Source organism: Urocampus carinirostris, chromosome 5 (assembly GCF_059441175.1).
Source record: "Urocampus carinirostris isolate Australia breed hairy pipefish chromosome 5, RoL_Ucar_1.0, whole genome shotgun sequence".
NCBI classification, from domain to species: domain Eukaryota; kingdom Metazoa; phylum Chordata; class Actinopteri; order Syngnathiformes; family Syngnathidae; genus Urocampus; species Urocampus carinirostris.
In genome coordinates, this window is record NC_142353.1 from 21,290,358 (window position 1) to 21,362,446 (window position 72,089).

The window sequence follows — 72,089 nt, forward strand, 5'->3', positions numbered from 1 at the left end:
TCATCTTCATTCATGCAATGTTTGCGTTGCGTCGTCTTCTACAAGCCACGTGAACTCCTCTTTCCACGATGCTTTTAATGTACATTGACCTTTTTTAGCGTCATCAATTTTGTTTGCTTCTTTTGAATATTTCTTCTGGGCTGAGGTTTTGGCTTGATTCCTAACCACTTATCCATTTTCTTTGTTTTCTCTGTGTGTCTACTTTGGAAAATGATATTCCCGGGCAGAGACGTTGTGTAAGTTGTACGCCCGACGTAAAAGATGCACGCCCCGGGCGTCCGGGCAGACGTTATTTCAGACACCGATATAAATTATTATCTTCTAAAATACAACTATACACAACCGGGGTTATTGCTTGTAAAACTGTGTTCCACGTGTTCTACGTGTGCTTGTGGTTTATTGTGCTGATAGCTCTGGGGAAGAAGCTATCTCTCAGTCTGTTCATTCGCGCCTTGTGGCATCGGAACCGTCAGTGCGACAAGAGTTAAGGAGTCTTTCAGGATGTGTTTAGCTCTGCTGAAGTAGCGGGAGCTTGTATTATCCCCGAGGCTGGGCAGGGGGCCGCCAGTGATCGTTTGGTAGGGCTTTCCTGTCTGCTGCTGAACATCCTGTGTACCACGCCTTGATGCAGTACATTAGGATGCTCTCTATGGTGGCTCTGTAGAATTTCACCAGCAGCTTCTCCTTCAGGTTGGTTCTCCTGAGCAATCTCAAGAAGTGGAGTCACTTTGCAGCCTTGTTTATCACTGACGTGGTGTTGGCTAACCAGGAGAGGTTCTCGGAGATCTGCAATTCCAGGAATCGGATGGAGTGGACCCAATTCACGTTGTCCTTGTTCATGTGAAGCAAAGCTGGGTCTGCTCTGCCGTTTCTCAAGTCCAGGATTATCTCCTTTATTTTTGTAGTGTTGAGTGGGAGGTTGTTCACTAAACACCTCGCCGTTAGTCCTTTGACCGAATCCTTGTAGTCTGACTCTTCTTCTCCTGAGATAAGTCCGAGCACAGTAAACCTGGTGATGCTTTTTGAGGGATGGGTCAGTCAGATGTATAGAGAATGAAGAGAGGGGGCTCCATACACACGCTTGTGGAGAACCAGTGCTGAGTGTGATTGTGGAGAAACAATTATTTCCAAGCTTAACGGATTCTGGGTGATCTGTTAGGAAGTCCCTTATCCACTCACAGATGGAATTGGAAAGACCTACTGTAGATGCAAGAGTTTTAGCAGCAGGATCTCCGGGATGATATTGTTAAATGCTGAGCTGAAGTCCAAGAAGAGCAGCTGCATGTAGCTTCCGAGTGGCTCAGCACGAACTGGAGTGCTATGGTGATGGCGTCCTCCGTTGATCTTGATGGCAAACTGGTGGCGGTCCAAAGAGGGGGGCAGACAGATCCTGATGTGTTGTGAAACCTGTCATTTGAAGCACTTCATAATTAAAGGCGTGCATGCCACAGGCCTGTAATCCACTATCTTTTTGGGAATGGGGATAATGGTGGAAGTTTTAAGATATGTAGGAATGGTGCCTTCGCCAGGGACTGGTTAAAGATTTTTTTGGTGTATACTACAGGCAGTTGGTCAGCGCACATTCTGAGTACTTTCCTGGGCACTCCATCGGGTCCTGCAGCCTTCTTGGGGTTCACTGTCTTCAGCACCTGTCTCACCTCATGCTCCTGAAGTATAAAAAAGTAAACGAGAAGACATTTTGCTCCTTAATGGTTCCAGAGTTCAAATCTGGCTTCCAGCCTTCCTATGCAGAGTTTGCATGTTCTCCGCTTGCTTGCATGGGTTTCCTCCGATTTCCTCCTACTTTACAAAAACATGCATGTCAGGTTAATTGGCCTGAAAAAAATCTCTAGGTGTGAATGAGCGAGTGAGTTGTCTATCTGCGACTGGCTGGCAAACAGTTCAGGGTGTCCACTGCCAACTGCCAACTGCCAGAAGATGCCTGGGATGGGCTCCCGCACCCCCACGAGCCTACTGAGGATAAGAGACGCAGATAATGGATGGATGGATGGATGGATGGATGAATGAATGTTTTTAACTGCATGTTTCTACCTTATCTTTTAAAAGTCAATCACAAATACCGGGATACTTGCAACCAGGCTTTATGCACAGTGCTGTTTCATTACTGTTGTACGGACCTGTACACAACCTCCCTCCAGAGGGCTCCAACCAGGTGTGGATCAAGAAAGACCTAAACCTGTCCCCTAATTCTCCGAAGACATTTTATTGACTGCTGAAACAACACACTGTGTTGGGTCATTCCATCTTTATTTCTGGTTTGAATATTCTCATCTCATCTCATCTCATTAGCTGTACCGCTTATCCTCATTGGGGTCGCGGGAGGGCTGGAGCCCATCCCAGCCATCTCCGGGCAGTAGGCAGGGGACACCCTGAACTGGTTGCCAGCCAATCACAGGGCACACGGGGACAGATAACTCACTCGCTCATTCACACCTAGCGACAATTTGGACCGGCCAATTCACCTGAAATGCATGTTTTTGGAAAGTGGGAGGAAACCGGAGTGCCCGGAGGAAACCCACGCAAGCACGGGGAGAACATACATACTCTGCACAGGAAGTCTGGAGCTGGATTTGAACCCACGCAGGAGGTTCCCATGACATGAACTGTGCCGCACAAGCGCTAACCACTGCGCCGCCGTGCTGCCTGGTTTGAATATTATAATGTTTAATTTTGGTTGGACATGTTATTTGTTTCGTGACCTTTTGTCTGTTTGTAACTTTGTTCCTTGCATGTCCATTTTCTGGTTGGTCTTTGATTCTTGGTGACAATATTTTAAGGTTTGATTTTGTTTGGACATGTAGCTTGTTTCGTGACCCCTTGTTTGTTAGTTTGTTTCTGAACTTTTTATTCAAACCCATTCTTATTTTGAGAACCCATACCTTAGTTCCCGCTTCCCTTCCCTTGGATCCACCCCAAAATCTCTGAAGAAGTTTTTTATATAAAGTACCAAAAAATAATAACTGAATACATTTATGGAGGCGTCTCATATTTAGTGATATGAACTCATGGACAGTTTTAAGTTAAGATGCTTTGTCCGTTTCTGCACTGTTTCAGTACTGTGAATTTTCGTGCACACTTGGGGTGTAGACTTTTATCTGATTGTTTTATCTTTAAGCTAGGTGACTAATGAAGTTGATTGTATCAGAAAGTCCTGCTTTGGCTAAATAGTTAATTTGCGCCACTGTGAGCTCAACGCTATGATCAAAATGGGGCGGAAACAATACGTCCTTTATAGTGAGCCTGCAGACAAATAACGTTTTGGTACCAGATGTCGTCATGGAGGGCCGAAAAAAGTACTTACATTCTGTACTTACCAAGACGTTGAAATATATATTTTTGTCTATTATACACGGCAGGTCAGGATGAGGCACACTACTTTCCCTCTAGAGGGAAAGCAGACCAGGAAGAAAACCCACCTGCATCTGATCTTTTTCCACACCCGCACCTCATTAACTACCGGGCCTAACTTGTTAAGGCCTGTGAGAGGAGAATGTCTTTCTGGGAAAGCTGCTGAGTCAGCCATCTTAGCATTTTTCACATATAGGGTAACCAACCTGACTGCCTGTAAAAGATGGTGTTGATATTCAATGTGTTTTTGGCCTGCGGGAGTGGAATGTCCTTCTGGGGAAAATGGTAAGTCAAAAAAAAGAAGTGTTGAGCCAGTTTTTTGGCATTTTTCACATTTAGGGTAGCTTACCTAGGTGCATGTGAAAGATGGTGGTCATATCTAAACTCCTTCCCTCTTTTCTCAGTTGGACGGACACACAAACAGTAAAACAGTTATATTTATATGTACTTAGATCCATGACGATTTTTTACCATAAAGTCATAAATTATTAATAAATACATTGTAGGGAAATTGTGTATTATTAAATGTAAATAAAAGTAAATGGTCTGCATTTATATAGTGCTTTTTAAGTCAATGAAGACCTCCCAAAGCGCTTTACTTTTCCCTTTTACACATTAACTAACCGATAGCAGCATCAGCCATGCAACTACCTGCTATCGGGGGCATTAGGGATTTGTCTTGCCCAAGGACACTTCAACATATAACACTGAGAAGCCGGGAAGCGAACCTGTGACTCCTCGATTCCAAGATGAGCGCTCTACCTCCTAAGCCAATGCCAACCCAGATTAAGAACATTTGTCTCAAACATGCAGCCCGGGGGCCGTTAAAGCCCTCAGGATAATAGTTTGAGGCCCCCACCTTAACATGGAAGTTAAAGGACAGTGTGTATAATTTGATCACTTGATGTCGCCATATTCTGTTGTGCAACTAAAATCGAGTGCTAAACATCACAGGGAAGAAGACAAACTTGTACTTGGCTCACATGTTGCCCACAAACTCTGAATGGGCAGGTTTTGGATAACTGACTTGAATGAAGTTGTCATTGTAAAGTCCCACTTTTGCTCACTGTGATTGGCTGCATTGTGATATTGAGATTTTGCATGAAAAGGAAACATTTGAATTCTGTGCGTGTGTGTGCATTTGTGTTGTGGAGCTAATGTATTGCAAAGATCGCGTTTCTGGAACGCAATTACATATCTCTGTAACTAGTGGATTACTGTAACGTGTTATTGAATTCGTTCTCATGGTGATATTCTCCCCACCATATATAATCACATTTAAGCTGAAATTACAAATATAAGATACAATATTGAAATTGGCGGTCATCTTAATTATGGATATTTGTCGCCAGTTGCGAATTGTAGGCAGTGCGTGGGAAGGGGGCATACTGTGTAGGTACACTGCTTCCATAAGTTTGTGTACATGTTCTCTTCTACTTAATTTATCATGTGTCTTATTTTATTTGGGGGCGTCGGCTTCTATGCTATTATATACGATAATGTTTAACTACATAGTTACTATCACAATAACGCGCAACTTGTTGGTTAAAGTAATCTGCGGATAACTGAATGACTTTTCAAATGAAGTAACTAATGGTTCCCTTAACCCCTAGGATCGTAGAGGCACCATTTCCTGTGGTGTGTCTTTGGCAGGTACAACCTGGTGCCGTGCATCTTTCCAACACATGTTTTCACGTAGTTTCGGACCAGGGACATTTGGCCTGTTAGGCGAATGTGCTAACCACTGTACTACAGAAACAATTACTGTTTTTCAGTAACGCGCCCTATACTGGCCAAATGATTGCTCTTGTATTCCAAATATAAGAACAGTTTTGCCTCCTTTCTTCCACACTGCAGGCAAATAATCCCCCACTTCATTGTGCAGACCTTGCTCCACGCGGCCGGACAGGGAAGGGCATGCTCATATGGAAGTCTGTGAGACCACACACAGAACAGTGTGAAGATCTCTCACTACATTTACCCTCCTTGTCCGTGCTCTCTCTCGCCACATTTGCCCTCTCTCACCCTTCTGTCCATCAGTTCTCTGCTGCCTGCTTTTATTTGCACTCAGCCTTGTGTTTGTTTGTGTCTGTTGATGTGAACTAGAAAGAGAGAATGGTTGTTCGCAATATGTGTGCCTAGGAGACCACCCAAGTCAGGCATCAGGATTTCTGCAAGGTTTTTTTCAAGATCTTGATCTTTCCCATGGTCTGATTTTGATTCATCGCAAGCATTCGCTGCGTGTGTAAATTGTTGGGTTGATCAGGTAGGACAAAACAAATTGTTAAACTAATTTTGACATACCAAAAGATATCCTCACATGTCACAAGTTTGCATACAGTACAAGAAAAATGAAAACAAAGAGGTAGACTGCAGTCTGCAGTAAGGCAACATCCTAGCGTTGATACGATTATCAAGTAAATACCCGATACTATTAAGGCCCAATCCCATTTCTCTCACTCGGCCCTGAGGACCCTCCAGTGAGGTCCCTCGAAGAGGAGTGCCCTCCGCGAGTGAAGTGCAAAGCGGAAAAGGTTTGGACAAGACTTGCAAGGTTCCACCCCTGTCCAGGAGATGGCGGTAATATTAATTGGCTGTAGACCTCAGTGACGTATTGGTCTACGTCACATGTAAACAACTCGAGTCTCAACTTGTAGTGTGTCAGTTGGAGAGTTCGTGCAATGTTAAAAATGCCCGCTACTGCTGTGTTATTACCGATTGCCTGAAAGCTCATCATCTTTTCCGTGTCTCCAATAAACGGAGGAGAAATGTGCTATACTGAAGACAGCTTCGGCGCTATGTAGTGCTGATTCATCTTTACAAGGTACGTACACTCATTAAAAAAATGACCCGTTCGGTCAAATACAGTAAAAGTTAACATACAATGCACGTTCACATAATACCTTATGTTTGTGTAGACATAAATGGCAATCTACTTATTAGTATCTTAATGCCATTTTATGACATATTGTAGGGGTCTTGAATCTGTGACATGACGAAACGTAAACAAACACAAGAACAGTCCACCTGACCCTTAAGCTGACATAATATCGTCACCAAACTTCCCTGTACGACCCAAAAACCTTGGTTCATAAGGAATTTAATTCAAAAGAGTTGTCATTGGATATAAAAAAGCTCATTTCAACATGTTTTCATGATGCTTACATCATCTATGCCCACATTTATGTCTAAATTGTCTGTTATCTATTGTGTTCCAGAGTGGCTGTCCCATAAGCGTGGACAGGTTGGACAGGAATGTTCCCATCCTGTGCTTATGGTTCGATGTGAAGTCAAAACTCATTCAGGACTTAAGGTTGAGCAAGAAGGTCATGTGGGCCCTGCAGGAGCTGCTAAAGAGGGAACAGGGCCATGGCTGGAGGGCCTATACTGGCTGGCCCACGGTCTGTCCTACCGTGTGGTGTCACGGGTCTTCAGGGTTTCCAGGTCCACGATACACAGAATTGTCCACAGTTAATATGGAATAAATTGCCCAAAAGCCATGTTTTAGGCTTTGGAAGTCAGACCCACATTTGCATTCCGTGCTTTTCTGCATTACTATTCAATAAACATCTTTATTTTGAGTAACACCTTGGTGGTTTATTTCATAATGATGTGAGATACTGTGTGTGAACTATGTGACTGTTGGACAGAAAACAACTACAAATCACTCCAGTTTAAATAATAGTTTACTTTCAGAAAAACAAAATCACATTGGGCCGAAATACATAATAGTAAATAAATAATATGTCACAAATTGTAACAAAAATATACCAATACTTCCATAAAGCTGGAAAACACAAACTGGAACTTCATTGAGTTCTTAATAAAATAAAATATTTTCCTTTTATAAAACAAAGGGAAACATTGCAGGGATGTCACTGTTCTGGAAATTTGTCCACGAGCTTCCCAAAAAGGACGGGAACCGCTCAGTTTTGGCCACAGTTTCCTCGAGCCTTTTCCTCACTCCGGCAGACTCCGCTTTCAAAAAGTCAAGGAGTGTATCGTGCTTCCTTTTTTTTCTGGGTGATTTGGGGTTTGGCGCCGGATTAGAAGATGCCAACGACGTGCCCGTCGGTGTGGATGGCGTGGTAGCTGTGATGGTGGCCAGCTCTTCCACGGGACGTTCTACATTGGCCTTTAGGTTGGGTGGAAAAAACAAGAATTACTTAATGCTTGTGTATTGCACAAAAACAACTGTGTATAGGATGCTCAACAAGTTGATGTGAGAAATTATAGGATGTGTTCTGGATAATTATTTGATAGTGAATAGATACACAAAATTGACATGTTATTCTTATGGCTGTAAGAGCCTTCTATTGGCCAGCATCACATATGCTTTAGAATTGTCTCCACATTTGGACAACATTTTGAAAAGGTAATTAGTTTACTTAATATGTGTTTACAGAGAAGGCAGTGGACTGTGTGATAGTAATTCGTTTCAACTGTATTTCCACGTGAAATTCGGAGACATTACTCATAATGCATGATGAAAACTAATGCATTCTGATCTCACATGAAATAATCATATTGTAAATAAAACACGACACCCGAAATTGTGTGCAGTAAACAAGCGCGTATGTCCAGAACGTTATTCTGACTATGCTCCTTTAGCGACTGGCCATGTACATGTAAAAGCACGACTCGTTTAAGATACAAACAGGGATGGGCTGAACCGTGATTTTCTGCAGTTATCCTACTTTAGAGTTTGTAGCGTGAAGATTATTTTTTGGCAGCTCCCTTGGTAGATTTGTGCACTTCGTAAAGTAGCGATTTTGCAATGTTCATGTTTTAACGCGAAAATACGATTTTCTATTGCATTTACGTCCAACTAAGATATCTCAATACATTTTGTTGCAAATACATGCGTGGTTGTGGAAAACTACTTACATTTGTGCGGTTCCTTTCCGGGCATGTTTGTTGATATTGAGAATTCGCAAAGCCTTCTGGGTAGTCACTTCGCTGCCAAGGGAGGTCGAGAGCCCCCTCGGTCTTGAAGTGGCTACGACATGGTTTGAGGGCACTTCTGCCTCGGTCTTGAGAGTATCGGGACACACCCCATTTTCACGTGAACGCGTGTTGTGGTAAATACGCTTGCATATATAGAAATAGATTTGCATACATGTCTACATTAACTTACAATACATTACTTGCTTGTGGGAAAAGGTCGGGGTGACCTCGGTTGAAGATACCGTTACCAGACGATTAGAGTTTACCTTGAAGATACCGTTGCCAGACGGCGTGCAAGGAACGGTCACGTACTCATACGGCGTACACGGGACTGGTCACGTACTCATACGTGATACAGGACCGCCTTTTGGGGTGTATCCAATCGAAGTCGCTGCTACTAGCTTTAAATACATTGTCATGTTCCTAGCTCTGTGAGATCTTTATTGACGCATCAATAAAGTGACAATCTCCCTCCGTAACGAGACTGGCTCCTGTCTATTTCTTTTATCCACTTATGAGAAGACTTTCTCTCGATTATCGGACCTCCAATTTCTACAACATTTGGCGCCGCAACGTGGATTGGCACTAATTAAATAAACAGAAAAGGGAAAAGACTTCTCAGTGGAACGGTCTCGAATGAGCGGTTGAGGTAAGGAAGATTTTTTTTATTCTCTCCTTGTTTCAATTTGCTTGTCGAGATTCGTGGGTGGACAGGAGCCTGTGACGTCGGAGCTAAATTATGAAAATTCGTGCACGTGGGATTTTCCGTCTGTAGTCAGGCCCGAGTTCGGACGGATGAGATATATAGACTGAGTTGAGATTTTTATGTCCGACGGGAGTTCTGAGCTCAAAGAATCCTGTCTGTTTTGGGACATGGGCTGCTTGAAAACCTGGATAAAATGGTGCAGCGGCGTCGGTTGTTTTTTATATTTATTATTGTCTTGAGTTCTGTGTAGAAGCGAAGACGAGACGTCGTCATTTGCTAATGACAGTTCAACAATAGACTATCTATATATGGTTGATACGGGAAATATTTATTTGTTTCCCTAGTGGATTTATGATTTGGGAGTCGGACATGTAACCTTGACTTAATAAAAAGTGTGGTGCGTGGGAGATCGCCATTTTCTAAAATCTGATTTTATTAGACCGACGTTAAAAAATGAGCAGTAATCGATGTTTTATTATTAAAATACTTTCGCATAGAACAGGCGATACAAAGAATGTGTGGGAATTGATGACATGTTTTAAGTGTGGGAGATGTCTCATTCGGGAATGTTGGTGTGTGCCAGCTAGCGGGAATTGTGCGTGTGTCTTTCTGTCTGTGGATGTGTTTTTTTTTCTCCCCCGCTCGGCTGGGAAAAAAATACGTGGTGATTAGTACGACGCTGTGCGGAGGAAAACCGTTGTGTCTTTTTGTCTTTTTTGGTTTTTTTTTTGTGTTTTGTTTGGTGTTAGGAGAGGAGTTGAGGGACGCATAGTGACTGCTTTTTGCTGCCCGGCTGGTTGTGCTTAATCTCGCCCCCACCGCTAACCCGCTAATCCCACCCCCCCACCCATCCTGACCCCCACAACTCTTTTGCTGTGTGAGTTGAGCTCGACCGTGTGGCCCTGTGTATTTACGTATTTGGGAAAATATAACGATTCAACATAGTACTTTATAAGAATGTTAATTAAACGATTTAGGTTCACTGACAGGACATTTTTAATAAAATCCGTCAGGAAAGAACCTTAACAGAGAACGGACGTTTTATCAAGAGGCTGTAGCAAAGGAATTCAAACGCGTTGATTGGGTGAGTGTAGGAAATGTAAACAAAAAATGCGCATTTTGCTACATTGCCCAGCGCCTGTGCTAAATGTAAATACGCGAGTATCTTCAATTGTAGGGATTTTTAACATTTTCATTTTGAGGCGAAAGGGTAGATTCAAAAGAAAGAAGAAGACAGAGAGGGAAGGAGAGAGATAAGTTACAAAGAGAGGGAGAGAAAGAGAAAAATAGTGAGAAATAACAGAGCAAAATAAGTTAAAAAGAGAGAGAGAGAAGGAGAAAGATAAGTTGAAAAGAGAGAGACACAGAGAAGTGAATGAGACAAAGACAGAATGAGAGAGAGAGAGAGGGGAGTGCGGAGCGGTGTCCTTGTTCATGGGTTTCATGTTTCGGCTTGCGGCCCCCTTTGACACCTGTGCACTAGGGATATACTAAACATATTCACAAAATAAAGTTAAATATATTGTTTTGCTTTAATTCTGAAAGAAAAGATAATTAATACAATATTTGCACAAAGATGTGTATGTAAAATGTTACATACAGTTGAGGTTTGTGTAAATATGCATTTGGTGAAAAATAGTCATCGTAGTGAAAAAGAAAAAGTTGTCAGCATTGTGCAAAACATACAACAGTATTTTTAAACATATGGTAACTGACAATTACATTTGGCATGACACTCCATCTTCAAAATTGGGTAAAGGACAAACATACAACAATAGTTATTTAAATAAGGATAATTTGCAGAAAATTGGGTATGATATATATTTATAGACATAGTTACAAATGAGAAGATACGTACCACACAGTACATAAAATTTTATTATAGAAAAAGATCAGGCCCGCTAAGGGATTAAATCCGGCCCGTGACAACACTTAGTGAAACGCAAGGGAAAAACGGGCTGCGAGTTGAAGTGAGTCAGCTTGGTGTTGGCAGACGCTGTGCTTGTGCGGGAAAAAGAAAAGAAAGAAAAACTCATACAGCAAAACCAAGTAACGCTAAGGTATGCAATGCGTTGAATCTTTGTTAACGAGGAATTAAATGATAAAGACAATTGAAAGGAAAAGATTGAGCCATACCATTCCACCCTCACCCCCACCCCCCGTCCTTCCCCTGCCTTCCTCTCCTTTATTGTATGTGACTTTATGTTATGTTGTTAACGTTACGGAGGGGATATTGGAAAATAAAGGAAAAATGGAGTGAGTATTTTGCACTCGCCCGCGGGGGCGTAGTAGTGATAAAGGAACTTAAAAGCACAAAATGGGCTTATTAGTAATGTGCGAGTGGTGAATGAGATAGTTATGAGAAAACGTACAATACTTGGAAATTAATTAGGGTGAACGTTTCAAAAAGAGCTTCGTCTGCATGTGGCCTGTGAAGTGGAGAGCTGTTTCCGTGAAAATATTGCGGCGCTATGAGGAAGAAAATGCGTGTGCGTCGAGGGCCATTCAAATGGGAGGAGCTGGGTCTGCCGGAAGATGAATATTCATGAAAGAGGATGAGCCAGAATGAACTGTTTTTGTTTAAGCAGGAGCAGACGTGCGAGGAGGAGAGAGAACCCCCACCTTTCTGAGGTTACTCAGCCCACCCCGTTTGGGAAAAATCAGCAACATTCAACAGAATCAGCTTGTGTTACGAAAGAAAGGTCAGTAACATTAATTGATTAACCATGAATATTCTGGCGCCTATGAAGCTCCTGGGATTGCGTCATCCGGACAAGGCCGAGCAGATCGAAAAAGTGTCACAAAAATGGCATAAGAGGACGAAGGATCTTCAACCTGCGTGGCCGAAAGAGGGAACGTTCGATACATGCTCTTGTGAAGTCATGGAAGTCAGGATTATGGACTACAAATCTGGAAAAAATAACAAAAAACGACAAGAGAAGAGGAACACAGAAAAGGAGATTTTGCAGCTGTTTAAGACTGAAGGTGTGCAGTACAGAGAAAAAATTAGGGAAGGACTGATTCGACTAAAAGATAAATCATTGAATGCTGAAAAGACAACTGAATCAGCTGGGTTATATCCAACTTTGGTCGGAACAATGAAAATAAATGGGGATTTCAAGTATGGTGAAGAAGAAGGAGACAAGATGGGATTGCCAACAAGAAACCTGGACAACGCACCAACAAGTCCTCAACATCCTCCTATCCCAAAGCATTGTAGCACCGAGAGAAAGCTCAACACAGTGGAATGTCGGGAACCGCTTGACTGCTATGCAGAAAGAAATGAGACGGTTAAGGGAAAGTCTGGTGAATCGTTTTGGATCGACATGGGGACCGGAGGTGTCCGTCAAACAAGCCCGAACATGGGACAAGAACAACGGCGTGCGCTCCGAGCGACCATCAGAAATTTGGAAGAAGAACTAGACAATCTTGAAGCAAGAGCTGAGGCAGGAGGGGACGGTGAAAGACCTGGACCGTCAACGAGTGCGACTGGAAATTACGACCTAAGGCATAGGCCTAATATCCGGCCACCAGAGAGGTACACAGACCCTGGTCAGTTTCCAATTCTGATCAAGGGAAACAAAGGTCAGTACATCCCTTGGCAGACGCTCGACCTTACGGGTCTTGTTTCCCGATTGCCGGACATACATGAAGGTGCAGGAAAGTGGATTCGACGATTTGAGGAAGAGACTATTGGCAAGCTGTTAGCCATCGGCGATATCAAGTCAGTATTGGCACAATGTGTAGGTGCTTCAACGATGCAGAATATTTTGCGTCAAAGCAATAATGGATGGATGATCGATGTGATGGCGGATGGAACGGAATTTAACACCTACCGTGCAGTGGTGTGGAGAGCATTACGGGATGAGTACCCTGCCAAAATTGATCCAAAGGCATTAAAAGGTGAAACTCTCGGCGAAACTGAGAATCCAGCTTCATACATCGGGAGACAGCTCAAGCGATGGAAACAGGAGACAGAAGAAGAAGTGGAGAACAGCCCTATACTCTCGACTCTGTTTCGCAATGCAGTCATTGGAGCCCTGCCGATACAAGTTCAGAGTAAGCTGGAAGATGCTGTAGGGTTAACCTCAATGCCATACAGGGAGTTCCGTGACCATGTTGTCCACGCCATTGAGAAATTCAGAAAGGATCAACAGAGACAGCAGGACTTAGAAAAAGCTCAACAACGGAAACTCACTCAGATGCAGCTCTCTGACCTGCAGGAAAAAATTAAATTGAAGACTCAAGCACCTCTACTGGACCAAACCATACAGGCAGGCGGGACGGCGCCGCCCATCGCTCCATCAACCCAGCATCCACTCCCGGTGGTTAATGTTTATCAGCAACAGCCATTTGGCCGGCAACCCTATGGAGCAGTACAGGGCCAGACGCCTGCCTGGGTTCCAGGGGCCCCAAGGCGGAACAGGAACGCGCCCACAGGCCAAGTGCTCGTGTGCTGGAAATGTCACGGTCCTGGCCACTTTGCACGAAACTGTTCAGCAACCGGTCCAGGGGGATGGAGAGGACCGAAGGGGGGTCCGTCAAGACAAAGAGGAGGATCTCCGGGTCCAGGTCCAGGGTATTGGCAATAGGGGGGCCCAGAGAATCCTGAGGGGGAGGCCCAATTCATAATTCATGCAGGGGAAACTGGCAGTGAACCAATAATTCAAGTCAGAATCGAAGGCAACAAAATTCCAATGCTAGTTGACACCGGAGCTACATATACCTGCATAAGTTCAAAGTATGCCTCGAACCTCCCCATGTCCGGCAAATTCATAAGAACAATAGGATTCTCGGGATCAAAACAAACCATTCCAATGACAGACCCAGTGAAGATCTCTACTGAAGAGGGGGAAATTATGATACCCATTCTTGTGTCAGATGAGACACCAATAAATTTGCTGGGAAGAGACGCTTTGTGTACCCTTGGAGTCAAATTGTGGTGCACTCCGGACGGGGTGTATCTGGACAGGATTGGACTCAAGAATCAAATGTTACAACAGAGCAAATGCGCAAAGATCTATTGGTTGGGAAATCTACAAGAGCCTGTGAATAAAATTATGAAATTATGGGAACCTGTCATCAAAATGCAGCTACCAGAGGCATTCAAGCCAACGACAGATTATCATTGCACTATGTATTATGACTCGTCCTGCAGTATGATCTACGAGGAAATCTGGGACAAACAGACAAAGAACAACACAGTAGAAGTTTTGGTCGACTGCCTCCTGATTGGCCATCAGGGTGCAGCTCTGAACATCAAACCAAATGACTTCACGTCGCAGTGGTTCGGAGTACCGGAATCAGAACCACACATTGCGTTACTGGTCAACAAAGGATTCAAATCTAAAGACCTGGGTCCCATGGTGAAAGCAGCAAAGAGCGTGAAATGGATTGAAACTAAAGATTCGGAAATGACGATCTCAGACGAAGATGGTATGGTGAGAATACCGTGTGAAATGAAAATGGATGCGAAACCTTGGGTGATTACCATACCAGAAGCGACACAGGCTGTTCAAGATGAAGAACAACAGGAGGACGTATGGAGACAAGAAATGCTGAACCATGTTCCGAAGGAGGTGTGGTCAAATCATGACACCGATGTTGGATTGGTAAAATCAGCAAATCCAGCTGAAATAAAACTGAAACGGGGAACGAAATTGCCGTTTCGACCACAATATCCATTGAAGCCGGAAGCGGAAGCAGGGATACAGAAGACGATCGACGGACTGCTTAAGGCTGGAGTACTAATTGAGATGCAAAGTCCATGCAACACTCCGATTTTTCCAGTACTGAAATCCGACAAGTCTAGATACAGATTGGTACATGATTTGAGAGCGGTGAATGAGGTTGTCCAAGATTGGCCAGCTGAAGTTCCAAATCCAAATACTATCCTCACAAATGTGCCTTCAAACGCAAAGTACTTCACAGTAATTGATCTTTGTTCAGCATTCTTCAGCATTCCGTTGTCTGAAGACTCATGGTATCTCTTTGCATTCACATACCGAAGGAAACAATACAGTTACACGCGGTTGCCACAGGGCTTCAAGCATAGTCCTCATATGTTCAACCAAGTACTGCGTAATGACCTGGAAGGCCAAGACATCGACAGCACACTGATACAATACGTCGACGACCTGCTGATCTGCTCATCAACGCTCGAAGAATGTCACAGGGACTCAATTAGAGTCCTACAAAGACTGGCTGAAACAGGACACAAGGCTTCAAAAGCCAAATTGCAATACTGTCAGCCGCAAGTGGAATATCTGGGAAGACTCATTTCACAGGGAAGCATTGCAATAACACCAGAGCAGCTCGAGGGAGTCAGCAAAGCTCCGAAACCTCGAACAGTTGGACAAATGATGACCTTCCTTGGAATGACGGGATTCAGTTCCGAGTGGATTGAGGACTACGCATGGAAGACTAGCTCAATGAGGAACTTGATGAAAGAAGCGGGAACGACGATGCTACAAGCAAAATTGCAATGGACAGACACTGCGATGGATGCTTTCGAAAATATCAAACAAGAAATGCAAAGAGCGCCTTCTCTGGCAACGCCAGACTACACAAAACCATTTCTGCTGTACGTAGCGAATCGACACAATATGTATGCTTCAGCTGTGTTAATGCAAGAGACGTGCAGTGGTAGACAAAAACAGCCAATTGCCTACTACAGCACCAAGCTTGACAATGTGGAGCAAGGATGGCCGCCATGTTACCAAGGCTTGGCTGCGGTTCAGTATGCGTATGAGAAGGCCACAACCGTAACTATGGGCTATCCAGTGATAATTTACACCCATCACAAGATTTCAGAACTAATAAATCAAGGCAAGTTTGTTGTCACTCAGGCCAGATGTCTACAGTTCATGCCACTGTTGACGTACCCGGACATTACGTTGAAAAGATGTAATACTGCAAATCCAGCCAACACCATACCGTTTGATTTTGAAGGTGAAGCCCACGAATGTGTTGCGGACGCAATAAAGTACACCAGGTTACGACCGGATTTGGAGTCCATTCCGCTACTGGCTGCAGACCTGACGTATTTCGTTGATGGATCATGCTTCCGAGATTACAGGGGAAATCATGCTGGGTACGCAGTTGTCAGGCAAGAAGCGGAGCAGTATGTGACGCAGAAAGCAGAGAAATGTGAACAGCCATGTTCGGCTCAGTGTGCAGAACTAAAAGCCTTGACAGAAGCATGTAAGCTAGCAAGAGGAAAGACTGCAAACATATACACCGACTCGGCATATGCGCATGGAGTTTGCCATCATTTTGGAACAGTTTGGAAGCAAAGAGGATTTAAAAAATCAGATGGGAGCCCAATTCATCATAGTCCACAAATCATGGAACTAATGTCTGCAATGATGTTACCATCAAAATTAGCCATCATCAAATGCCAGGCACACAGAAGAGGAAATGATGCTGTGATACGTGGGAACAATGCAGCGGATGAGGCGGCCAAAGAGGTGTCAAAAAGCAAGGTTGCTGTCTTCGCTCCTATGGTTTCACTAGAACCAATGGCAACGCCAGACGACATAATCCTGATTCAAGGCGAAGCGAGCCTGAGCGAAAAGACACTGTGGAGAGAGAGAGGGGCTACCTGTGATAATAAAGGACTTTGGAGATCGCATGAAGGACTGATTATTGCCCCAGTGTCACTGCTGACGATGTTGATATCAGACGTGCACACGATCGACCATTGTGCAAGGGGAGAAGTTGTGAGGAAGCTGAAAAAACAAGGTTACTGGTCTCCATATTTGCAGGCCACAGTAGACCAAGTGCTCAACCAGTGTGAAATCTGTGCAGAAAGAAACATCAGAAAGTGTGTACGGGCACCGATTGGCTTTGTGCCGGTCCCACAGGGGCCATTTAAGCATTTAGTAATTGATTATGTGGACATGATAAAAACGGTCCAAGGAAAACGATATATGCTCGTCGTGATCGACCGATTTAGTCGTTGGGTTGAAGCAGTGCCGTCAAAAGATCTAGGTGCGGAAACGGTAATTAAGTTTTTGATTAGGGAAGTTATTCCGCGATTTGGCATACCGTCAGAAATAAGCTCTGATAACGGCGCGGCATTTATTCAAAAGGTCGTGAAGGGCATCTTACAAAAACTACACATTAAACAACGGTTGGGTGCGGTGTATCACCCCCAGAGTCAAGGAATGGTGGAAAGAGTAAATGGAACAATAAAATCAAAGATAGACAAAATCTGTGCAAGTACTAAGCTAAATTGGGTAGATGCGCTACCATTAGCGTTGATGAGTTATCGTATGCAAACTCATCGGATGACACATTTAACACCACATGAAATGCTAACAGGCAGACCTATGCCAGCACCGCATTTGAGAGGTCCCTATAAAGGACCGCCGCTGGAGCAACTACAGAATGAACTGAGAGACTATATGAGACAATTGACGGCCATCCAGAAGGCCATCTATCTGCAGGTGAAGAGGCGGGAGTCCGAGGTCGAACAACCATTCGAGAGGACGGTGGTGCCAGGGGATCTCGTGTACATCAAGGTGTTTCGACGAAAGTGGAACCAACCGAGGCGTGAGGGACCCTTCACCGTCGTAAGAGCAACGCCGACCGCAGTCCAGGTCGAGGGCAGCCCAACCTGGTACCATCTAAACCACTGTACCAAGGCTCGCGCTGCCGCCGTCAACAAGACCAAGCAAGAACAACAGGACAGTAACGTTCAATTAGAAAAACAAAATGTGGATGACAAAGCTGTGTGTGATAATAAATTGTCTGATATGGTTGTCACTAGGAGCAGAGCTCGAGAACTCGCGGCGGCGAATGGAAATTGCGGGTCCAGAAGTGCAGCCGGAGATCCCGACAGCGACGCTGCAGTTGCAGTCCATGACACATCTGAGAGACAGCAGCCCGGTTAAGTGTGACACTACTTTACAACATGCTGTGACAATTGAAAATTGGGAAAGTACAAAAAGCAAAAATAAACGAATTGGAGGCGTTAAATTCCCAAGTACGATGGGATTAATCCGACAAAAGGGAGATGTGGAACCAATCGAAGTGCAGACTGCATACCGAAAACCAAATATGTTAACGACAGTACAGACTAAAGTAACGGATAACAAGCCAAGCTTTAACAGCTGGTGGTCCAGGTTGTGGGTCACTCCAGCACCAAAGGTGATGATACAGACGGTAACAACACTCCTAGAATCAGAGAAATCTACACCCAAAGCAACAACAACAACAACAAAGGGTGATTTTATAACACGCCAACGGCCGAAAATGAATACACTAATAGTTCGTAGTATAAAGGAAAATGTAACAAAGGTTAAACAAGCAAAGCAGTCACATCTAGATGAGAATGTAACCGTGACTCCTGCAATGAAACGGCAAATTGTAGTAGGAACCAAAATAGATACAGTGGGTAAGCCAATTGAAGGTAATCCTCAAAAAAGTATGGCATACGAAGATTATTTTGCGGATGGTGAAATTGGCAGTCAGGACAGTGGCCTAGTCAGGAGTGACTATAGGCCAAAAAGTTTTAAACCTACGGACGAACTTGGATGGGAGAACGCGAAGTACAACACATGGTATAGATGGTTATGGTATACTGCGAAAGTCATGACAGATGAAGAATGTATAGCATGCTCGACGGCGCCACCAGGCGTTTTAATTGTAATTCCAGAAAAGCACAATATGAAGACGTGTGCAGAGGAGCAGCGACGGATTTGCAAAGACCCAAGGTTTGCTTCACAAATAGTTGTAGTTAAGCCAGTTCCGCTGCCAATATGTACGATAGAATGTAGATTTATTTCTGGTGCAAGAGGTGGACATTACTATCCAAGGCTATCGGGGACACAGAGGAAAATTAGCTATAGGATGTTTAGGGAATTTCAACGATCAACGGACCACAAAGACCCTCCAAAAAGATATCGAGTAGATAGAACCGCTGGGTATGAATGTTATGCAAGTGGGGGATATAGCCACACGGGCATAGGGGGACATGAGGTAGGAAACACGACAGTGAAGTGTGAGACAACTTGGGTTATATCCTGGTTTCCACACGCAAATATGTATCCGATATTTCCAGATAAACCAGTATGGTTTGAAAATCCAGGAGAGCAAGATCAGACATGCGAAAACGTAAAAATGACAATTCCAGACATACGTTATTTGAGAGATCAATCAGTCGCAATAGCAGACAGTTAAACCGAGTGACTAGGGCACATAGCGAGTGAAAGTGCGAAGAATGGGACTCAGCCTAAAGTTGATAAAGTTGCATATTTCAGGTGCGACACTGCAAGGAAGAAAAAAAATGTACTCTGTCCTGTGGAAGCAGTGAAGCCTTCACAGTTCTTGGCTTGTGCAATCTCGATAGCTTGCAAAAAAACACCAAGTTGAGACTCTCTAAATCCATTTTCTCTTTGGGCTTCAACCCGCTTAAAGCTCTCCATTTTTAGGTTTGGTCCAAGATGGTTTCTTTTTTTTTCTCCAGGCATGGTGCATTGCAAATTCAATTTTACTGTAAATTCTGTGTTTACGTTTGCCCCATTGATTTCCTGTTGCGTTGTTGTTCCTGTGCAAGGCATGCCCCGCTTCCCAAAGCGTTGCCTTACCATTCACTTCTGATGATATAAAACCAAATATGCGCATATAAGCTGACCCTTGTGTTCAGTACTTTATTCTATCGTTGTCAATTTGACTTGGATGTGAATATATACAGTAGGGTGAATGTCTCTGTGAGGTAAAATTCAGCACAAATTTATTCAGTTGTATAATTTTTGTAAATATAATCATGCCTACTCTTCTATCAATGTTGATCGTGGATCGAGGTTTTATATTACAAGGTAAGTGATACAGTAGTATTCAATAATCAGCGTAAAATGTAATTCATTATCTGCTGTTGATAAATAGAATAACGCAGTCATGCACAATGTAGGAATAATGAGCGTAGAGTTACAGTACTCATGACTGACAAAAGTAATTGTATTCCAGGAAAACATTCCTTTTTATGAGTTGGTCCCGACACTAAAATCAACTTAGTCACTGTCAATCACAGCTTTATATTTCATAAGTTGTACTGGCCAGCCAAAGAGTTAACATCATGTGTACATTTACAACAGTGAAAATTAGATGATGTTGACAGTTCCTCTCAATTCCATTTGGTTGGGGCATTTAGCATTTTTTAGGATTGGAAATTAAAACTCTACAAACACTCATAGATTGAACTTCATTCCAACCTATCCTTTGCTTTGTAACGCGAGGTCTGGTTCAACACAATCCACGTAGGAACTAATAAGCTTCATTGTGGGCCTCTCTGGTGGCGTCCACTTTTTACTGTGCACTGTAAAGTTTTCCCACTCGGATTACTGTGTAAATGTGCAGTACAATGCAGTGAAGGGGAGAGTAATATGTGCTAAACGGTCCATAAGCGTGCCTTGGCCTGGTTCTGCAAGCAACCCCTTGTTTTCTCCCCTCCATATGGGGAATGTGTGTAGCTACACGCATGGACGCATGACCTAGTCCTCTGCAGGACACCTCCCCGCTGGATACCACCCCTGTAAAAACACACATCTGCAATCCAATGAACACATATGAAGACCCTCAGGATACAAGGGATTCAAATAAATCCAGTTACATATTAGTGTTGTATATTAGTGGTTTGAGTCACGGGCCGCAATGGCAGAAAGGCGGGTCAGGAGGAAAAAATTTATTGACTGTAACGGCAGATGAATAAAATCTAATCAGAATCTCAAATATGTTACTCCCACAATAGAAGAAGAAAAAAGACAATATAGAGCAGTGATTGTCAACTGATCCAAATTCAGGGCTCACCATTCCACCATAATGACAAACTGCGACCCAAACCGGAAAACATCTCCACTTCTGAAATTCATCCAATGAAAGGATTGTGTAGTCAAAAGCAGATATAGTTAATGTGTCCTTTTCCCCTCCAAAACAAAACGAACAGAAAAACCAAGACAAATACGGTATATACTCGGCCATAAGACTACATAGTTTGTAAGTGACCCCCTAAAACTGTCATGGTTGCCATGGCGCCCAATTGGCCCCGCCCGTGTGGCGCCAGCTGCGGCTCATCGACAGATTGGCTTTCCGTCTATTTAAGCTCAGTGCTCTCATTTTTCCTTTGTCAGAGTCAACGAACTTCTGCCCCGCAAGACGTGTTTCGACTCGGTCCTGTTCCTGTTGGTATTTCCTGTCAGGCATCGTTCCCGTTTATTTTGTCCTGCTTAATTTCGGTTTCCAGTTTTTTTTCCGTCTATTTTTGTCCTGTTTATTATTTTTTCCAGTTTTCGTTCCCGTCTAGTTTGTCCTATTTATTTTCAATATCCTGTTTCATTATCTATCCTGTCTGTCCTGTCCTGTCCGGTATCGACCCCATCTGTCCGATATCAACCTCGGGCAATTGGTATCGATCTCGTCGGCCTCTGGCTTCCTATCATTTCACGCCAGACTGCTGCCTAACGTGCATGACTCCCCATTTACCGTAAAATAAAAGGCTTGTGTGAGTAACGTCACGCGTTTGGGTCCTGATCCTGTTCTGGTTCATGACAAAAACGGCTCTAAATTAGCCACATACCAAAAGAAATTAAAATATCAATAAGGTGTTAACCTTAAAATAATATTTAATCTTTAAACAGTTATATTCATACCATACTTGAACATGGAGGTAATAATGATTGTTACTATGTTGTTTGCAGTTAGTTTTTTAAGTTGTCTATTACATCTAAAACTTAGGCTACAAGAAATTATTTTCATGATTGGACTATTGTAAAAACTATTTGGACTGTCAAAGGAACGGGACCAGGATAAGCTTTTCCTTGTCAATCAATTCATCAATCAATTAATAATCTAAGATCCCCTTTCAACCTTAAAATGGCACTCTTAAATACAAAAATACAAATATGAAAATTCTCTTATCTGTTACATTTTATCTGCACATATATTTTAACTTCTATAATTCCAAGAAATGCCATTTTTTTCTTTGGTTCTCGGATCCCTTAACGATCTGGGTATGAAGGGCACCACTGAAGATGTGACTCTGGACAGCTCTCTCAACTGCTGACAATTCCTGACCTGAGTTTGAGTCATGGCAAAGTTAGTAACTGACAATTGCTTGATGTTATCAGCCCAGTTCCTTTTCTGCCTTTTTCTCTTTTTGCCTGTTCAACTGTGCCCTGGAGAAGGATATTAGCCAATCCAGATGATAATGTAATAACCATATACCAGTATACCAGTAACCATATACCTGCAGTTTTTTGTTTGTGCACTGTTAACAACAGTTCTTAAAGGGTCGAATGTGCCCTCTGGTGATGTAATGCACTGATTTATTTTATTACATCGGCTTTGTGGCTGATGAGAGTCCATTTCTCGCAAGCATAGAAGAAGAAGTAACCAGCGCTTGCATGAGTCTTATTATTGATCTTACTGCAATGTTCTTTTCTCTACAGGTGGGTTTAAGACTGGCAAGTGTGGCTGTGATTTGAGCTGTTCCGGTCAAAATTTCTGGTCTTGACCCCTCTTCTGATATGACAGCACCAAGATATTTAAATTTTGTGACGTGTTCTAGCTCTCTGTGGTTGATGGTGATGTATGTGGTGATACCTTGGGGGTTGTTGGTCTTTACTTTTGTTTCCTCAAGTCAAGTCAAGTCACATTTATTTATATAGCCCTTAATCAAAAGATGTCTCAAAGGACTGCACAGGATTACAATTACACAATTACCTGATCTTAAACCAACATGCGGGCAAGGAACAACTCAAAACATTCAGCGTGAGGAAAAAGAGAAACCTTGAGAAAAGGACCTCACAAGTGGTAATCCCCCTTCCAGGATGACCAGGGTGAATCACAATTAGCATTACTATACACAAGCATAGTAAACACTAGGTAAACACTGGCCTGAGTTTGCCTCAAAGCAATTCACACGTGTCCAATTCTTGTTTCTGTAGTACCGTTTGCTTTTCAAGAAAAGGAGGGTTCACAGCCTTGTATGACAACTTTATATGCTGCAACTGTACCCAAAAGAATGTATGAAATATGAGATACAGCAACTGTGAGTGCTAAGATAATAATTTATTTTACTTAGATACATTATAGACAATTCATTCATTCATCCTTCCAACTTCCATTCATCCTCTAACAAAACAAGCTAACTGGGTGTCTGTGTCTCCAGTAAAAAGTGAGCAACGACAGGCAACAAGTTGTGATCCGTCCCCACACCCATTAAATCCCGCTAACCCTGACTGTCCGTTGGGGGGGATATAATTGCATGCTCAAAAGCCCGAGAAATGGATGTCCATTTCTGCTGAGCTGGTGCTTTTTGTGTGGCCTCATTGTTTGGATGTCCAGTCATGCAGCATGTTGAGTTAGGGGTGCCTTTCACAAGTTGGGGGTGAAATAGTCCTTGTTGGTCGTCGTGTATTCTCTGGCTACTGGATATTTATACCAGTGATGTGCGGTGAGGTTTGTGTCAGATGAGGCACAGACAGATTTAATAATAAATGAACCTAAACCTTATTCATCTTTTGAGTGAAAGAGCAAGGAAGCAATATATATCCTCCAGAGTAGAAAAACATTTTGTTGTCTTACCTTAACTTATAAATAAAGCATATCTGCTGCTCCTTTTGAATAAAAGCATTAATAGCTAGGTAATTAAATATAAAAAAGTTCATGCAACGAGAGAAAAATTACTGGATGATTTGACTTGCTGTTAGCTTGCTAATAATATCACTATCTCTGTTGTTTGGGGTTAAAAATAAGACTGCTTTATCTATCGTTATCATAATAATGTTAGTGCGCCGTGAGATTAAACATACGTTAAAACCTTGAAATTCAATCCAATTGTGGTTTCACTTGTTTGTACGACTGACTTTATCTTAAAAATTTTGTGCAATAAACGGTGCCGTATTTTCCGAACCATAAGGCACACCTGATAATAATACCGTTATTCAGAAATACCCACTTGCGAAACATTTATTTCATGTATGAGGCACCTGGAACAAATCAGCACATGATAATAAAATAAAAGATTTTTTTTAAAAAAACAATTTCATAGAACATACATTTAAGAGAATCAAGTTTTACAACTAAAATGAATCGATTAATTAAAAAATTGTTACTCTCTTTCTCTCTCTCTCTCTCTATATATATATATATATATATATATATATATATGTAGAGAGAGAGAGAGAGAGAGAGAGAGAGAGAGAGAGAGAGAGAGAGAGAGAGAGAGAAAGAGAGAGAGAGAAAGAGAGAGAGAGAGAGAAATACATTCAGGAATGTATTTACCGCCTCTCTATAAAGGTGCACCAGATTATAATGTGCACAATCAGATCTTTGGCAAATTTAAAATATTTGGGTGCACCTCATAACCCGAAAAATACGATATTTTCGTAGTCTTGTTGACATTGTTATACAGTATTTGTATTTTTGTTACATTGCTGCTTTTTTGGTTTGACTCTCTTGACTTTTGTTCTGAAACTGTCATGATTGCCCATAGCCCTCACCTGTGCCTGCTAGTTTGGCTCCAGCTGCTGCTTGTTTCCATATTGGTTCCCCTCCTACTTAAGCTCAGTGCTCTCATTCACTCATTGTCAGTCCGTCAACGAACATCCGCACTTGCAAAGCAAGCATTGTGACTCTGGCTCCCGTTCTGTTCCCGAACTATCCTGTATCCTGTATCCGGTATCGATCCCGTCCGTCCTGTATCCTGTACCGATCCCTGATCCAAGCCCCGTCATCCTGTATCCTGTATCGATCCCGTCTATCCCGTCCTATCCGGTATCCTGCTTGTTACCGATCCCGTCTGTCCCGTATCCTGTATTGATCCCTGATCCAAGCCCTGTTATCCTGTATCCGGTATTGATCCCGTCCGTCCCGTCCTGTCCGGTATCCTGCTCGTTATCGATCCCTTCTGTCCCGTATCCTGTATTGATCCCTGATTCAACCCCTTGTATCCTCTATCGATCCCTGATCCAAGCCCCGTATCCTGTATTTCTGTCTCCGGTATTGATCCCTGATCTAAGCACCGTTATCCTGTATCCATTATCAGATATCGATCCCGCCTGTCCCATCCTGCCCGATATCCTGCTCGTCTGCCCCTGGCTTCCTTTTTCCCACGCCTGACTTCTCTGCCCCGCTTCTTCTGCCCAGCGATCGCCGAATCGCTGGCGTTTGTGTTCCCGCGCATGACTGCCCTGCTTCCATAGATAAAGCTTGGTGTGAAAACGTTACGTGTTTGGGTCTACCGTCTGTTCGGGTTCTGACAGAAACAGTTGTTGCCATTTAAGTATTTTATTTTTTTTAACTCTAAAAGTTTTGTAGATGGAAAGTACTTTAGTGATCATGTTATAATGTTGATCATTATAATTTTATTTTCATTACATTGCTGCTTTTTTTGATATGACTCTCTTGACTTTTGTTCTGAAACAGTAGGTATAGAAATAGTTACATGTCTTTTATACTTTTGGAGTTTGCATTTTGGTTATTTTATAATAAAGATACAATTTTTAGGCTGTTTTTATTGTAAATATAAAATAACTCAGGGGAGAGGAGTTCAATTATTCAATGATCATGATATATTCAGGCAAAAAGAATCGGATCGGTATCAATCAATACGATCCTTATTTACTTGGATCGGATTAATTTTCTGATTAAGATTCTGTATCGCTCACCCCTTATATTCATCATCACAGTTCATGGACCCCTTAACTGCAGGTGAAAATTCGGCGATTTTGAAAAAGAAAATCTAATGGTGAGGTAAAGTGAGAGAGAACTTTAACACGGAATGGATAATCATTATATTCTCTGTAGAGGTCAACATTACCTACGTAATGACATTGTTTTTACTACACTTTGAAGATTAAACTTTTTCTTTGCAACGACCATCACGTGATACAGCCAAAGTCTATTAAATAAAACGTTTCTATGATTGCCATTTTCCTAAAATTCCACATTTAAATACCCTTATTAAAATAATGCTATTTTAAAATGAAAAAATAAAACATGCAACACGATCGGAAAATGTGTTTCAAATACGCCGTGGTATTTAATATGTCTGTAGTTAAAAGAAAATACACATCTTGACACAGATACTGCTAAATTAATTGTTTTTATTCCCAGAATGTGTCATTACTCATGTTTTCTTTATTTATTTTTTTACATTTTACGTTACTTTCCGCAGCTAAATGTAGCGAAAGTGCCTCGACGAAAATACAGATTTATAAACAATGCTTTTGCGATGAATTTCAGCGGACTTACGAAGAGCCTCGCATCTCAATGTGAAGTTATAACTTATTTTAAAAATATGGTTCGCACACGAACGCTTGGTTCTAAAGTTAATGCAGCAATTTGACTTTTAATAACTGTTGTATGAGCCATTAAGTTCGCAATGCTACTGTATGAAGACGAAACGAGTTGCCAACGATAGCATGATGGAATCTACGGTTGGCGAAGGTTAGCGATATTTAATTACTTTTTGTTTTACAAACAAAAATGTTTGTTTAATACATGACAAAAAGAGTGTATGATTTTCTCTTTACTAGCATGTTGAGTTAGTATGTGACACGTAATGGTTGAATATTGCTTGAGTACATCAAAGACAAAGGATTCTTTATTGCCTCATCGTCCCAAAATGAACCAACATTTTTCTAGACGCACTTTCGTTAAACATTCAAAACAAAAATATACACAACTTCGTTTCTTCCTGTATCTTTGTGTGTGCGTGTGCGTGCGTGCGTGTGTGGGACCCTTCCATTCTTGTTATCCCACTTAAATGTGGAAAATTGAATAAAAGAAAAACTTGTTATCACATTGGACTATAAGTCCCCCCCAGTGAAGCGTTGTATATATTTTTCATAAACTTTAGAGTCTGTTGTAAAATATGATACCATCTCTCCACAGCAACTGTACATACAAGCCATCACCTGGTGCCTGAAGATGACAGATGGGACATCACTCTTAAACAGAACACCGTTTCTAAAAGTGATGAGGATGTTGTCTCGGATGAGTATGAAGAGAATGGGACAAACAAAGAGGAAGGCACTGCAAAACACTTAATATCTGATTCAAATGATTTGAAAAGAGAGAAGCCGTTGTTTTCCAGCGGTGTGGAACAGTCCGGAGCATGTGTTCCGTTGAAGATATGTGATGGAAGTGAAGATTGTGTTCCTTACACCATCAACAGATACCTGAGGGATTATCAACGAGATGGCATACGATTTATTTACAGTAACTATCTTCAGTCAAGAGGATGTATCCTTGGGGATGACATGGGCCTTGGGAAGACTGTGCAGGTATACACTACGTTAGCTTCAAATTACATTATTTCATTTTGTGATAGTGTTTGCCAAAATGAGCACAAGTGATGGGGTCCCACAATACTAATGCATCGATAAATGCGCCAAGGAGCATTTCGTGTTTAGGTGTGCATGCTATTTTAAAAGTGGAATTAAGTCTTTCTTCCTGGCACAAAACTGGGTTCATAATCAAGTGCATTTGTCAACAGGATGCTAGATGTTCATGTGTAATTAGCGTTTGGAGAATAAGATATTGTATTCAATTTTCTTGTGTCACAGTTTGTTGTAATTCAGAGGACTCTATCTATAAACACATAGGTGAGTGTTGCCAATGTGATTTGCTAGTCCAGTGGAAAGGATGAAGGTTTGTCATGCGGGGGATTGGGGTTTAATCCTCCCTCAATCCAAAACGTTTCTCGTAATACATTTGACCCGTCAGTTTTTAGACTAGTTTTCTATTTTCTATATTTGTTTGCCTGTGAAATAATCAGAGCTTACATATATACTTTCAGAATGCTGAGCACAAGTTTTTAACAGCAAGGGATATTACTTCCAAGAATATGCAAAGGATTTCATATTTGAACATTAGAATCAATGATTTTATCTGAAGAAAATTACAAAGTAACTCCAATCGTCCTCATTAGCAGTCTTATTACTTTTTAACATTATATGTTAACATTATTTAAATATATTACATAGTTTAATACAAAGGGCAAAAAGTGATCTTTTTTTTACACTCAATGTAATACAGTCTGTGTAAGTTCAGTCTGTTGTGTGGGTTCCTTGCAAGATTGTTGTGATCCAGCAGGTGTAGTATTGTGTGCCACAGTATCAAGCAGCAGCACAAAGTGTGTGACACCTCACCGACTCATAGCTCGCGAAACACATGATCGCTGCATTTACTAATTAACCCTGCCGAAAAGCAATTGAAAGTAAGAAATATTTTACGGTCACGCCTAGTAGTGAGCAATATGATGATGTTAATTGGACAAATACTTAGACGGGGATCTTTAAAAACTGCGAGATTGTTAGATCATCAAGTTATTGACTTATGGAAGCCTACTCCATTGTGTTGAGCTTCCATCAGTGATTTATCAATTAATTGAATGATTACCTCTTATTTCCTTTTGTTTTTTTTCCATTGACTATTTCATTTTATTTAGCCTTGCTGAATATACAGTGTCATGTAAAAGCATTGCCAAACAATAACCGTTTGACATATTGCCATATTTCAGGCTTCAAACTTTAAGACAAAAAAGTCAAAATATGTTTTAAGAATAAAAAAACAACCAAATATATTCAACATCTTATATTGTGTTGACGGATAAAAAAATAATAGTGGGAGTTGCAAAAAAAATGCGCCCATTTGAGTTGATACTCGTACAACCTCCTTTAAATTGTTTACAGCCACAAGTATTTTTGGGTATGTACGTCTCTATACGTTTTGCAAATCTTCAAATGAATATTTGCCCATTCTTCCTTACGAAACAGCTCGTGTTGCTTAAGTTATGATGGTGATCAATTGTACACAGTATTTCTCAGATTTTTTCCACATATGATCTAAAGAATTGAGGTCTGGACTCTGACTTGGCAATTCCAACACCTTTATATTGTTACTTTTAAACCATTCCATTGTAAATTTTGCGTTATGTTTATGGTCGTTATTCTACAGAAAAGTGAACCTGCACCTCATTCTCAGATCTCTTTCAGACTCCAACAGATTTGTTTGCCAGAGCCGCCTTGTATTTAGCCCCATCCAACGATCTTCTTTGTCTCTGCTGAAAAAAAGCAACCCCAGAGCACAATGAGGCCACTGCCACAATTGACAGTAGAGATGGTGTTTTCAGGGTGATGTGCAGTGTTGCTCTTATGCCAAACTTAACGCTTTGTATTCAGCCCAAAAAGTTCATTTTTGGTCTCATCTGACGAGTCGCCTTGTTCCACATGTTATTTGCGTCCCCCATGTGGTTTCCATGCAAATGCCAAGCTGCCATTTTTATGCTATTCTTCCAGAAAGGGCTTTCTTATTGCCACTTTTCCATAAAGTGTAGATTTATGCAGAGTACGGCTAATATTCTTATGCACGGATGGCCCATCTCAACTGTGTATTTCTGCAAGTCATCAAATGTGATCAGGGGCGTCTTGTTTGCTTCTCTGATTACCCTAGTGTTCTCCTTGTTTAGACCGAAGTTTTAGAAGGATCCAGGTCTTGTTAGCTTTGTAGTGGCTTTCTGCTCTCTCTATTTTGATGTTATTGATCCACAGTGCTCTGGGGGATGTCTAAATGTTGCAAAATCTTTTTCTATCCCATTCTTGCTTTGAATTTTTTCACAACTTTATCTCGGACCTGCCTTGTGTGTTCTTTGGTCTTCATAATGCTGTCTGTTCTCCAGTGTATCCTTTTCACAGACCTCTGAGGGCATCACAGAACAGGTGCATTTAAACGTATACTTCATGACACACAGGTGCACTCTGTCTCTGTCATTGTCAGCCATTTAGGTCGATATTGGATCATCAATTAGTCATCAGGGAACTTCAGGAGTCAGGTGGCAGAGCTGAGAGAACAGGGTCAAACATTTTTGCAACACTTTTTTTCATTGCAACTGTATGAAATGTTAAAATAATCTGGTTCCACTTCACAATTGTGTCTCACAAGAAGCTGATTAATAAAAATATATTCAGTTTTACAACTTTCGGTCTGATGCCTGAAATGTGGCGATAGGACAAAAAGTTCCTGGGAGCCCAAAACATTCGCTAGGCACTGTAGCTGTGACAGAGCAGCTTCGTATGACAAATCGCTTGCGTGCCCACACCCACATCGCACACACATGCATTACGCACTTTTACACGCCTTACGTCAGTTCTAAAACAAATTATTCAACAACAAAGAATGATCACCTGTTCCTTAATTTTAGTAAAGTGTCTGACGGTCCAAGATCAGTAGTTTTTATTTGCTGTTAGAAGTTCTCAAGGCTCACAAAGCTCCTGACAGGTACTTAGATCCAGAAGCCCATAAATGGACTACGCTTATGATTGCTAAACGTTTTTTTGAGATTGTCGGAACTCGGGTTAACTGCAAGTTTTGTATTTTGTAAATATCACAACTTAAAATTATTAACAAGCAATGTGGAACCATATGTTGAGTACAGAGTATTATGAAAATTCTTCTCTGGTTAAGGAAGAGTGCGTTGTTTGAGGTGTCCTTCAAACATCAGAAGTTATTTTCTCAATTAAGTATATGTTAAGAATGCCCAACTGAATTCAAAGAGCCCTTATGCTTTTTTTCCTACTGTGCCTATTTTCTTTTATCTTACTTTTATTAGAGGTCTTCGATGGCAACAGGCTAGGTTCAAGAAATGGAAGTGATGGAGAGTGCTTTTGTGCTCGTAAACGCATGTTTTAAAAAAATAAATAACTACTATTCTTTAGTGTAGCATGAAAATGGGGAAAGTAAGAAAAGAACTCTTTGAAGTAATGTCCAAATGCCACACAAACCCCCAAAAAGATGATAGAAGGATAATGTATTCAAGCGCATATAAGAAATGCACAAATCTGCTGACTAAGGCTGAAATCATGACTTAAAGCCAGGTGATGGCGGCAGAAACTAAGAAAGTTCCAAATTCCCCACAGCTCCTTTACCTTTGTAAAATGCACACAAAAGAAAAAAGATGTTACTTACATCCATACTTTATTTGCAAAAATAAAAACAAAGCCACAATATCTACATTATTTGCCAAGGATCAAGTGAACGCATAATACTAATACATTGAGTCACAACTGATATCCTTCAACGAGAGCTTTGTATAACGTGATTTCGCAGCGATATTTCATCGAGGTCAAAACAGTGAACCAGTCAAAAAATTATCGTTTCTTCACATGCTGTTTTTTGTTTTTGTTTTTATTGGCAGGTTCTGGGCTTCCTTGCAGCGGTGTTGCATAAAAAAGGAACTTGGGAGGACATTGAGAGGAACAAGCCTCACTTTCTGCAAAGTCAAACTCAGACCCCATCCAAGCAGTTGAAGCCAAATAAAGTGGGTGCAATAATAAGAGCATAACATGGCTTGAATGACTTCAAAGGCACAACACTGTCAGTTTGCAGATGAAATTCATCCTGATTAAGACTACATTAAGTGCAACAATAATGCTCGAGGTGCCTGTAAATGACATCACCGGAATGTTTTTGTAATCTCTTGTAGCTTTTCCTGATTGTGGCCCCGCTGTCAGTGCTTTATAACTGGAAAGATGAACTAGACACCTGGGGCCACTTCCAGTATGCGGTGGTCCACGGGCTGAGGAAACAGGAGGAGCTGGCTCGCGTCAAGAAGGGCCGCGTGGAGATCACGCTCACTACTTATGAGACTCTTCGACTCTGCCTTGCTCAATTCAATAGGTGAGAGTCTTCAATATGAAATTACAAAACATAAATGTTTCGAGTTTTAATTATATTTGTGTGTATTGTCATTGATTACAATGTTGGGTGCATGATTTACAACAAGATTATACATGACACACCAAGATAAACATGTAATATCAGAGTAAATCGGCAAGATATTTTTTTTGTTTTTGTATGCTTGTTAAGTCGGTGATGGCTCTGAGGAAGAAATTGGCTCTGACCCTGTTAGATGTTGTTTGGGACCTGTAGCACCTGTTAGAAGGTAACAGGTCAAAGAGGTGGTGGCCTTTGTATGGGGAATTCTTCATAATGTTGTTGGATCTTCTGGGTTATATCGAGGCATGCTCTCCAGACTGGGCAGAGAGCAGCCCATGGTTTCTGATGTGTCGAAACCCCTCTGTAAAGTTTTCCTCCTTACTGACATGCACCAAGCATACCACACCATGATGCCATGATGCCAGTATGCTCTCCACTGCTGGTCTTTAGAAGGACGCCAGCAACTTCTAATCCAGGTTGTTTTCTGTGATCACTCTCAGGAAACTGTGCTGCTGCTTCGTCTATATGAGCCGCAGGATCAGTTTTCAATGGGTTACATACAAAATCATAAACCCCCCAAAAAAACGTGATTCTGTGAACGCACAGCAAGTACCGTATTTTCCGGACTATAAGGCGCACCTAAAAACACCAAATTGACCATAGGTTTGAAAGTGCACCTTAAAACCCGGTGTACCTGGAATTCGCTGCATAAGATTGGAAAATTCACACAGTATTTATAGGTGTGCTTTATTTCACAAGGTTTTGCGAGGTACTTCTATATTTAAGCAATGAATGATCAATTGATAATTATCGCCCAAATTGCATTACATTGTATGCAACGGCATTCGATGAGGGCTCTGTCACAACACTGCTAGACCACTTATGGTACACATGACATGTGAAAAGGCATCATTATCACATTATTTTTACTCATGTTGCAAGAAATATTGATTTGTGTAATGAATTCTTATCATTTAAACAGTCTCTCCACTTCTTCACCTGTGCATCCGTAACATTGTGGAAGACAGAAACAGAAAGTCTTTCAGCAAATACCATACAATTTTTTTACGTACATATAAACAGTTATAGTGATGACGTGGTGTTAACCAAGTATAAAATGGATTGATTGTTGACAAATAGGTGAAGAAGTTGAGAGACTGTTTAACCTATCAGAGTGCACTGAGCAAACCAGTGAATGCTGAGATTGATACTGATACTGAATACAAATCCTGTTATCATGAAATAAGGCCTAATGCCTTTTCATATGTTCTCAGTCGCATCGGTAGATTCCCGTTTTTGTGATTTTTAAACATTAAAAATTGCACTTAAACTGGTGGCTCTTACTGTAGTCTCAATTTAATGCACCTTATAGTCCAGTGCACCTTATGGATGAAACATATCACAAAATCTGGTATTATATTTTGGGGGTGCGCCTTGTAACTGGTGCGCCTAAATATGTGGAAAATACAGTAAGCCATGAAATGACAAAGGACCAATGTAACTTGTTATTGAGAAAGACTTACTGGTTCACTAAATAATCTGTATGGCAGATAAAGGTTAGATATGGTTTTCCCTATTTACTGTCATTGTAGCAGGTTTGTCATTGCTTGCAGTTTAATTTACTAGGTATCTCATAAGACAACTTCCCCTTCTGCAGCATCAACTGGTCAGCAGTGTTCGTAGATGAGGCTCACAAGATAAAGAATCCAAACTCTCAAATCACTCAAGCGATGAAGGACCTCAAATGTCAGGTAAGATTTTGTTCTTAAACATGCTACAATGCGTACATTCCAAATACACCTATCTACCCAATTATTTGGGTTATATTAAATTTATTTATTTAGCTTTTCTTCCCCTCAGATCAGAATTGGCCTAACCGGCACTATCCTTCAGAATAACCTTGAGGAGTTGTGGTGTGTTTTGGACTGGTAAGTTTGTATTCTTAGCCTTTTTGGGATCAGCCCAATGACCTCATTTATGAATTTGTCGTTCAATTTTAATAGTGAGCATCAATAAGTTAAATTTTCTATTCTTTTTTTTAGGAGAAGTGCAACTAAGTTGTTCGGTTTTTCCACACAGGGCTGTCCCTGGTTGCCTTGGGAACTTGAGGAATTTTAAGAAAAGAGTTTCGGACCCAATTGAGCGGGGCCAGAGACACAGTGCAACCAAGCGGGACTTAGCAACAGCGAGAAAGACCATCAGGGACCTGGTAAAGAAAATTTCCCATTATTTCTTCCGAAGGACCAAATCGCTGATCAGGGATCAACTGCCGAAAAAAGATGACAGGGTAAGTGACTACAGGAGTATCTAGATTGCAGTGACCTCAGTCATGGGAGGGGCACAAAAACCTTTACAGGGACGGCCCTCTCACTTGCATGTTTAGACTGCGGAGCAGGAGACTTATGTGTCATTACAAGCTGTAATGTTAGCGATATGACACCGAGCTAAACAACCAAGCTTTCATTTTAATCAACTAGCACAGCAGTCAAAATAATTAAGCTGGCAATAACATATAGCAAAAGTGCAGCAAAAATCCTTATACATAAAAGTTTGAAATGTTTCCAACAATTAGTGGCGGTTGATTGAATATATTTATATATATATATATATATATATATATATATATATATATATATAAAAATTTATTTATATTTATATGAATATACAGGGAGTGCAGAATTATTAGGCAAGTTGTATTTTTGAGGATTAATTTTATTATTGAACAACAACCATGTTCTTAATGAACCCAAAAGTCTCATTAATATCAAAGCTGAATATTTTGGAAGTTGGAGTGGGGCTTTCGAGCCTGTACAGCTTGGAGTAAGACAACATGCATAAAGAGGATGATGTGGTCAAAATACTCATTTGCCTAATAATTCTGCACTCCCTGTATATAATTTTTCTCATCAGGCCATCTTAGACATTTCCCCATTTTTCTGCCAAGACCACGATCTTTCTACATTGGTGCAGTAGGAATCGTGTTCATCCACTCATGTGCGTTACTAATAAATGACAAGGCATTTGGCTACCAAAAGGAGTAATAGGTACTCGTGGCGTTTACCTGCGCCTCGTTGAATTTTTTACTTTGACATTCAAAGCACTTGGCAGAAACTGAGATGCTTTGTTTTATTCAAACATTCGAATTCCCTGGCCCGCACCAGTTTTAAGCCAGCTGCTAAGAGCCAGGCGAGACGACCTGCCAGAGACTAACCGCCTCGTCGATGCGGGGCGATGACCGGCACAGCAGCTTGGGAGTGCCCGACATGCGCCCTAAGTCGCTGCTACCACCATTGCGACTATCTGCCTCATGATAAAAATAGTACAAGCTGCAGAGTTTAAATGTATAAAAAAGTAGTGCCTTGTAGTTTGGAATTTTCAGTAAATCTAACGTCACTCCATTTGACTACAAAGTCCAAGATATTCTGTGTACAACAAAAAGATTTAAGAACACAGTTCAACTGTATTTTAGTCAATCAGTGTCAAGCCCTGTTGCAGGTCCTCCGATGGTCCAGGTAAATTTGGCCCTGTCGAGAAGTACCTGCGGTCTAGACTCGCACTTATTAGGTCGACCCTGTAAACGTAGCCCTAAGTCCCTGCAGTCTAAACGAGCACATTCTACTCATTGATGATGATCAAGTGAATCTAAGATTCAGGTCTTTTTTGCCTCACTTTAGGTGGTATACTGTTCTCTAACTGACTTTCAGCAGACAGTCTATCAAACTGTGCTGGAGTGTGAAGATTTGCAGTTACTTCTAAGGTCTTCAGAGAAATGTGATTGCCAAAGTGGACGTACTCGAAGGAAATGCTGCTATAAAGTCAGTCTATTCTTGCAATTTCTTCTTTTGTTTCTTGTTATATGGGCGCATTAATAGTTTTCGACAACTCAAAATTGTTAATTTGTCTCTACCAATGTTATGTTATTACTTAAAAGGTGCAATGCCCACGCCAATGCCAACCACCACCCTTGCTTCAGATAGATAGATAGATAGATAGATAGTTACTTTATTCATCTCCTCAGGGAAATTCACATTAACTTCACTTCACTTCAACCTAATTACTGAAAAGAGTTTGTGGAATTTTGGTGAACTGGTCAATCAAACACACACTTTAGTTTTGCATGCTTGTGTTAGCATGAAATGGATTAGTAGAGCTCGTAATACTATGTTATTTAAATATGTTTGCACTGGAAATGTAAAGGTCAGGTTTGATCTTTCCTATTTCTTTGTTATGAGGTTATCACTCTTACTTAGCTTAAAGTGGGTCCAAATTGCTAAACTATTAGACTACGTCAGAAATGGGAATGTACCGATACCAAACATCAGTATAGATTTCTTTCTTTTGAGTGTGTGGCTCTTCGAGTAGGATCGATTTTTGTGTAAATTAGTGTCCTTTTAGTCCATTCGAAATGAAGACTTCTTAGCCTACATTATAAATGGGCAAGTATGATTTCATACATCAGTAGTGGTGCTTACAATGAGGCGAATACATGTGAACAAATGTTTACTCACATTCAAACATCAAATGTAATATTAATTTTCTATCTAGGAGTTTATGTATCTGTGTTATTGGTGTCAGTAAAGAGTTCTATACTGTTACTGGTAATGGTCCTGAATTCATTTTTTTAACATGGCTTGTTTACTCACTCAAGAATGCGTAGACAAATTAATGACTTGGCTCTTTGAATTGAATTGTCTTTGTCATTGGTAACAATGTTTGTTTGCAGCGAGATTAGACAAGGCACTTCAGGGTAAACACGTAATCTAGAATTAAAAGAGAAAAAATAGTGTTTCGTAACAATAGTGCAATTGAAGAGTCCAAATACATTGAGTAGCAACGAAAATGCCAAAAGTAGTCAATAATCAAGCGATGACTGCACATTTACTGGCTAGGTATACATTTTCACAGTTTTGCGTGCTTGTTTAGGGTGGTGATGAAAAACTGTCTGCTAGTCTTTGTTTTAAGGGACCTGTAGCACTTTCCAGTGGGCAACAGGTCAAAGAGGTGGTTGGTTGTACTCCTATACAAGCCGTGAAAAAGATGATTTTCCATAACATATGTCTCTCTTGTAGACCAACGTTGAGGGTTTGCCAGCGAAGGCACTGTACTTCACTTATCTAGCAGTACTGAGGAAGGTTGCCAGCCATGTTGCATTGCTCCAGTCCACTGTAGGCACCAGTAAGAAGCAGGTATAAATGATTGTTAATGGTATATTCCACCATTATATGACAACACTGTGTATGTATTATTGTAAATGAATCTCAACCACGGGGTTGTATGCCCACCCTTTCATGCCATTTATTATTACAGTCTTTCTCATAGAATTTTGTGAGTCCCTGTTGGGGGACCTATGCATGTTCCCTTGGAAGTAAAATCTTTTCATTTTAGATTCGAAAACATAGATCTTTTGCATTGTTAGAGCGACATCAAGAAGCTACCTCTATAATAATTTTGTGTCCTTACAAACTATAGAATAATAAATACACTTCGTAAGAGAGGCAAACAAGTCACACCCACACAGGAGTTTAATGGGGAAAGAAAACCTGATCGTCATTTGATCAGACTAAAAATAACTAATGTTGCCGATGCTGTACTATTTTAAGGTATCAGAGACCAATATGAGTTTTAAATGTAACTATATGTATTATTCATATCGATGATTCTTATATTACCGTATAAGTACAACTGCTTTTGATCGCTGCTATGACAGGATGTTCGTTCTTCTTCAATGGTTTAAAGGAAGTTATTGTAATGCTATGAGCTACTGTGGGGCCCTTGTCCACTTAAGCATTTTTCTTCTCTGAACAATTTTTCCCAATTGCTTGCAAAGGCAGCGCTGCGTTTTTAGGCTCTGTGGAGAACACGAGCAATGCAAAGAATCACCTGGCAGGTTTATAGCGCGGAACGCTCAAACCTTTTTTTCTGTTCCCCGAGATTTGAAAAATGTCAAACTTGGGGAAAACATGATACTTGTCATTGTTACATTTTACCCAGCCGTCTAATCACAGTGCTGGCGGGGCGGAACACACATCGCAGCAACTGAATGTCATCACTGTGGTATAGGCTGACTAACAAAGATTTCTTCCGACTGAAAGAGATGTGCAGCACAAATACACACCATGGGGTTTGCGATCATTTATATAATGGGAAATCAAGAAGTTATTTTGATTAACTTTGTATTCACATATATACTTGAAAATATTACATTCTTTTAGTAATACCAATTAAACCTGGGAGCCAGCCAGAATCTTCCGATGTATGGGAAACACTGCAGGGCTGCATATGATTTTATTGGGTGTAGTTATTTTTATTGATGTATTTTTTTATTTTGCACAGTGATCATATTTTTCCTAGCTCACCAATTTTAAATTAATGAATTCATTTAATAAATTGAAATATGCCTTTTTTTACATATCCAATTTTTCGGTGCTCAAAATTTTAACTCACTTAAAATACAGTGATAAAGGCTGTTGACTGGGGCTTAACTATTAAAGCTAAAAATTCAACATTGTGTTTTCCCAAAAACTCTGAATTTACCCTATTGTGTCATTAGTACTGATTAGTATCACCTGTGCCCGCTCATTTGGCGCGAGCTGCTGCAGGCTACCTGATTGGTTCCCTGTCCTTTTTTTAAGCCCAGTCCTGTCACTCTCTAGTTGTCAGTTCGTCAGCGAACCTCTGTTGTTACAAGACAAGCATTTTGACTCCCGTCGTTCCCGCTTTTTGCACCCATTTTACCACCCGTCCGTTCCTGATCTCCCCGTTTGTCTCCAGCCATGACCTGTTTTTGATTCCGACCAAGTTTGCTCTCCCGTCCCGGCTTACGACCTGTTTTTGATCCCGACCACGATTTTGCTCTCCTGTCCCGGCTATCGACCTGGTTTTCCTTCCTTGACACCGCCATCTCCCTCTCCGGAAGATCTACTTCTGTATTCGAATCTCGATCTAATTGTTTGAGTGGCTTGCTTCCCGCATTCAGCGAGCACCGGATCGCGGGCGCTTCCCTTTCTCTTTCTAGCAATAAACTTGTGGTTAACGCTACTCATTTGGGTCCAGATTCCGTTCTTGTCATGACATATTGAATACCTAACTGCGTGATTCCAGCATCAGTTTGGCCTTTGTAACATTATTCATTGCTGTTTTTAGGAAAAATGTGTGAACGCCATTTGTCAAAAGGTGTTCAAGAAGTTTCCAGACTTTATGAAGAGGTGCACCGATGAAGTTTTTGAGGCACTGTCCGACCCAATGTACAGCGGCAAAATGAAGGTGTGGTAAAACTATAAGACTCGTTTTACTTCTCGTAAAGGAGAAAAACGTGGAGACAAAACAAAAACATAAATCATCCACGTTTTTATATAAATAAAAATGTCAACCTATTCTACACTCTCTCAGGTTTTGCAGAAGCTATTGAGATTCTATCGTCAAAGAAAAGACAAAGTGCTCCTCTTTTCACTTTCAACCAAGGTAAAGGCAGTTTTTGCATGAGTCGTAAGTTTCACACATGTTATATTTAGAATGATTTGTCCAATCAAGCATGGTGGTGAACAAGTTCTGGATTCTTAAGTATGATTGTGCTTGCTGTTCTTCTTTGTATTTTTTGTTTACTTCTCCCATTTAAAAAGCCCAACTTCATTTAATGAACTAAATTGCACAAGTTGGGATTGTGGTTGGTTGATTGTTAATTTGTTTATATCGAGTGGGGACCAGTTTAAAGCGTGACCAATGTTTTCACTCAGGAGACTAAAGAGGACAGCAAAATCATGGTTTTTCTGGTGTTCAACAAGTATGCAAGAAATTTTGCATTAAGATAATGGGAATTTGATGATTTGTGATTTTTACAGCATAATTTAGAAGGCGTCAATTTTTTCACTTTATATTCTGGTGACTTGAGTTCACAGTTCCTTCTATGTTAGGCTTTGACTACACTTAATTGTTGCTGCCGTTTAAGTTCTACATCTTATTTATAGACAAAACACAAGCAGCAGACATGCTTTTTTTCTTATTCTTCTCTCTCATGACTGAAATTAATGTCAAAGACCCAAGGGGCTTTATCACCAAATGCAAGTTGAGCTTTTAAAGGAATGAGACATTGCAGTGTCACCAAAGATTGGATGATAAAAGATTATATCTTTTGTATTTTCATGGTAGTCAAATAAGAGCTGTTGAGGCAAATAAGTTGCTGCGATTTGATTGACCCAGTTCATTTGGAATCAGAGTGAAGTAATAGTAACTAACTTTTTACAAACATTTGTAGTTAACAGTTTCCGCAACGATTATCCACCCATCCAATTTTCGATATTATTCCTGTCAAATGCCACAGGTTTCTTTGCCTATTATCCATGGATGATAGATGGAGAGTGTCCTGAAAGGTCTTCAGTCAATAACAGTAAATTACCTATTATCCCAATACAATTTCACAGCGTCTAATGTGTTGTTGTTTTTCTGGCAGCTTTTAGATATTTTGGAGCGCTACTGCATGGCCGAGGGGAATGACTATAGCAGGTTGGATGGGAACACCAAAGCCAAGGAGCGAATTCACATTGTCAAGGAGTTCAACACATCTGCTCACATAAACCTGTGTCTGGTGTCTACCATGTTAGTCTATATATGACCTTTTTTTACCAAAATTAAGAGATTTGTGTGGTATTAACTCTGCAAAATCTATTTTGGTTCGAGCATTTTAATAGATTTTCATTCGATGTGAAGACTAAATTAGGACGCTGTTGGTTGTTTACAGGGCAGGCGGTCTCGGTCTAAATTTTGTAGGCGCCAATGTTGTGATATTATTTGACCCGACATGGAACCCAGCTAATGATCTTCAGGCTATCGACAGGTTTGTTTTTCAGTCTTTTGTTATGTATAAAATGTGTAGCTATCTTACATGGAATGTTAGTATTTTTTTACATTGCGTCTTTTCAGAGTATATCGCATCGGCCAGTGCAGAGATGTATCAGTTTTCAGGCTGATTTCATTGGGGACAGTTGAGGAAATTACTTACCTCCGACAAGTCTACAAGCAGGTACTCTGAAAATTACAATTTTGAGAGATCATCTGGGGTGTGTTTGGAACTTTAAATCTCACGTTTAAAAGCATTGCTTTAATAGTCTTCTTTTTGGCAGGGGTCAGATTATTGTTTTCAGATGGGACTCTCAATGGATGCTAAACATTTTACAATGGTGTATATCTTAGCAATAGGTATGTATATTTTTCTGAGTACAACTCAACCCCATCCTGAATTTTAGCTGGGGAAGGAAAAAAAATTATTAGTTCAGGTATACAAAAACACATTTCACAACCAAACCAACTTTAAATGCTGCATGTAAAGTCCACGGTTCTTACATCGTTTATGGTCAAATTCAAGCACTTAAATGACTTTCAAAGCAATTTTCCAATAATGGCAAACCAGACATGGATTTCATTCACTAAGAAAAAAATACAATAAATTTTCAATTATTGGCCATCATCAAAAGAAGAAAGTCTGTTTGGTTTGGAGTTTCCTGAACAGATGGTTGATGATAAATTCCAAATACGGGGACTGGGTGGTTAGCGCACACCCCTCGGTGCAGAGGTTCAGGGTTCAAGTCCAGCTACTGGAGCCCCCCCGTGTGGAGTTTGCATGTTCTCTAGCGTGGGTTTCCTACGGGCACTCTGGTTTCCTCTCACATTCTAAAAACATGCATGTCAGGTTAATTGGCCAGTTCAAATTATCCCTAGTTGTGAATGAGCGAGTGAATGTTGTGCCCTGCGACTGGCTGGCAACTAGTTCAGGGTGTCCCCTGCCCGGTGCCCGAAGATACCTGGGATGGGCTCCCTACTGATGATAAGCGGTGCAGATAATGGATGGATGGATGGATTTGAAAGCGTAATTATTAGAAATTAGGTCCCTTCAGGGCTTCTTAAAACTTTGTTCAGCTTTTAACTTTTGAGTTGAACAATCTATCCATATACTTCACACAAATATATTAGCACAGGCATCTTGAAATACAAGCTTATATTTGTTTGCAATCAGCAATTACAGAGCTCTGTCGTCGGTGTGGAGAGCGCACGGAGATATTTCGATGCTGTGCAGGGATCCTACAAGGGCGAACTGTTTGGGATCAAAAACCTCTTCAGACTGCAGAGCCAAGGCACATGCCTCACCCGCACGATACTTGAGGTAAAGTTTGGCCTAGAAATAAACCTTAGAACATTTCTTTAATATGCACGACTTCTGTTTACAAAGATACCATATGCACTTTATGACTTATTTGTCTGCACTGACTATTTATGTGTCGTACTGTTTACTTGTGTGTCTTGGTGTAGTGTGTCCTAGCATAATATTTTTTTACGTTCTAGGCAATGAGGGATGAGCATAATGTAATTTCAATTCGCTGTTGATGCTGCAGAATTGACAATAAATCTGACTTTTATATGTATCCTATTCCTAAAGTTACTAACCACTTTTTTTTCAATGAAACGCATACATGGTCAGTCTGTAAGTACTACCTTGTAAATATTTTACCTATTGATTTTGACATTCTTTTCATGTTATTTTTCTTTTTTAGCCATCCTCTTGTGTTAGTTTTCAGGTAAAACACAACGTGTTATTGGGTGGGTGGCGACCCACGCGTTTAATCAGCTATAAAATACTCTACAATTTTTTTCTTATCTCTTGATTACATTATTACTCTTCCTCATCCATGAAAATCTTGTTTTTTTAATATATTTTTGCTGTGGGTTTCTGGGTCTTTTCTCTGCCAGTATGCCATACTCCTCAATTTAAGTTTTGAAAAATGTTAAAATGAACCTCAAAAGATTTATACAAATTTAAGTTTTTTTGTTACCTGACTATTACTCATTATATTATATTGCTTTTCTATTTTAATATTATTAACCATAATATCATCTTCAGTGTTAGTTTACCGGTAGGTTTCGACCCATAGAGAGCATGGTAAAAAACGGAACAAATATGAAATAAAAAGCAAACAAGTCGAAACATGTCAAGTCAAGTCACATTTATTTGTAAAGCCCTTAATCACAAAAATGTCTCAAAGGACTGCACAGGATTACAATTACACCATCGCCTGATTTTAAACCAACATGCGGGCAAGGAAAAACTCAAAACCGCAGCGTGAGGAAAAAAGAAACCTTGAGAAGGGCCCTCACAAGTGGTAATCCTCCTTCCAGGATGACCAGCGTGGAATAGATTTAGCATTGAGTCACAGTACACAAACATAGTAAACATCAATAAAAGAGAACACTGGGTAACATGTTGAAATTTGTCCGGAAAGATCATGACGCAACGACGCCTCAAGCCTGTAAACTAGTCCAAAAAGTCCATAACGGCATAACGGCAATACATTTGCAAGACCAAACAAATAACAGCCAAGACGTACCAAAATCGATTACTCGTTCAAAAATCAACTACAACAAAATTTTGGTTAAAGTCTATGTGTGCAAAAACTTGTGTGTTTATGCAATTATTTATTAAGATGCATGTGAGTCAAAAAAAGGGACACTTTTAGTGTCTTCTCTGCAGATATATTACTTGCAGTTGATGAACACTATGTCCAGTCCACCTATGCTTTTAGTTTTGGCTAGAGCTAGTGCTTTATAAACTTGTATTTATAGCCGAATTTACTAATACAAATGCAATGATTTCAAATAGAGAATATTACAATGTGGATTTTCTTTTAATAATAATAATAATAATAATAATTTCCTTGTATTGTCATTCTGTGTAACAATGTACACAGAACGAAATGTCGATTGCATCTGACCCGATGCAGCCGCAGCCAAGAGAGGGCGCCGCCGACCACTTTTTAAGTCTTAGGAATGACTCGGCCGGGGCGCGAACCCGAACCTCCCAGTCTCAAAGCGGGCGCCTTACCATCTAGGCTACTGAGCTGGTAAACTTGAATTGTTAAAATATATATTTCTAGTCTAGAAGCCTTGATGCAATAAACAAATGTATGTTGTTTTTGTACACATTTAACATTCAAAACAGGTCAGTGGCAACCCTTACTCGAGAGTAGGGTTAAGCCTTTATTACATGTTTTTCCTGGAGTGCCATGTCTAATCTTGCTGTAAACAATGTTTGCTACGTTGTTATCCTAATTCGAATAATTTAGAAAACAGTTTTCAGAAATATTCAAATGGGAAAAATACACCACTTTTACTTTATTAGATTTTTTCTTTAACAATGACTTTTTATCTCCTAAAGATCCCACAACTTATATCTTTTCTCTCCATTTTAGCGGGAAGGACAAGTTGAGGCGGGCGTCATGACAACCAGCACACACACAAATATGGAGGCAGTGGAGAAAGGGGGCAAGACGCACAGCAATAGCGTGAGTTGCCCTGCTTTTTTTTCAGAGCACAAGGTCCTTTTTTTGCATTTTACTGTTAAAAAAGTTCTATAAAAATGTATTTAATTTTATTTGAGTTGAAAGATATAATTATTTATCCTGCAGTCCTGCAAGTACTGGTAATTATTAAATGTGTGTCCACTCGCATTTTTTTCTAACTTAAAGGAGCTGTACGAAATACCTATTTATAGATGGTTTTATTCAAAAGGAACTAAATAGACTTTGTTTTTAAGTTAAAGGAGCTATACTGATATTGGAAGTGTTTGACTTGCTGCCACAGTCTTCTGGCTTGTGTCATCATGAAGCCTCAGTCAGCTCATTCATGATGCAGGTGCAATCACATGCATTTCTTAAACTGATTCAAAAAAACTCTTCATTTTTCAACTTCTTTGAGTTTAGGTTGGGGTTTGAACTCTACCGAAAGCAGGCTTTTTCTTTCTTTCATAATTTTAATGCTACATTAAAAAATACAAACATGGGTTCTGCCCCAGACAGCTTTGTTAATAGTAAGATAAAGCAGATAGGCGCAGTTGAAAATGCAGCATATGGGCTCTTAAAACAGTTGGGCAGTGTTACGCGTATTTAATAAAGAAAATACAGTTCTTTTCAAACTATGGGGCGCACCCAAAAACAAAAAATTGCCACACATGCAACAGTGCGCCTTAGACTAAAACTATGGTAAATAGAATTGGAAATGTATATTTACGATTAATTGTGTCTATGTACGGTAACCATCTATCTATGACCCATGTTAGAATAGTTGTGAAACCAGATTTCCTGTAATCTACGTTTCCTTTACGTTCTATACAATAAAAGTATTAATTTCCTAACTTTCTTTTAATGCAACCCCCATTTTTACTGTAGTTTTTGTGCGCCTTATAGTCCGGTGCACCTTTTATATGAACAAAAATATCTCAAAAAATGCTTTAAAGGCTGTGCCTTATGATTAAAAAATGACACATATTACCTTCATTAAATATTGACAAACTTAGAGATTTTATTTGACATAATTTATGAAATACAAACTTACATTTTATTTCAGTTTGACTCACCACCAGCATATAGTACAAAGAGATGCAACCCACAATCTCCATGTGTAAAATTCCTTTATTTCAAAACTGCATCTGTAATTTGTTTTGATCCTGACATCCATTAAATTTATGGAAAGAATCTGAACTGTACACACACAAAATCGCATAGTGTATATGGTTCCACGCGAAACCACACAAGCTCTCCCAAAATAGAAAGATATGTCCTGTGAATAATGATAATTGGATCATGCTTGGTGGTCCAAATAAAGCCCAAATGTTTACAGCTTCTGGACATGTCAGTTCCTCGTATTACATCATAAAGGGAGCCTGTGTCACTTTGTGGTTTATTATGATTTGCTATTATAAGCATCTGTTTTGTATCCCACCAGGAATGTTCTCATTAACCATTTTTGTATAAGGCTTCAGACTTTTGATATGCCAACGTTACCCATCTGTTTTGGTGATTACAGGAGGCTGGAGATGCAATCAACGAGAGAATTGATGAATCTAAGAGCTCCACAGAACTGATGGATTTCAGTAGCGAGAGTGACAGTGAGGTCGAGAAGGACCCGGGAAGTTCCAGCAGAGCGAATGGCGCAAAGAGTATGGAAGGGTCCGTCAAGCAAACCAGCCTAATGCAGCACAGTTTTGCCGCACTTCTACAAAGGCTTCAAGCAATGCCGGAGTCTCTTAAAGGAGACAGTAGTTCAGAAAATGAGGGGGCGAACATTTTGGCTCCCAAATATCCTAAATCGCACCAGCATGAGTATTATTCTAATGAGTCCGACGATTTGGAAATTGAGACGGTTACGCGGTCCAAGGGTAATACCTTGAAGTCCAATCAAAGAGAAGGGGGTAAACTACAAGCGGGGAAAAGACAAAGCAGGAAGAGAAACAATACTCGAAGAGCTATGTTCACAGAGGAAATTGAAAACTTCACAACCTCTGAAGATGAGAATGCCACAACGTTTGATAAAGCCAAATCAGGGCAACCTAAAGTCATCCTGGAATCCCAAAGTGGAGATGCTGAATTCACCCAAGTAAAAGGTCAAAAATCTCCAGAATCCAAAGGAACCATTGACACAATCTTGGGTAAGACTTTGGTTGGGGTAATTATTTTTAAGAAGTAACATAGATCAGCATTATCTCTTTTTGATTACAGGTGGTGTGCAGGAGGTAGTTCACACCCACTCCAACCAGAGAGTTGTGGGCGGGAGCAAAGCCGAAGAACTTATCAGTAGAGCTGCAATGAAGGATGTGTTTGAGCGCAAGATGTATTCTCAACTACCTGCAAATGAACTCATGGCCCCCTATGAGGTTTGTATAACATGGGATGCCCCAACCCACCTGAACTTCTGCTTTTTTTAATGATTCTTATTTTACTCTAGCAGTATAACTAAAACACATTCGAACTTACTGAAGGATATTTTAAAGGTATTCACAGATTTTCTTTTTCCTTAGAAGTAGGCACGAAAAAATATCCACATGCCTGTGAACTCGAGAAATTTTGTCTCAGAGTTGACCTATCTGGCTTGTTTGTTGTAGAGCTGTGACGTCATTGAACAAATACAACTCTTTCAAAATGGGGAATCCCATTATCATAAAATGTGAGGCTAGCTCCAAAACAGAAGGCAATTGTACTGAACATTTCTGCTTGTAGGTATGAAAATGTGGCTTTTTGATTGTGGTTTTTCTGTGTTGCAGTTGGTTAAATTTTGTCCGGCTAACTCCCCGTTAGCGCCAGGGCTGCCAGGGACTTTCCAGTTTTGTTTGCTCCTGGTTGGCGCTTGGTTGCTGCCCATCCTGTGTTGTTTGGTTGGCTTGTGTTAGCACCAGTTTTGCGGTGTCCCTTGGTCTGTGCAGTCCCGGATAGATATCTGTTCATCGCCAAAGCTATTGCCACTTTTTGTTGTTAGTTCAGTTAGCCTGGCTGCTCACTGTGTATTTTGAGGCTCCGGCCACCTTTCAATCAGTCCAGGTTAGCCCCTTGTTGGCGGCTCGCCACGTGTTTTTTTTTGTTTGTAATTAGCCCCTATTGGGTGGCTTGCCCTTTACTGCATGCATCTGCGACATAACGCCCAGGGATTCTCTACAAAGACTACCAAAACATATAACTTCTTTGACCAATTAACACATAAAACAATATGGCAACTGGCTTGCTAGGGTTCTGGTGTTTCTCTGATGACGTCACAACTCACTATGGCAATAGACGTACATGTTGTCTTCAAAATGCATTATCTAAAAAAAATTGAATATACGCAATAAACATGTACTATTTGGGACACGGTGTGTTAATGGGATTGTGTTCATTCAATGACATCACAACTCTATAAGAAACAAGCCGGATGGGTCATCTTTGAGACTAAATCTCTCGATGACCCCGGAGCATGGAATATTTCGCAACATATTTCCATAATTGTGGGAAGGAACACCTCCTTCTGTGCCTAATTGAAAAATAACACTGATTGGAAATATGTTTTTATTTTACCATTTTTAATGCTAATTTTATCCATGTATAAAGTGCATTACCGTACGTTAAACTTTTTCCTTGGTGTTTATTGGCAGTTGTGACTTCCATCTTGTGCCACACCGCCTGCCTTACGCTTACTTTTTCTACTTGAGTGCCCCTGACTGCTTTTAGAAGAAAGGCATACATTAGCTGCATCTCTGCATAACTCACAGGGTTGATACTATGTGACAAAAATAATGCTTATAATCCGTAAATTACAGTACTGAGACAAGATTTCTTTTTAACATATTTTCCACTCCATAAGGTGCATTCGATTATAGAGGGCACCTACCAAAAATGTGTCTTTTGAGATTTTTTTTCTCATTTAAGGTGGACCACATTATTAAAAAAGTACCGTATTTGTGCATTGATTTATCAGTCCGAATGTATTACTGATCACAAACGCATGTCATTGGATGAAATGGGAATCAAATTTGGGCAGGGAGTGGCCGGATCGTAAGCACTAGACCACTAGGGATACGGACAGACACATTAGCTTTTATGTCATCATCACACTATTTTAATATTGTCAGACATTAAACCAGTCCGTGGTACAGCAAAATTTGGTACTACTGAAATACAGTATTGTTTCGCCGACACCCAAAGTATTTACGAAACGAATTGAAGTGAGGCATCGAGGGAAGTAATTTGGTTGTCCTGAATTAAATGAATAATCGGATGGTTGCAGGTATTGAAAATGTTTGTCACTAACAATGCTGAGTTTGACCTGAATAAAAGTGAAGCCCAATGTGATGCCATTTTTAACCATCCATGCCTCTAGAGCAGCGGTCGGGAACCTTTTTGACTCAAAGAGCCATAAAAGCAAAATATATTAATTTTATTTTGGGAAAGAGCCAAACCATATAAAATGAGACAAATTTACTTAATTGCTAAACCCGCAATGAGACAAATTTACTGAATTGCTAAACCCGCGCCCCAGATAAAAGCTTAGTCTTCAGCACATTTATTTTTGATGATTTGATAAAAATTATGAAAATAGAATAATGCCAGAGCCCGTGTCCCAAAATCAACAAACATACCACTTTAAACCTGTCTCCTTGCAATTACTCAAGATCGGTTGAACTCATTTTGACCCTTTTTTTCATACACATTGGTCTCAAAACCAGATGCAAGCAGTTATTTTTTAAAAACGTCACAACATTCTGCAAACAAGGAGCCTGATGTGCTTACCTTTGGCGCAGACGGCGTAGGGCAAGAGATGGGAGGGAGTGCTTGCACTTTTTGCATAGCTCCACCCATCCTTCCCACTCACCCAATCAAATAACTTTTAAGTTCTCTTCCGGTGTTATGGCGTATTTACAGTTTGTTCTGTGGATTCATCATAAGGTATCTGAACACTGAACACAGATTATATAGTGAGCTTTTATATAAAGGATTATTTAGCGTTGTACAGCCAAAACGATTTTTTTTTTTTGACACCTTGACTGTAAATTCTAGTGAAAAACGGGCCCTATATATTTTGCGAAGTACTGCTTCGCAATTCAGCTTTGCTTTGGCTTTGCGTGTATCTGAACAGGATTAATATCTCATGTTTTGAACGAGATGGAGAAAATTTGTATGCAATCAAATTTGTCTCTGAGCCACAGGTACTCATACAAAGAGCCATATATGGCTCGCGAGCCATAGGTTCCCGACCCCTGCTCTAGAGGTTTGGTGGTTAGGATTCAATGCTTTTACCATTGTTATCTGTTGTGTTTCCTGTTGCCACCGTTGTTATACGATTGTGGTCAGCATTTTTCGACTGATCAATAAGTTTGACTGCTTATAGGGTGAACCTGTTTACAGTATAAGGTGTACGTTCACATTTCTGACCGAATTGAGGTTTTTGGCTATGCCTTGTAGTTCGCAAAATACATATAATTGCCTAAAAGTTTTCTTTTAATTTTGTACTTTCCAGCAGGGCTTCTCAGAAAACCCACCCAACCAACGGTCTCCATCTCTCGATCTCCCCAAGGAGGTTCCGAACTATCCCCCTGTCACTCTCACGAAGAGCATCGTTCATCCAACCAAATGTAACACCTTCATCTTGGGGGAGACGCCTCTTGCCATTCGCAGGTACTCAGAAACATTGAAAGAAATCCTAAATATACTGAAAGGGTATTTTGGGGGGGTGGTGTGTGGTAGAATTGTGTACCCTCCCGCAAGCAAGTGGTGGACTTTTCAGAGAGAGAAAATTCCTGGCAGTGTTGGGAAGTAGGCCAAAACTCACTACGGATTTAATGTCTAGCGCCCCCGTCTGGGCCTCGGGAAATGGCGTGCATTCATGGAGAGACCACCTCTGAGTTTTTACCACCAGACTTTTCCCAGCATCCTGCCAAACATTACACTCTTGTTGAGACCCGACTGTGACGGAAGAAAAATGAAAAAATCTCTGCCCCAAGAGACTTTACGACGGATACGCACATACTTCTAAAGAATCACTTAATGTAGACGTCTCTCTAAAATACACTCATAAAAGCATGAACACACATACACTAGCACCTTCTTAGGTCGTGATATCATTCCCCAGGTGGAAGAAGCTATCTCTGCCCTGAGGGGTACAAGGGTGTGAAAACACATACCAGTATATGGATTCTCTATCCTGTTTAATTATTCAAGTTCACACAGGGGTTTTATTGCCATCCTTTTTTTATTTATTGGTTTTCCAGTGAAAGACTCAAGTTCTTATTATCTAACACCAACTGTTACCGCCCCCTTTTGAAGCGTTTCTGTTCCTGAGTGCAGAAATACCAACTGTTTTAATAACACGTGCATAAAAATGCCAGAAGAGAAAACAAAATAAGTTAAAATGACTGACTATAGGGTATTCATCTTTCTTTGCCCAAATAAATTTTGATTAATAGCATCTGAGTTGTGGCTTTTAGAAAGACACAATACGTAGCATTTTGTGGTTTCTGAATCCAGTTTACATGCCACAGTTGGAGACAATGCATTTTGTGACGTGGGATATCCTTTTGATGTCAATTATATTTGGAATAATGGATTCCAGAGCTCATCTGTCACTGTCAGAAAATGTACAATCACAATGCATTCCAAGTTTCCATCCATTTTCTACTGGAGTGTTTATACACTTGTCCTTTTTGGTTGTGGTCGTGAGCTGGACTATTCCCAAGTTTAAATGTGCATATGTCAGTCAGACAGCATTCGCACACAACAAAAGATAATGATGGCCATTGCGCCGTTTTTAGCCGACCATAGCATAAACTATTTTAACAATTGACCAATGCCTTAAATTTACGGTGGTTAATTGACTTTTCTTCTACTCATTGTGAGGTTTTTTTTTCATATTGATTTGTTTTGTTTTTATTTTCAATATACGTTAGGCAACAAATGATACGATTCCTATACATTATTTAGGGTTTTTCCCTTTGGCATTTAAAATGATTGTATGAATAGTTGTGGTTAGATCTAATTTAACATGAGTTTGGTTATGATTGGTTCCTTCAACAGCGAGCTGCCTCTTAATACAAGCAAGTTTATTTTACACATTTTTGCAACAACCACAGACTGTTTCGGTTTATACGTTATTCATTAATTTCATAAATGTTTTGTCCTCTTTTTAAAGAAGTAATCCAGATAGATTTCTAATGTTAATTTAGCATTTTTAGAAAAATTTACGTTCAAAAATAAGTATTAAAGAAATTTCATTATTGGGTATTAAAAAGCTTTAAAGAGTAAAAACAGACACAAATTTCAATTTTCTTGTTTGCTATGGGCCACTAAAAATAGTCACAAGGCTTCAAATGGCCCCTTGGGCTTTAATTTAGATACCCCTGCATTAAACATCAGTTGTATTCCACACAGGTTTCCTAAAAACTGTTACCATACCTGGCAACAACAGCCTATTGCTCCCCATAATCATGATTGCAAGTAATCTTATTAAGTCATAATTGACTTTACAAACACAATGCGGCACATATTTACTCAGAGCAAGACAGATTATGTAGGATAAAACCAGAGATTATTTTTTTGTAAACACATGACACTTTTTACACAGAACACGGACCAAGAAATGAACTTCTGTTTTTGATTATGTAATCCATTCAGCATAAAAATGAACGGAGGAACAAAAGAAAGAGAATAAACGAAAAAGTCGTGAACAAAAAGGAAAAAGCAAGAAAAAAAAAGAAGTGGGAAGTATATGAAGTAACAATGAAAGAAAAAAGTAAACTAGAGAACAAAAGAACAAAAGCAAGCAAAATAAGTAAATAGCTCTGGAAAAAGCAGCAAAAGGAGACATTTTAAAAAAAAGGGTAATAAATAAAGAAGGGAAAAAACGTTTTTCATTGATTGCTCTCGTGTTACATTTAAATAATTTGCAATCACATCAAGTCAATCTTTTTGCCAACATTGTGCCTCCGCTAAAACGTGTGATTAAATACATTTAGTTCTGTATTCCGCAACCAACTTAATAAATTCACAAAATGTTATTATTGATTAGAATTTATTTTAAAGCGGAAATCTCATTTAATAGTTGTAGTAAAAACAACTGATGTTTCGATTGTGCAACCTTTCCAATATTACATTAGCCTATTCATAAAAAACTGAAAAGCTAACTAGTGTTGCCAGAAAGCCAGAAGAATGTAACTTGATTTCATTTCAGGTTTTGGATGTATTTGATAACGATTTGGTTGCCACATTCAAGATTGATGTTGCCCACTGGGGTGTTCCAAGTGAAGCTCACAGACTATATTTGATTGCTCAGACCCGAAGATTAGAAGGAACATTGGTCCCAGGACAATATTAGCAGTCGACGATGACGTCGGCGGCGGCTACCAATGACCCAGACAATCGAAACGACATCGATGTAATAAAAAAACCTGTTTTAATGATTTATTTCTAACAAATCTTGGGAAAAAAAATTTATACCGCGTACATAATTTGAAATGATTAAAAAAAAACATAAAAAGGGGGAAAAAGTATAAGTTGACAGGTATGAGGTCCTTCTGCACTATTAGTGACGCATTTAATGAATTACAGTTGCTGCTGTTATAAACATCACTGCATCAAATATGTGTGTGTGTTGGTGTGTAGGGAGCAGCTGCAGGAGATGGCGTCCAAGTTGAATTTCCCCTCGGCTCATCAGTTTGCCTCCCACGTTCTGAGAAGCGTCTCGAATCAGAGGATTGAGTGGCTACGACGCTATTACGCCTCCTTCGGCAACCCTGCACTTGCCAGTTTCGTAAACAGCAACTTTCTGCCAGCTGACCATGCCCAGACACCCTGTCTCAAAAGCACTGGGACCAGAAGGCGGAAACTCAATCAGAAGTTCTCTGAACCTGAGAAGAAAAAAGCAAAATTGAAAAAGGTCATCCGGATGTTTCCACCTGAGGGTCCGAGGACAGAACCTGAGGTGCAGGATGAGGCAGTCAGTCGTGCTAGAAGTCATGAAAAGTCAGGAGAAAACACGGAGTCCCAAGATGTTGGTGGTGGAGGTGGGTGTCAAGTAAGCAGCAGTAAAAGTACAAACACTCTAGAGGAAGTAAACACTCCACTCAATATTGAGCAAAAGTTGACGACTAATGTTGAAGAGCATTCCCAGAAGGCTCCCCTTCAAGAACAGACAAGCTTTCTCACAGAGTTTCTAGGTGACACCTCCGTCCTCGATGATTTGTTGAAACCCAAATCCAGAGCTTCCCCGCTAAAGACAACCACCATAAGCCAAGCCCCTCCCCCTTTGAACAGAAATACCATCGACTCTGATGCACATAACTGTTCTGTATCGGAACGGAAAACACAGAGAGGAGGCCGCAAAGACTTCTGGGACATTCTGAACGAGGGCAACGAAGAGAGCATTAATAGACTCACAGACCTGGTGGAGGTGCAGAGAGTTTGCGTCAAAACCAATTTGGCAGCTCGAGTTCAGTCTGTAGAGGAGGAAAAAAGTCTCTGGAAGATCAATGAAAAGTTTCTGTGGAAGAAGTAAGACCGTTCCTCACAGTACATGTATCACCAAATGTCAGTTTATATCTTTTATACCCTCACATACATAGCTTACCTGTTGAACTTGGCGGGTTTGTTGGTGTGTTTTTAGTGTTTTTTTTTTCTTGACACCAATATTTATTTTACTATCTACATTTTTTTAATGTTTTTTTAAACATTTTATTGCTGTACCCATGAAATGAAAAGAGACAAATATTGTTCATTGTTTTTATGGTAATAAAATGTCATGATTTGCTCATTGCCCTCACCTGTTCCCGCTCGTTTTAGTCCAGGTGCTGCTCGTTTAATGATTGGTTCCCCTCCTATTTAAACTCAGCACTTTTTGACTCTGGCTCTCGTCTTTCCTGTCCTATCTTGTATCCTACTCCTCTGCCCCTGGCTTCCCGATCGTCTCCGCCTACCTGACTTGATTCTTTCCCCCGACCATGCGCCGATCTCATGTCCCGGCTGCCCTACTTGTTTCCATCCGTCGACCATGGTCCAATCTCCCATCCTGGCTACCTGACTTGTTTCTGCCCACCAAACACGCTCCGATTTCCCATCCCGGCTGCTCGACTCGTTTCTGCCCTCCGACCACACTCCGATCTCGTAGATTTCCTGCTTCTCCTGCCCAGCGATCACCAAATAACTGGCGTTTGTTTTCCCGCGCCTGACTTCGCTGCTTTCGCAATAAAGCTTGGTGAGAAACGTTTCGTGTTTGGATCTACCATCTGTTCTGTTTCTGACAAAATACGCATCCCTTTACATTAGTTTTTTCTTTGTGATATCTCACATAGATAGATAGATGGATAGATACTTTATTCATTCCCGTAGGGAAATTCACACTTCCAGCAGTCTACCCCGTTGTTTATTAACAGATGAACATAATGCCCTAGGGGTGCTTGTCGCAAAGTGGATGATGTCACGCCAGTCCAAAAGTTCGACATCCCTGCGGCAGATGGAAAACTTTTCTTTGTGAAAATCCAGGGATACACCACCTCGTGTTAGCACATTGTTCCTTCAATCTGATTTTGCAATCTATTAAAAAAAATCCTTTACATTTCTCTAGAGAAAAACGAAAGTCTTTATTTTTGGAACAAAATATGAATCTCCCATTGCTTGTTAAATATTTATTTTTTCAGAACAACTCATGCACGAGGTAGTCCCCAAAATTGATTGTACAGGTAGGACTTTTGATACATCCTGTACACAAAGGTGTCAGATATGTCGAACGGACAGAGGGCTAAATCATCTTCCATTTTCAATGGGTGAAAAGGATACATGTATTATACATAAGAATCCCCAAACTAAAGGAAATAAACCAGTAAAATTCAGGCACTATCAGTAGCATATAGTTTATATTTTAGCAAAATTGAGCTAAATTTAATTCGAAGAAAGAAATGATCACCAGATTTCTATTATTTATCCAACTGAATTCATCTCATTAGCCGTACCGCTTATACTCATTAGGGTCGCGGGGGGGCTGGAGCCCATCCCAGCCATCTCCAGGCAGTGGGCAGGGGACACCCTGAACTGGTTGCCAGCCAATCGCAGGGCACACGGGGACAGACAACTCACTCGCTCGCCCATTCACACCTAGGGACAATTTAGACCGGCCAATCCACCTGAAATGCATGTTTTTGGAATGTGGGAGGAAACCGGAGTGCCCGGAGGAAACCCACGCAAGCACGGGGAGAACATACAAACTCCGCACAGGAAGTCTGGAGCTGGATTTGAACCCACGACAGGTTCCCATGACATGAACTGTGCCGCACAAGCGCTAACCACTGCGCCGCCGTGCTGCCCCCAACTGAATTATATTCTATAATATACTTTGATTGAAGTACAATGAAGTGCAAAAATCTGTTAACCAAAAACAACACTTTCTTCAAGTTGCAGTAACAAAGTAAAAAAAAAAATCGATTCTTGGTGTATGATACAATAATGAATCAAAATCATTTCAGGGGGCTGTAGAAAACCTTTTTGCGAGCCAAATCCGGCCCACAGTCCATGAATTTGGCATATGTTCCCTACAACATACCAAAAAGGATTTTAACAATAAAAAAAAGCATATTGTAGTACACTTTGTCTTAAACTTGCTTGAAATTCATGTTATTTTCTGTTCTTCTATTTTGTCATTTGTAAGTCTAAATCAGCCACAAGAGGGCCAACCACTACTGTCCATTCCATTGTAGAAAATATTGATTTGTTAAAATAAGACTGGACTTTGCATGGTTACCGTTATCAGATATTTGTTTACATCCTTATCAAAAGTGAACACAGTCAATTTCTAGAGCAGATCATTCTTCTCGTAATCCACATAGGGTAGTTTTTCCAAAACTATTATTTGTAATGTATATAAATTAGTTTGTACTCCCATGGTTTTTTAATAGGTTGAGTTTGCTTGTCTCTGTTTTTAATCCTGGACATGTGCAAAGGATGATGCTCGGGTATTTCGTTATGTTTACGCATATTCCTTACTATTGTATGTTATTTTGTCATCTTAACTCTTATGCTTTATTTTGATCACTATGCACTGTTTTCATCATTGTCACTATCGGCCAAAAGTGTTGCTGTTCTTTGATTCCTATACAAAGAAAGGGTCGAAGGGAGCCCTTTTGGAACCAGATTTTTTTATACTGTCCTGTGGTCCTTGCAAGTAAAAATTAATTGATGTCTTCTCTCCTTTTTTGTGTGTTAACTAAACTATAAACTTAGTGGTTTTCATGAATATGTTGTTGAAGTTGCTTGCGTTTTTGAAAAAGATTTGGTGTTGTCAAGCGGCCCATTTGGCGGGAGAAGTCCAGTACAAAGTATTTGTCTTTTCAGCAAACTGACACAGTACACCAACCCCTGTCCTAACCTCTTTGTAAAATGTCATTTATATTGTTGTATTCAGTCATTCTAAACACATTTAGTGTGTTTCTGTAATGCAGTGGTTAGCACATGAGTCTAAAATGTAAAAGGTCCCTGGTTCAGGACTGGGTGGAAACATTTGTTGGCCTTGAGTGGGATGGGTGCCACCAGGCTGTACTTGCCCAAGACACACCACAGGAAATAGTGCCCCAAGTGGTTAAGGGAATACACCCACCACACACCTAGTAGGCATTACACAATATTTGTTTTTGTACTGTATTTTGGAAAGACTATGTGATCTGGTCCAATGCATGACATGCCTAGAGACATGTCATGTTGTTATATTGAAATGTGTTGCTGAATATATTTTTAGGGTTGTATGAATTTTAAGCTATAAACATTTTATTATTTCAGTCATTTATATTTTATTTATTTGGCACAAATATGAGCACATAACAATTTAGGAATAACTGTACGGAATTTGCAACCTTTTTACTCGCTGACGCCATCTCTTGTCTTGTGTCATCATTGCAGACTCAATCAGCTGATTCATGATGTGCGTGCAAGTACGTTATTTCTTAAATGCGCTTGAATAAACTTCATCTTTTTGGGTTTTGGGTTGGTGTAGACCCTACTTAAGACAGGCCTTTTCTTACTTTCACCGTTTTCATGCGACACTAATAAATAGAAACAAAAGGAAAACACACGGGGTGCATGACGTCCCTCTCTATTGACTTACCACCGTACCCCCGTTCCTCCTACCTAATATGTTCTGCCCCATGCAGCTTTGCTAAAAGTAAGATAAAAGTAGATAGGTGCAGTCAAAAATAAAGCATAAGAGCTCTTTGAACGCAATTGGGCATTGTTAACACATACTTATACAGACCAAAATCAACTTTCACAGTTTTAACAATGCACCCATCAATAAATCTATGACACATGTCAGTAAAGAGATCACAAAGCAAAGTCATTGACATTAATTCACTATTACACTCGGACGATAGTAAGACAAAACTCACCCACCATAGAGTCATCCAGGTCTGAGCCATGCAAGTCACACTGTGTGCCAGTGCATTACTTACACCATCATTTAATAATGTAGATTATACTTCGTCACACAAAGACTTAAACAATAGTCGTGCATTACACATCAAGAAAACAAAGCAAATGCAACATTATCGTTGTTATTTATCTGGTCACTGGCCAAATGAAGAATTTTTAACGTCTTTCAGATGCATCACACAATTTATCAAAGCTGCCACTGTTGTTTTGGCTGTTAGAATAAGTGGCGATAGCTCCCGTTACACAAAAGTGCAGGTGCGTGCCTCAGCAGGTCTCAGACGCCCAGATTATCTGTGCGTGTGTGGTAACGACCTCTGCTGTCTTCACAGTCACACCTGTATACACGGCAGCCACAAAAGAAGAAAAGACCCCTTTCACCCCCTCACCCTTTTCCTTTTTTTTATCTGCCCTTAATTCCCATCGGATTTAAGATTCCAATCGCTTATTTGGCAGCTGAAGCGCGATAGCTGGGAATTGAAAAATGGAACAGCTCAACCATTGACTGAGAGAACACAAATGTCGAGTGGCGTTAAAAGTGATTTTCTCAAAGATAACAAAAAAGCAACCTAGGAGGTTAAGAGTTAGCAGTGGTTGCTTGACACGTTACTGTAAAGCAGTAATTAGTTACGGTTGCTAGTTACTTTTAGAAAGTAATCCAGGTACCCCCCAGATTACTGACACCCAAAACTCGCCCATTACTCCGAAAGTAATCACCTAGTTACAAATTACCGTATATACTCGCATAGAAGCCAACTCCCTAAAACTGCTTTAAAATAGCCTAAATAGAAAATGTGTAGACCAGGGGTGTCAAACCCATTTTAACTCTGGGGCCACAAGATAGAACAAACATTCTCTTAGGGGCCGAACTAATGAGGAAGGAAGAATGAAATATGGACAGAAAGAAACAGGAAGAAAAGAAGAGAGAAGGAAATGGAGAAAGAAAGAAAGAGAATGAAAGAAAGAATGAATGAAAAGGAAAGATGGGAGAAAGGAAAGAAAGAAAGACTAGTAGATTGAGGAGAAAGAAAAGAGAGAATGAAATAAGAGAAAGATAGGGAGGGAAAAGAGAGAGTGGTAGGACAAAGAAAAAGAGAAAGGGAGAAAGAAAGTGAGAGGTAGAAGAGAGAAAGAGATTGATAATATGAGAAACAAAAGAGAAAAAAACAGAAAGAGGAGGGGGATGCAAGAGAGAGAGAAAAACAGAGAAAAGGAAAAAAGTAAGAGAGAGCAAAAGAAGGTAAAAAGACACAGCAAGAGAAAGAGAAGGAGCGGAACAAAGACAGGAGAGACCTAGAGAGTGAAAGAGAGAGAGAGAGAAAGAAAGAAATACAAGTACAGTGTTTGTGAGAGGCGCCTGGCTTTGGCAAAATCAAGTGGACATATTTCCACCTGCAGCTCGTTTTTCTCTTGCGCTTCCCTCAGCTTTGTCTCGCGGGCCGGATTCAATCCCTTAGCGGGCCTGATCCGGCCCGCAGGCCGGCAGTTTGACACATGTGGTGTAGACAAACCTGTGGACGCAGTGAAGCCTTCATATTTCTTGGCTTGTGCAATCTCGAGAGCTTGAAAACGAACACTTAGCCGAGACACCCCATATTTATTTTGTATCCTGGATTCAAACCACTTAAATATCTCTTTCTCGATTTCTGGTTTTTTTTTTCCAGGCATGGTGTATTGCTCAAATATTTTTACAAATAAAAAGACTGAAATTATGCATACTTTTACTGTAAATTCTGAGCTCTTGTTTGCCCTATTGATTTCCTTCTGGCTTGTTTTTCCTGTATAAGCTACGCCCCCCTTCCCACACGGTGCCTACCTGGTGACACATACCAAATCTGTGCATATAAGCTAACCCCTTTATTTCAATGGTTTATTTTGTAGTTCTACATATGTCTTAGATGCAAGTTTATATATGATAGGGAGAATATCAGTAGGGCTTTCTCGTATTATGTGCTTCAGATGACCCCCTCAGTTCCCTTTCCTCACCTGGTTCGTCTGTGTCTTGCCATGATTGTATTTATTTTATAAATTCTTTTGTGGTCTTTATTTTTCTTTAACCATTATGTGTGCGTGTGTGTGTGTGTGTGTGTGTGTGTGTGTGTATTTGATGTCCCAAGGTTGTTGGGTGGGGTAAAAGTAGGGGCGTTTCTCTTTATATTGTGCTTAGAATGTTTTTATACAGCACTTTGAGTGGCAATTTATTGGCTAAAAAGTGTTTTACAAATACATTTTGAACTTTTTTCAATTACAGCTTTTCCAAATTAAAACAACAACAAAAAAAATTCACTTGAGACTATATTTTTAGTCTTCAGCTGCTTTATCTTGAAGCATAACTAAGTCTTTGTGAAGAATAGACCGCTCCAACGATTGCAATAGATTTCCGTTTTTGTAAAAGTTCTCCAATTCCGGTTTTAAAGAAGCACATGTTGTTGTTTTTCCCTTTGATATTCTGAAGGCAGGGCAGCACGGCGGCGCAGTGGTTAGTGCGTGTGCGGCACAGTTATGAGGTCTTGAGATCGAACCTTCCTGTGTGGAGTTTGCATGTTCTCCCCGTGATTGCGTGGGTTTCCCCCGGACACCTCGGTTTCCTCCCACATTCCAAAAACATGCATGTTAGGTTAATTGGCCGCTCCAAATTGTCCCTAGGTGTGAATGAGCGAGTGAGTTGTCCACTGCCCGAAGATGGCTGGCATGGGCTCCAACACCCCCGCGACCCTACTGAGGATAAGTGGCGCAGATAACAGATGGATGGATGATGGAATCTGGTGGCAGATTCTGTTTTTTGCCTAAGAGTAGAGTGCGTGATAAAATCTGCCATTTTTTAATGTCAAAAGGTTGACTTGTATGTAAATGATAAGGGAGATCGCCACCATCTTGTAATTGTTTGAATCGTATTCTGTGCGGAAAGATGACCACAGCTGTGTGTCTTCATTTTCCTCCCTTGTTCCTCCGTGAGTGCGAAAAGGGAAAGGTGAGACGTGTGTTTACATTTCCTGCCAAAATAAACCGAGTGTCGGCAATCACGTTACAAAGTGGATGCAGCAAGACGGTCTTGTGAGGTTTATTTGCACTAGTCAAGACATTGACCCACAGTTTAATTTGAATTGAAAAAGAAATTTAGAAAAAAGCTGCGAATGTCCTGCTGGTGGCTTTCATTGACCCTCGGAGAGCCCCCGACCTGTCCGATCCACCCGGCTTAAATTTCAACAGCTACGCTCCTCAATGTGCTGCACGCATAACAAAGCGATGAAACACATCCTGAGTGCAAGCTGTCAGAAATTGAGCCTGAGCAGGAGTTAACAAGTGTCTAATAAGTACAGTCTGCATTGGTTTGGCATTTAAGGGCCGATTACTGGGCCCCGAGGTAGCTGGATGTTGCTTTTCTGGGGCCAAGAAAATTGGTTTGCAAGGTGTTGGAATCACTAAAACAATTAAAGGTGTATGACTCCATTACTAGAAGTATGTGTCATAGTACAGTATGAAATGTAAAGTCAAACACAACAAAAAAAAACTGTCTGTTACTCTACCGCTATCTATCTATCTATCTATCTATCTATCTATCTATCTATCTATCTATCTATCTATCTATCTATCTATCTATCAGTCTATCAGTCTATCAGTCTATCAGTCTATCTATCTATCTATCTATCTATCTATCTATCTATCTATCTATCTATCTATCTATCTATCTATCTATCTATCTATCTATCTATCTATCTATCTATCTATCTATCTATCTATCTATCTATCTATCTATCTATCTATCTATCTATCTATCTATCTATCTATCTATCTATCTATCTATCTATCTATCCATACACACATTGATACACTGGAGATCAATATGAGAGAACAACAACGGCAGTAGCTCAAGAGGTAAAGCGGAAAATCTTGGGATCAAGATGTCGCAGGTTCGATTTCCGGCTCCTCCGTGTTATATGTCGAAGTGTCCTTGGGCAAGACACGAAATCCCTAATGCCCCCGATAAGCAGGTAGTTTCCTTGCATGGCTGACGCTGCTATCGGTACGTGTGTGTGTGTGAATGGGTAAGTGTGAAGCACAATGTAAAGCGCTTTGGGAGGTCTTCACTGACTTGAAAAGCGCTGTATAAATGCAGACCATTTACAAAATATTGAAATTCCAGCTTCACTGCTTAGTTTAAGGACATTTTGTTGTGTCTATAACATGCTACTACAATGCTTTTTTTTCACAAAATGGATAAGGTATTTCAACAACAAAAAAACCTGTATTTTGCAAAATATGCACGGATCAAAATTAGACTTTCAGGTGCCTCATACTTAATCTAGCGCATGGTGCGGATTTCCTTGATCATCTGTCTAACTCCTGTTCAACTGGTATACAACTTTGCAAGATGGCGGGCCATTCTAAAGTGATTAAAAGCCTCAAGCAGGTTTGTCCAGATGAAAACAAAAAGGAGTGAAAGGTTGATTGTTCCAAATCTGTAATCTGAAGAATATTGCATCTTTACAAAACTACTAACTCATTTAAGTCGCCCAAGAAGGCGGGTTATCCACAGAAGACAACTGCAAGAGAGGACAGTTCAATGTGGAAGATGTAAATGGGTAATCGTTTCCACACTGCTAATGGGATTGCTTGCTAGTTCAGTGCTGAACATGGTAAGGATCTATTTTGCCATACAGTGTCTCACCCTTTAAGAGTATTTGGACTGATGGCCCAAACTGCAGTGACAAACCTCTCTTCAGCAAAAATAACATGTTGTGTGGACAGAGAAGAACTTGTCCTGAGTTTACTTCATTGATGAAAGCAAATTTAATTTATTTGGGTCTGATGGGAAGTTTTGCGACACACAGAGTGTGTAAAAAAAGAAAGTCAGTGAAAGATAGAAAAGGAACTGTCATGGTTTAGGGCATATTTTTTCTTCAGCAGGAGTTGGGCCTCTTCTACAGCTACATGGCCAAGTGAATGCAAATGTGTATCCGAATTTTCTTCAACAGCACATGGTTCCTTTCTCAGCCTGCAGACTTCATGCAGGACAATAATCCATGTCACTCAGCAAAACAGGCAAATAATTTCCTTGAAGATGAAACATTGAATTAATGGCATGGCCTGCCCAGAGTCCTGATCTCAACCCAATAGAGAACCTCTGAAAAATTATGTGTGACAAAGTTAAGGTCAATAAACCCAATAAAACCACGGAATTGAAGGAAGGAGACCAAAGTCACACCAGAGCAGACACTAGTGCTATCCTATAACTGTGATGTGCTGAAGTCATTGACAGTGGATGCCTGTACATTGCTTACTAATTCCTGACTGTTGCAACCTTCAGAATTGTTTCCCATTCCAAAGTCATTGCTGTTCTCTAATTTTGATCCGTGTATTCTTTAATTTTAATCAATGCGTTTTCTGTTGTTTTTTTTTTGTGAACTTCCTTTAGTGTCATGATGACTGGTTAATTTCACCTGTGCCCGGTCGTTTAGTGCCAGCTGCTGCTGGCTACCTGATTGTTTCCCCGTCCTACTTAAGCGCAGTCCTTTCACTTGCCTGTTGACAGTCCTTCAGCGAACCTCTGTTTTCACAAGACAAGCATTTTTGACTCTGACTACCGTCTGTCCCGTTTTTTCACCCGTTTTCCACCCGCCCGTTCCTGTTTTCTCTGTCTGTCTCCGGCTACAACCCGTTTTTTGACCCCAACCATGTTTTGATCTCCCGTCCCGGCTAACGACCTGTTTGTCCGTCTACTACGCGACCACCTCCCGCTCCGGAAGATCCGCATTTGAAACATGTTCCGATTCCGTGAGCGGCTTGCTTCCCGCGTCCAGCAAGCACCGGATCCCGGGCGCTGCCTTTCCTCTATATCTCAATAAAACTTGTTATTAACATTACGCATGTGGGTCCTACTTCCGTTCTGGTCGTGACATTTTGAAAAAAGTGTCCCATGTGTGTGTATGTATATGTACTGTATAAGAATTTATATACGTGACACAAAGTATTACAGTAAACAACATGACATTAGAAAGTTGAAAGTTCATTTAAAATCATTCTATATAATTTTAGGTTTATCCTGCAATCTCTATAAAATCATGTAATACGTTCGACTTTTTGTAAGTAGATATCATGACCACGAAAAAGGGAGGGTTGAAAAAGGTGTGTATTCTTACCAGCATAAATATTGAGGGAGCAGAAATAAACGTATGGAAGAAAAAGCTCGTGTGTCACTTGATCCATTGTTTAGCGTACGCAGGTCTCGCTAAGCAAGCAGCGCCCTCCGCGTTCCATCTGCAACCCCTCTACTGTTTATGTTTGCAAGGCCCTTCACCTTGAAGTGGGCCTACACAAGCAAAGCTGAGCCACATGTGAGCAGCAGCCTGATGGAGAACTTTGTTTTAGCCTCCTTTCCTTTTTTTAGCAGTCCGCTTCTTTTGCCTTCTACACCATACCCATCACGAAAGTCACCCGCATTCAACCGCAGTGACTATCTCTCTGTCGCCCTCACACCCATCATCATGAAGTGCTTTAAGAGACTGGTCCTTCAGCACGTAAATGACTATCTCCCCCCGGACTCGACCGCTACAAGTTTGCATACTGGGCTAACAGATCCACAGAGGATGCCAATGCCATAGCCCTGCATACAGTGCTAAGCCACCTGGAAAGATAACACAGCTACTGTATGCCAGGATGCTCTTTGTGTATTATAGTTTGGCTTTTAATACCATCATCCCCGACATTGATTTAGAAAACTGGACACCCTAGGCCTCTACTGCCGGTGAGACTTGGCCCGCACCTCTTCTCTTACCGCACCCTGAGCACAGGGTCACCAATGGGCCACGTGCTAAGCTCTCTCCTGTCTAAAACTTTGACTGCAGTCCGACCCATGAGAATAACTTCATCGTCAAGTTCGCTGATGACGCCACAGTGGTCGGGCTGATCCAACTACAAAGTGACGAGGCAGCCTTCAGGGAGGGAACCAAAGGCTGACGATCAAGTGCTCTAAAATCAATCTGGTCCTGAACACACCCAAAAACAAAAGAGATCATCATGGACTTCGAGAAGAACAAAATTGAAGCGCCCCCATCTCCATCAGCTGTGAGTGAGTGGGAAGGGTTCAGGTACCTGTGGGTCCTAATCTTCAATGATCTCTCCTGGACAGCTAACACCAAAGCCATCATACAAAAAGCACAGCTATGTCTACACTTCCTGAGAGCCTATAGGAAGAACAACCAAGACAGGAAGCTGCTGCTGACCTCTTACCACTCATCCACTGAGACCTGCTGAGCTATTGTGTTTCCAGAAGGTACAGGAGTTGAAACTGAATCACAGAATATTTTTCAACGTGCATTTTGCAGTGAATCCAGAAATGAGCTACTGGAGAGGAAGTCCATAGTAAGAGGGTGTGGTTTATTCATATCCAATGGGTGCTATACTTAGCTAAAATAATGGGACACCCCTCAACTTCAGTAGTTGTGATTGTACAATTTAGATCTGCATTCCACCGTAAATCGAACAGCTTTTTTCCATCTTCGCAACATTGCTAAAATACACCCTATGCTGTCTCAGTCGGATGCGGAGATTATGATTCACGCGTTTGTTAATTCCCGTCTCGATTACTGTAATGCACTACTCTCCGGTCTTCCGAAGTCCAAAATCAAGAGCCTTCAGCTGGTACAAAATGCTGCAGTGAGGCTTTTAACTAAGACAAGAAAGTTTGACCAAATTACCCCGATTTTAGCTAACCTGCATTGGCTCCCTGTTAGCTTAAGATCTGATTTTAAGGTTCTGTTGGTATTATACAAAATCATACATGGACTTGCTCCCTCATATCTTTCAGATTTAATTTCCCACTATATTCCGGTCCGGAACCTTCGCTCTGAAAATGCTGGTCTACTAGTGATCCCAAGAGCCAAAAAGAGATCCGCAAGTTTGAGAGCGTTCTTAATCCGGGCCCCGATGCTGTGGAATGCTCTTCCCACTGTGATTCGATCTGCAACCTCAGTGGAAATGTTTAAATTTAAGCTAAAAATACACTTATATTCTATAGCATATGAATAACCTATATTTTATGTTGACAATATCTGTGTATTATTTGCCCTCATGTAGGTTTTAGATCAGGGGATGGTGTCATAATAGTCTGTAGTTTGCAATAGTCTTTGATCTGTGCAGCCCTGTGAGACTCTTTGTGATTAAGGGCTATACAAATAAATATGACTTGACTTGAATTCATTCATTCAAACTCAATTAAAAGACTGTACTCCTTACAAAAAAATTGCATTCCATGTAACGCAATAGTCCCACCACTGGTCGTGGCAGCTGTGTCGATAAGGCTGGCAGATAGCTGTACTGAAAACTTATTTTCTGTCTTGGCACAAACCTTGAAAATGGCTGCCGACCTCGACTGCGTGGGTGGGCCGTCACTGCGGTGATCTTATGTTGGATTATCTTTGGACCTTTGTGTTTACTGAGACAACAAGCAGGGAGGGGCCTAGGCGTCACACCGGCAGCATCCTTAAAGAAAAAACACTCCCTTTCCTCCTTCCACTCTGCTTTCCACAACCTTATACTCAAGTGGGACTCTTCTCCAACATGACCACCCACTGGCTATAACATAAAAGCAACTATGTCTTGACGACAGTGTTGGGAGTAATATGCTACAATCAGGGTTGGGTAGGGTTACTTTAACTGGATTACTTAAAGTAATTACTCAATTACTTTTGGATTACTCCAATACCAAATATGCTAATAAAAGACAAAAGAAACTAAATATGAATAAAATGACTAAATTTGGTGCAGGCTTGGGGAGTAACGGAATACATGGAACGGCAAAAATGATGTTGGCAAGCTGTTTGGATTTATTTCCATTTTGTTTCTGTCGCATTTTATGTTAATTTTGCCGGAGATCAAAGAGATCAAAGCCAGGAGAGAAAGCCTACCACGTGTTGTGAGTCATCATTTTATTCATATTTAGTTTCTTTTGTCTTTTATTAGCATATTTGGTATTGGAGTAATCCAAAAGTAATTGAAAGTAATCAAGTTAAAGTAACCCTATCCAACCCTGGCTACAATGAAACAAGTTCTATAATGCAGCGTTTCGCAACTGTTGGGTTGGAACCCAAAAGCGGGTTGCGGACTCGTTTTCAGTGGGTCGCAGGCCTTTGCTTGGCAAAACAAGGGTAAGAAGAAAAAACTGGAGGGACTATTTCACTCCTTAACAATGAATGGCAACAATGCCCTGCTCGGTCTCTTCTTACTGTTTAGTCAAGAGGTGCCGTCCCAATTATGTTTGAGAGGGCATCTCACATCTCATCTCATCTCATCTCATCAGCTGCACCGCCTATCCTCAGTCGGGTCGCGGGAGTGCTGGAGCCCGTCCCAGCAATCATCGGGCAGTGGGCAGGGGACACCCTGAACTGGTTGCCAGCCAATCGCAGGGCACACGGGGACAGACAACTCACTCGCTCAGTCACACCTAGGGACAATTTGGACCGGCCAATTCACCTGAAATGCATGTCTTTGGAATGTGGGAGGAAACCGGAGTGCCCGGAGAAAACCCATGCAAGCACGGGGAGAACATACAAACTCCGCACAGCAAGGCCGGGAGCTGGATTTGAACCCACACAGGAGGTTCCCACGACCTCAGAACTGTGCCGCACACGCGCTAACCACTGCGCCGACGTGCTGCCCATCTCACATCTCATTTTATTGTATTTTGTTGGTTTGATTTTCTGCCCGTAATCACTGGTCTCAAGAAAGTTAGTGAAAAGGGGAAAGTGAGGGGAAAACATTTGCAACAACAATCGAGTGGAAGAAGAAAATTATTGCGAAATACAAAAATAACTTATGTGAGTCTGCCATTGAAATGCCGCTTTAAGGTACAGTAAATGGCTCAAAAATAATGTATCTTTATCTTTTTGCCCAGATATTAATCATAATTATCTACATCTTCAAATTATTATTTTTTTTGGTACACCTTTTATCAATTTTTGAATAAGAATGTTCTTTGTGATGTGGCTATTTTAGGCAGTTTTAGGAGGCCCCTTATACAGACGCTGCCCAATACGAACGAGTTCTGGACGATCGTTCGTAAGTTGCTTCAGTCCTATATTTTGTACGTTTATGGTTTATATAAGTATGTTTAAAGCTTGTATAAGTAACCTTTATTTTTGTACTAAAAATAAACATTTCATATGCTGTATAAAAGTAAATAAAGTTGAGTTTAACTTACTTTTGGAAGATGAGCTCCAAGAGTAAGGCGCCTTCCTCCTCCGTGGCAAAATACAAAATCTAACTTACAGCGTTGCCTGGATATTTTTCGACATCCCAAAAAAACCCCGATTGTATCTGCCGGAATCCGTAAGTCGAATGTACGTAAGTCAGGAGGCGTCTGTATGCGATGTCGGCTTATATGGGAGAACCTCTGGTACATGGTTTGCTGGTCATTTTGTTTTTTTGCACCCTGGTGCCTGCGGGCACCGCGTTGTAGACCCCTGATCCAGTATTATATGGTTTGACATGGTCAATCAAAGTTTAAAGAATTTTAATGAAAATTTTGAATTCCAGATTCACAATAAAGCTATTCTTTTTTCAATTTGTTTTTTATCTATTTTTCTTTTTTTAAATTCTCTTATACATTGATAAGGATACAGTGCTTTGCAGTGGCGTACTTAAAACAATTGTATAGACAAATTCTAATTATAGTCGCAGGGAGGAGAGTTTGTAAGGGTGCAGGATGTTTTCTTCTTTCTAGGGTGGGCATGACAGAAAGTAATTGAAAACCACTGTAATAAGCCAAGATGCGCTGGCCAGAATAGATCTCCTTGGATTTCTGGATTCAACACTGCAGCATTCCCCAGGTTTTGTTTAAAGTTTGGGTCTGGCAGCCTCTAGTGGTTTTATTGAATACTGCATTTCACAACACGTTACCCAGTCATTATTCTCCCTATTTTAAGCTGCCACACCTCCTTCCACCTACTAAAACCGTTTTATTACAAAACAATCGGAAACAAAAGAAAATATAAAACAACAGCTTTTTATCACCGTCAATGGAAAAAGTAAGAAGATTACAAATTATGGAGTTTCAAAGTGACCGAGCCGCAATATTTTTCATATTTTTTTGCTCAGCCTTATACAAATACGGTAAAAAATGGTAAATGGTCTACATTTATACAGCACTTTTCACGTCACTGAAGACCTCTCAAAGCGCTTTACAATGTGCTTCATACTTACCCCATTCACACACACACTCACACACCGATAGCAGCGTCAGCCATGCAAGGCAACGACCTGCTCATCGGGGGCATTAAGAAAAATAAGGAAAAAGAAGACTGAAAAAGGGAAAAACAAAGATGAGAAAAAAGTAAAAACAAAAGAAAAGGAGGCAAAACAAAAGAAAAATCCAAATCAAAGAGAAAAATGAAAAAAAAAAGTTTCCCGTAGCTGGACAAAGAAGTCGACTCCCTCTAAATACAAATTTCTCGACCTACAAGAATGATTTTAAAGATGCACTTTTTATGATAGTTCATGTTTTTTTTGCTTATTATCCAAATCAATGGTATTTAATGAAAGAATGATTTTTGTTAACCACTAGGAAGCGCTCAATAATACACACTTTCCCTTTAATTGTGAACTCATAACAAGAAGCTATTCAGCTTGACTTATTTGACAAGCTAAGCAAAACTTAAGCAAGTTTGTTAGCAACAGAAAATATGATTGCTACCATAAACGCCTGCAAAAAAACTGAAAACTGATTTTGTGACCTCAACTGTACGCAAAGTCATTGATTCAAGATGGGCGCCACCAGGCTGTACTTGCCCAAGACACACCACAGAAAACAGTGCCCGTACGACACATTCTCAGCTTTTGGTTGTTGAAGAGCGACTGGCTGGCGACCAGTTGAGGGTTTTCCCTGCCCACTGCCTGAAGATAGCTGGGATGGGCTCCAGGACCCCCGCGACCCTACTGAGGATAAGCGGTGCAGATAATGGATGGATGGGTTGTTGAAGAGTCAAATTTTAGAAATATTGTGCCTTTCTAAAAACCAATGAAACAAAATAACGTTCACAACTGCATCCGTTATTGGCAGTTTTGTGCATATTCATAAATGTTTCTTTTGCACCATCTGGTGGTATCTTCTCAAGGCGTCCATTTCTTGTCAATTCCTTTCAGGGGCCCACAAATCACAGTTACTTTAAAGATAATTAACATTAAGTGTCTGAAAGTGTCAAAAACTGTCATGATTATTGATGTGAATCACCTGTGCCCGCTCATTTGGCGCCAACCGCTGCAGGCTCTGATTGGCTCCCTGTTCCTATCTAAACCCAGCCCTGTTCATCCCCTGTTGTCAGTCTGTCTGCGAACCTCTGTTGATACAAGGCACGCCTTTTTTGACCCTGACTCCTGCCTGTCCCTTTTTTTGCTCCCGTTTGTCTCCGGCTGCGACCTGTTTTGAGCCCGACCACGTCTGCTCCCCCGTCTTGGCTTACGACCCATTTTTGATCCCGACTACGTCTACTCTCCCGTCCTGGCTTACGACTTGTTCCCGACCCCGACCCCGTTTTTGCTTTCCGTGTCCCTGACACCGCCATCGCTCGCTACGGAAGATCCACTTCCATATTCGAATCACAATCAGAGTGCAAGAGCGACTTGTTTCCCGCGTCCAGCGAACACCGGATCGTGGGCGCAGCCCTTCCTCTTTCTTTCAATAAAACTTGTGGTAAACGTTACGCAATTGTGTCCTGATTCCGTTCTGGTCCTGACAAAAACAACCAAATAAAACTAAGGAGATGAAAGAAGTGTGTGTAAATGGAAGAGAGTGTATTGAAAAATTGGCAGGACTCATTATTGAAACTTTGTTTTCACTGGCTTAACTTGAATGCTAAATTGTCCATTCAAATATTGTGTTTTGTGTAATTAATACTGTTTGTATCATATACGTATACATAGTGTGTAGGGCAGGATCATGTAAATGAAAGGGTGAGATCAAGTCTCTGTAGTCACCCCTTAGGCTAAAAACATAGTAGTCAATGTAAATGGGACAGAAAATAAAATGTTATCGCAGTCCTCATTTAAGCTTCCATCATCACAGGGCTGGATCTCTTTTCTGCTTGTTTCTTTTCCACGTAATCCTTCAGACCTTGTAGCACAAACTCGCTGTGGAGAATGTTGAGTGGGATACTTTGAAGAAGCCAACCCTGTGTGTGCAATAAGAAAATGATTTACATTAATTGTGCATCTAAAAACCTTTCCCACAATTCTTAATGGACGTTTGAACACGGTATGCATATCAAAAGTATGAAATATTGAGTTAACGTATACCAGGTTTATAATATCTATAGTAGGCTCAAAAGTTCTTAACGATTCTCAACAGTTTAAAACCAAACAGTTTTAACAACTGACGTTTGTTTATCGGACTGCATGCATTTAATTTCATATACATTTGTCTGGCACAGTCTTATATTACGCTCAAGCTCTATTATCTAGCGAAATATACGCATATAAAAAGGAAAATGCATGTTATCAAATCCGTATTGGCTTACTGAGGCGGGTCAGACTCAGTGTCGTCCTACTGTTCGATGTGCTTTTTAAATGTTTGTGCGTCACTGATCTACCAGCATGATACGCATAGTCTTTAAACTTCGCGTAGTAGTCTTTCCATTGGCCGTCTTCAGGCTAAAATGATCCCAAACTCTAGAATTTTTTCTCGTTGACGTTAATTGATGTTGACACCGCCATTTGTGTGTCTTTGTGTTGCTGTTGGAGATACAATTGCAAATGCGCAACTCTCTGCAGTGATTATCCATCCATCCATTATCTGCATCGCTTATCCTCAGTAGGGTCACGGGGGTGATGGAGCCAATCCCAGCCATCTACAGGTAGTGGGCAGGTGACACTCTGTACTGGTTGCCAACCAGTCGCAGGGTACATAGAGACAGACAACTCACTCGCTAATTCACACCTAGGGACAATTTGGACCAGCCAATTAACCTGACATGCATGTTTTTAGAATGTGGGAGGAAACCAGAGTGGCCGGAGGAAACCCACACAAGCACAGGTAGACCATGCAAACTCCACACAGGAAGATTCAATCTCATAACCTCAGAACTGTGCCGCGGACGTGCTAACCACTCAACCATCGTGCTGCCTGGCAGATATCATATTCATGTAAAGATGCCTCTCTCATTTGGAAAAATGTGTCCGGCCACAGCAGACGAAATGAATTGTCGTCTTTTTCTATCATCGATTTTTGTCGACAATGTCGACTATTGTTTGCAGCCCCAAATGTTATCGCGCCCCAAAAATGTTTCACATACTCACAGAGTTCAAAATGACACAGTAAGAAAAACGAAGAAAACAATCTGTTCCATATTGAAGCAGTAGATACAAAATGGTGGACACAGTGAATACGCTGAATAAACGGTGACATAATCTTACCAGGAACATGTGAGAGATACTGCCATACGTTTTGTCTCCAGCACTGATGTATTGCAGTGAGCTTTTCACAAAGTAGTGTGTTGTCAGCATGGTCATATTAGCTGGCTGGTAGTTCACCATTCGAGTGGAAACACCAAAGGGTGCAACTGCCTGAGAAGGCAACAAGTAAAGTTGTAATATGAGCAATTTACATCCAATTC

At 40.7% G+C, this 72,089-nt stretch overlaps 2 protein-coding genes across 3 annotated transcripts in view; one reads left to right on the forward strand and one right to left on the reverse strand.

The window, feature by feature from the left end:
- Positions 1-26,264: 26,264 nt before the first annotated feature.
- ercc6l2 (excision repair cross-complementation group 6-like 2) lies at positions 26,265-54,284 on the forward strand. 2 transcript variants are annotated; one of them, XM_088336139.1, is made up of 20 exons: positions 26,265-26,473; positions 26,921-27,312; positions 31,224-31,346; positions 31,512-31,705; positions 33,402-33,495; positions 33,605-33,672; positions 33,824-34,031; positions 35,419-35,559; positions 36,814-36,930; positions 38,888-39,007; positions 39,134-39,205; positions 40,191-40,336; positions 40,479-40,574; positions 40,661-40,760; positions 41,751-41,897; positions 43,978-44,070; positions 45,590-46,211; positions 46,282-46,436; positions 49,547-49,704; positions 52,684-54,284. In XM_088336139.1, the coding sequence occupies exons 1-20, from the start codon at positions 26,419-26,421 to the stop codon at positions 53,573-53,575; spliced, it is 3,993 nt and encodes a 1,330-aa protein (XP_088192265.1). In that variant the 5' UTR covers positions 26,265-26,418; the 3' UTR covers positions 53,576-54,284. The 2 variants fall into 2 exon arrangements, with proteins under 2 accessions (XP_088192265.1, XP_088192266.1); XM_088336140.1 differs by having other exon boundaries at positions 49,550-49,704.
- A 14,137-nt stretch (positions 54,285-68,421) lies between these two features.
- The window catches only part of hsd17b3 (hydroxysteroid (17-beta) dehydrogenase 3), an 18,520-nt gene continuing 14,852 nt past the window's right edge, over positions 68,422-72,089 (reverse strand). Inside the window, exons 10-11 of the mRNA XM_088336141.1 lie at positions 71,890-72,039; positions 68,422-70,649 (exon numbers count right to left, since the gene is read on the reverse strand). Of these exons, the coding sequence (XP_088192267.1) occupies positions 70,524-70,649; positions 71,890-72,039 (276 nt within the window). The 3' untranslated portion in view covers positions 68,422-70,523. The remainder of the gene's footprint in view (positions 70,650-71,889; positions 72,040-72,089) is intronic.

Bases quoted from the DNA above. Each gene is read 5' to 3' on its own strand.
- ercc6l2 (XM_088336139.1), top strand. From the start codon at position 26,419: ATGAAGACGAAACGAGTTGCCAACGATAGCATGATGGAATCTACGGTT. The intron at 31,347-31,511 runs GTGGGTGCAATA...AATCTCTTGTAG, and splicing joins AGCAGTTGAAGCCAAATAAA to CTTTTCCTGATTGTGGCCCC. The intron at 39,206-40,190 runs GTAAAGGCAGTT...TTTTTCTGGCAG, and splicing joins TCTTTTCACTTTCAACCAAG to CTTTTAGATATTTTGGAGCG.